Here is a 72,089-nt window from a genome sequence, read left to right as displayed (position 1 = left end):
GCTGCTTCTACCAGGTTCTCCTGATACACTGAGACACCATCAGGCACCTCTGAGGCCATCACCAGCTATCACGACCTCCAGAGTCACCACCAGACCAGCGCCAGCAGACATCTGCACACACTGTGCTCAAAACGCCATGTGTGCTCTGGAGTCCTCAACATGCTATAGCTACTCTTCTTCCCTTTTCTGGTACGTGTTGTCACATAGAACATCAAAGCAACGTTTCCTTGCGTCCTTCCCTGTCTTCTAATGTGAACACAGCTTTCCAACGTTACTGTGAGGAGGCGGTTCTCCATGGGTCTCTTTCATCTCTACACATCCTTAAAGAAGAGACCCTGACTGCCTTTGTTCTGTACTAATTTTTCAGAGGTGCTTGCATAGGGAATAGATTTCTAAAATATAGTTCCTCCTTCCCGAGCAGAGGGCAAGCTTGCCTATAGACTGGGCAGCTAGAGACAGTGCCTCCCTTTAGAGCAAAGGGTAGCAGTGATGACTGACTCTTAGAAATGACTTGAGTTCTCCAAGCTCAGGGTTCCTTTCCTGTGATGGCAGCCACCACTTGTCTGCATGCATCTGGACCTCTTTGCATTGCCTTGTTAGCTTGCAAATAAAGAAATAAAAATCTCAGACTCTTCACAGATCTTAACATTTATATCTAGGGATCTGTTGTCTGGAATTAAGACCTAAATGCAGATTATGGAGTGAAACTAGAAAAAACTCCAAGTGACAGTCATCACTTTTCTCTTAAGTGCCCTCCTCGGGATGACTGAAATGTTGACATTGAGCCAAGTTTGTCCGTAGGATGAGTCTCCCCTAAGTCCCCTGGAAGTCCTAAACTTCCTATGATTTAAAAAACAAACAAAAAAACACAAACAACAAAAAAAACCCCACCACCACTACAATAATAGTAAGTAGCTTAAACCTCTTGAGTCCTTAAGCTCCTGTCCCAGGCACTGAATTTTTCATTTTATGCTCACAACAATGCTACGAGGTAGTTACCATCACTCTGACCCAGGCAGGCTGATGCCATATGCCACGCAGTGGACCCACCACCCACATGGTGTGAACCCCCGCTGCACACAGCTTGGGCTCAAGAATCTTTAATTCTTCATTTGTTATTCCTCCCACTTATTTAATCATACTACCCTTATTGTTAACATCTATAAAAGGGAACATGTTGGTGAACTATAAATTTCTAGAAAACTCATTCCAAAGGAGAGTGAGACTCTTCCTAGGCCAGATATCTTTAGGCCACACTACACCAGAAAATTCTACGCATTGCAATGTTGCTAGCTCTTTATAAAAGAGCGGCAACCATAAAATTCAACCCCTGACTAGCTCCATCTGATGTTTGTATTTTTGATGTCATCATGCAAACCACAGAGGAGGAGACCAGGAAACACTTGTCATTTATGCCTGAATTACACAAGGTTTTTAGAGCACTCAGAACCCTTGGAGACAGTTGCTATCGATTAAGTATTAGCTCTGTTATGTAAAGCATCATCAGGATGGCCATCTATCTTTCTTCAGTTAAATAACTTTGGGCCAATTTATGATAAATGGTGAAACAGTTCTGCCCTCATGTTATTTCCTATAATCTCGCTTTCTATTTCCTCGTCCCTTGGGTACATTAGTGTTTCACTTACATACACAACCTTGCTGTTAATAAAAAAGATTTGTCTGCAAGTAAGATTTTATTCTTTCCATCAAAAGTTTACTTAAGGAGGCTTTATTGCATAAAGTACCATCCTTACTCGGTGCACAAGTCCATTTATCTTTTATATCTCGTTTTCTACTGTTCCGTACTTCAAGTCTTAATCTGTCATGGGGATTTTGTTTTGCAAAGGAATTTTAACTTAGCATATTGTTTGTTTCATATGTGGGATCTTCAAGAAAGGAGAAGTGTTAGACTATTCCTAGTAGAGGCTTAGAAACTGACATAGCGGCTTCTCAAGTTGTAGAGAAAGAATGGTTTATTGAAAGACTATCTTTGGGAAAACAGGGCCTATACAAATCGGAAATGGACATTTCCTAACTTCCATAAATTTGGAAAACAAAGAAGTGACACATATTAAAAATCCAGAGAAAAAGTTAGTCCTTTATCCCAGTAATATTGTTCATGGATATTCATTGTATGAAAATAATTCAAAGTAAAAAAAAAAAAAAAAAAAAACTATATGAACAGAGAAGCACACTAAAAGATTGGATTTAAAAGCACAAAATCAGAGCCAAGCTAAATAGCTCACAAAAGACATGGGCAGTCCCTCTGCTTACCAAGAGAGATGTGTGGACAAAGACCAGAATGATACACAAGAAAGAAAAACAGCTCTGTTAGAATGGTAGGAAAACAAGATATAATTCCCATTTTAAATCTCTAGCATTGAAAAATTGTTTTACCAGCAAAACTAAAGTAAAATAAAAACAAAAATGCTTTACCTAAAATTCCCCCTCTTCTTTCTACTTTTCTAAATTCTATTTATCTAAAATATATACGTTGAATTCCCCTTTTACTACATACCTTTGATTGTAACTTCCTTTGAATCTATATCAATTTGCTAAACCAGTGGTTCTCAGCTAGGGGCAATTTTGTCCCCCAGGAGACACTTGGCAATATCTGGAGATATTTCAGGTTGTCATGACGGGGATGTGGTATTAGCATCTACTAGACAGAGGCCAAGGGTGATGCCAAATATCCTACAATACACAAGACAGCCCCCTCCACAACCAAGAATGATCCAAGACATCAATAGCGCCAAGGTTGATAAACCCTACACTAAACCATACAATTATGTAAGGTTTAAAAATATTTAGCAAAATAAAAAATGGGCACAAGATTTGAAAAGACACTTAGCAAAGAAGATGCATGAATGACAAATAAGCATATGAAAAAATGCTCATCATCATTAGTCATCAGGGAAATGCAAATTAAACTACAATGAAATACTCACTAGAATGGCTACAATCAAAAAGACAAACAATGGGAAGTGTTGTTAAGAATACAGAGAAACCAGGACTCTAAAACGGTACACACAGCCACTGAGCAAAAGAGCTTGTCAGTTTCTTAAAACAGTAAACCATTAAACATAAAATTCCTATATGATCCAGCAATTCCACTCCTAGTAATTTACCTAAGAGACATAAAAATGTATGCCCACACAAAGACTTCTATGCACATGTACATAGCAAATTTATTCATAATAGCTAATCTCTGGAAACGATTCAAATGTCTGATATCTAGTGAATGGATAAACAAAATGTGGTACCTCTCCACCAAAAAAATACCGATCAGCAATAAAAAGGAACAACTACTGAAGGTAAAACAAAATAACTGAACATCAAGAACAATATACTGAGTGAAAGAAACCAAACACAAAAGCCACACATTAGCTTACTCCATTTATAAGAAATTTCTAGACCAAACAAAATTATAGAGACAGAAGGCAAACCTGTGGTTGGTTGGGTCTGGGTGTGGGGTGGTTATTGACTGCAAAAAAGCACACAAGAATTTTGTGACAAGATGGAAGTTATTATAAAAATGGATGCTGGCGATGATTGTACAACCATATAAATTTACTAAAACTCATTCAACTGTACTCTTAAATCGGTGAATTTTATGGCATGCAAAAATATACTTCAATAAATCTGCTATAATATTTTGGAGTGTTACAGTTCAATTACTATATTGTTATTTAACTGTTCATTGGATGCCGGGTTTTCTTCTCTACTAGCACATAAATAATGTGAATAGTGTTTGCTTGTTTTTCAATCCGTGCAGTTCCTTATGCACAATAAATACTTTGAATTATTATTTAATTTTTAATATAAAATGTAATATATGTTCATCACAGAGAACTTGAAAAGTAAAAAAAAAAGTCATCCAGAATTTCTCACCTTAAGAACATCACTTGAAATATTTTAATATGTTTCGTCTGGATCTCTTTTACATTCATAGCATATTTTTTCGTACTCTTGTGGTTATGCTATATAAATAAGTGTACATCTTTATTTTCATTTATCAGTTAAGCTTCACATTATATAAATTCTTCATAAACATCATCTTAAATGACACTTCATAATCTGTCCCATGCTGCAATTCACTTAATCATCTCCTACTATGGCTATTAGATTATTTCTAAATTCTTACAGCATTGAGCACGGGCACCTCCACCCAGAATTCAGGGTCCACCAAATTTAGGCCACATCTAAATTAATCTCCCAATGTGCTAAAAGTTCATATTTCCCTATAGGGAGGCCGGTTCCACTTTTCTCCAAATTGGGTGTGCTCTTTCCTAACAAGAAGCCATCACATGTGTCACCTCCTTACTTGTGCTTGGAATGTCCTTATTCACTAACTCCAATCTGACAAAGTCTACCCATCCTTCAGGATTCCACCAAGTCACACTTCCTCCATGGATCCTTCCTCTGTTTCAGCTCACAGTAATCACCTCTTCTTTTGAATTCCTGTAGCACTGGATGCATATGGATATCTAGTTATGTCTGACAGGGCTCTGTGTATTTTCCTTTGTTTATGCCTTGGGAACAACTAGAGAGTGAGCCTGCAGTAGGCAGGAACCGTATATTTCAGTTCTTTTCTATTTTGTAGCTCCCTCTGCATTTGCTAAGCAGCACTGCATTTGTTAATACTAGAAACCAGGGCTGCTGCTGTTGTTGAATCGCTGAATTGAGTGAAGATAATGGTGGGAAACTTAAAATCAGAAGGATACGTAAATGTATAGTCATGCTTCCAAAAGAATATCAACAGGAAAGTGTTTAATGAGTAAACTTATATGTTTCACGAAAATTAAAAAGACAAGTACCAATCTCAAATGTCGAAAAGCTATGGTTAAGAAAGGAGAAAAAGTGGAGAAATCAGTCTTGTGATCTGAAGAAAGGCATATCTAGGGCATACTTAGACATTCTTCAGTAACCCAGAACCCACAGGCATTAATGCGGATTCCCATAAAATTGATAGAGGATTCAAGGCATGTTTGAAAAATGAATTTCTGGGCTGACCCTGTGGCACACTCGGGAGAGTGCGGTGCTGGGAGCGCAGCAGCGCTCCCGCCGTGGGTTCGGATCCTATATAGGGATGGCCGAGCGCGGTGCGGCCGGTCACAAAAAAGACAAAAAAAAAAGAAAAATGAATTTCTTTCCATCTTGCTCTAAATTACCTGCCATCTACAACTCCATATAATAGTATTCACGTAATCATTAATATAAATATATAGCTCTTTGGGAATGAATTTAATTTCTACAGAAAAATGATAAAGTTAGAAAGTATGCAAATTTTATTTAATCTGCCACATCCATAGAAAAGCATAGAAAATATTATACTATAATCTAGTTACTCTAATAGAGAAAATATTATGCTCGTATGTTAACCACACTGTTTCATTTCCTGGGAACTAAGGAAGACTACATTTCCCAGCACCCCTTGCAGTGAAGCTGGGGTCCATATATCTGTGTTCTGGCCAATGGAATGTGATGGGGCTTGCCTGTTGGTTGTACCTACTGGGGATGTGCAAGTACTGGGAAGGGACGCTATAGGTTTTCTATATGATCTGTTTCTTGATCTGGATGCTGGTTACGAGAGTATGCTCAGTTGTAAAAATTCATTAAGCAGCACACCCATGGTTGTGCATATTTCTGTATGTTTGTTATTTCAATACCGAGTTTATTAAGCATGATTTTATAGCCCTCTTCCCTTTCTATGGCCATTTTGGACAGCACACATTTCTAATGACAGAGGTGTGAGATAGGAGCAGTTCCTGTAGAACACAAAAAATGGGGTTGCTTCGTTACTGTAGCATAGCCTAACCTATCTTGCCTTATATACAAACACCATCTAGTGAAGGAGTTTGCCTCAATAGAGAATATGGTACCAAGAAATAACTAATAATGTCTATACCAGTAGCCTGCAAGATCCAAGTATAAAGTTTAAGACAGTATTTTTCAAAGGATAGTGCATGGACTATTGTATCAGAAGCAGATGGGATGTTCTATTAAAATGTAGATATTCCAAACTAGAATTTCTAGAAAGGATAATTGGGAAGCTGAATTTTTTTAATGAATTCTCCTGGTGATTCTTATGCATACTAAAATTTGAGAACTATTATTAGAACATGATGGCAAAAGTCACAACAGCTGACAAACTCATTCGTATTGCATTGAATTACAAAAGTTTACCCTTTGCCTCCGTAAATTAAGGCACAGAAGTCTGCTCGTCCTTAATATAGAACATTTTTTAAAAAGCTCTTGACTGAAACACAAGAGATCTAGATTCTAGTTCTACAGTAATTCAATGTATGACCCAAGCCAAGTTATCCAAATTATGGTAGTTTCAGTTTCCCCATCTGAAAAATTTAAAGAGCCGGCGTAGAATCTATGATTTCAAACATTTTACTAAAAACCCATCGTAAAGCAAATCTTATGTGTAAGACCGCAAAAGCACAACTGTTATGTCTGGAAGGAGGAAAGGCCAGTACACTGAACAACTTCGGAGGCCTCCAACTGCAATGGCCCTGAGTGTGCCCCACACAACCTGTAGGCCCTGGAGCAGAGTTTAAAACTCTTAGGTTCCTTATACTTTCTTGAAATTTTGACAGTCATTATTATCACTTTTCAAAGTCTTTAATTAAAGTCAACTCTCCTATTTTGCTATTTTTAAAGCTGATCTATTTCCTCTACTCCCATTTGGGAGAGAGGATGGGTTATGGTAGAAGTAGAGAAAAACAAATTCAACAGAGATCTATAAACCCTGATTATGGATGGCACAAACTTCCATAACTAAATTCACAGACAACTTTATATTCTTTGACTAGACACGTTTTCTACTCTTCTCTGAGTATAGTTCACCCATATTTTGCACAGCAGTTCATAAGTGATGGCCACTTATTCCCACCACCCCAGGCCAATGTGAAGACCCCTATCATCACAGCCTGCAGATCTCAACACTACCTAGTATTTTGTTATTATAAGCAAAGAATTTTACTACTGCAACCATTTTTGAAAGTTATGGGAAATCTTTTCACAAATGTCTTTTAAACCAAATACCATTATACATTAATAGCATATAATTAATCTTAATTTCTTCTTCCAAAGAGTTCATCTCATAGATTCATAAGTTCTTGTCTTGACCTCTTACTTTTTCTGATTAATTCTTTTGAGATGGTAAAAAAAATAAGGATGTTAATGAACATTTATGACCAAAATCCTTTTTTAGAAAGTTTATTTCTCAAGTCCAATCATACAAGTACCAAAAATAAGTAGTAGCTTCTCCTGACATCTTTATATTGAGTAAATACATAATTCAGTGTAAAGTTAAATATATCCCTAATAAAATTCACCAGGTGATTCACTGTATTATCTGGCATTTAAATGGAAAAAAAAATCTAAAAATTAGTTTAAATGGCAACATATACTTTGGGTCAGCAAACATTTTCTGTGAAAGTCCAGATAGTAAATATTTTCTCTTTGCAGGCCATGTGATCTCAATCAGGACTACTCAGTCTTGTCCCTGTAGTGCTAAAGCAGTCATAGGCAACATGTAAATAAATAGACATGACTGAATTGCAATAAACCTTTATTTACAAAGACAGGTGGAGGGCTGGATTTAGCCAGCAGGCCATAGTTTGCTGACCTCTGACTTAGGTGGAAAATTTTATGCGGGGTGGAAGGGAAGATATAAGTAAAATATTACTTTCTGAGATAAACTGTAATGAAAATCTAGTTTCCCACTTATGAGTATCAAGCTTATTACCCCAAATACCTACATGGCAGAACATCAAAAAATGTATTTCCTCCTTTCTTACTTTTCTTTAAAGAAATGAAATTCAATTTTTAAGGAAAGCTTCTTTTTCCTTTACCCACTATTATTTTATTTAACAGGCTTGGCTTGAAGACCATCAAATGGTGTTTATGATCTATTTTTTTAAGTTTCTTTTCACCCTTCCCTTTCTCTTTGTATATCTTAAAGCAACCCTGCAGAAGCTTATGATCTTCCTCAAGATCTTTCCCCACCAAAGATCTTGAGGAAGCTTAGTTCCCAATATGCCAGTGTTGAAAGGTGGGGGCCATTAAGAGGTGATTGGATCATGAGGACTATGCTCTCATAAATGGATTAATCCATTCATGGAGTAATGGTTTAATACTTTAATGGGCTATCGTGGGTGTAGATTGATGGCTTTATAAGGAGAGCACATGAAAACTCTCTGCCCATTCTAGCCATGTGATTGCCGGTGCTGCCATGGCACTCTGTAGGGAAGAAAGAAAGAAAAAGGAAGCCCTCACCAGATGTGCCCCCTGGACCTTGGACTTCCAGCCTCCAAAACTGTAAGAAATAAATTTTCTTTTTTTATGAATTTCCCAGTTTCAGGTATTCTGTTATGAGCAACAGAAAATGGACTGACACAACTCACTTTCCCAAGACAACAAAAAATTACAGCTGGCAAAGAGGAGAGTCCAATTATAAGGAAGTCACTGGCAGAACCAAGAGACGACAAAGACATCTACTCCACCCACAATTTTTTAATAATGTCCATTGGTGTTTTTTAGTTGTATGTGAAATACAGTTACAAATTCAGCTTCAAGACAAGTCCCCTGGTCCCCTCCTATCACACACACTTTTCACATCAACCCAGACTTTCACCTGCATCTCTTTTACATAGAATTTCTGAGGACTCCGGAAAGGGGTAATGAAGACTTTTCAACCTAGAGCAGAGCAAAGGCCTTGCTTAGGCATGGGGAAGAAAGGAAGACACTTCCAGATTTTAAGCTTTGACTCTAGCTCGGTAAAACAAGCAAGCAAACAAACACATTTATAATATCATGCATAAAAGGAGCAGTGCTTGAGGCTGGGAGTAATCTTCAGGGCTTAGGTTAAAATTTGATGTTTGCTACTAACAGAGGATGAGGAAACAGTGAGATGAACATGACTTCCAGATGTGAAGATGAGCACAGGTTTCAGAGATGAGGTAGCACATGGCAAAATGCTTTTTAGCCCAGGAAATGGTTAGTACCTGGTTAGGGTCTTGAGAGGTAGTAAAATATCTAGAGTGGGGGTGATAGATTGTACATTCCAAAGACAGTCGTACCAATACACATTCCATCCCACATACTCTTCTTATAATGTAACACTGACACCCTCCCACTGAGAGCTGGGGACTGTGTTCCTTCTGCTTGAACCCAAGAGAATCTTTGTGACTACTTTGATCAGCAGAATACAGAGGAATTAATAGTGTGTGACTTCTGGGGCTAGTCATAAAAGGTGCAACAGCTTCCATCTGGCTTTCTCTCAGAACATGCACATGGGAACCCTGAGCCTACATCACAAATCAGGATGCCTGGAGTTGCCATGCTGAAGAGACTCTGGAGGAGACCACCTAGAGCTAGGGAGTGATGCCTGAGTAGCCCCCAGCTGTTTGAGTCTCCTCAGTCCAGGTAGCAGACATCACGGAGAAGACATGCTATGCCCCATTAGAATTCCTGCACCATGGAATCCACGAGCATGATAAATAGTTGTTTTACACCACTGAGATTTGAGGTAATTGGTTACACAATTGTAGCAACTGGAATGGTTGAATACACAAACTGCATTGCAGGCCAGGTGTAAGCAAACTTTTTATAAAGGGCTATATAGCAAATATTTGAGGCTTTGCAGGCCATATGGTCTTTGTCACTACCCAATTCTGCTGTTGTAATTTGTGTTATAGAGTCCTACTTTTTCCAAAATTACTCTTTGCCCCAAGGTCTCTTCTGACTCCTTACTTGGATTTCTTACAAACAAATTTTATATTGTGTTTTTACCTGTGACTTATTGGTAAGTATTACAGTGATCTACAACAGGATATAAATCATAACATACATAAAATATGTGTAAATGGAGTGCCTATGACAAACTAAGTAGCAATTTTCCCTACTCTGGGAACCTGGTGTCTTGTAAAGCTAAGTGATTATGTTTACTTAATAGCAAGAGAATATCTTGCATTAAGATAATAAGATATTAATATACTGCATTAAGCTTGCACTTTTTAGGGAAGTTTATTTGGCATTTTTAAAGGCCAATAATCAAGAGTGAGCTACTTCAACAATGTCAGTCACCAAGAAAAAATTTACAGAGACAAACTTCAACCATTCATATTGCTAAAGAGTTCTGATTTTTAATTAACTTCCAACTTGATGATAAATTAATAAATTATTAAGTTAATATAATATGACATCATAGAAAAATTAAATGTTATAATATTCCCTTAAATTTCAATATACCTAAATAAAATAGCTACATATTCTCAAGAAATATTCCTAATTCTACTTTCAACTAAATTTAAATGTAAGTTAAATAAATGTACTGAGAAAAATGCACTCTTCAATATATACCTAACAGCAAGACAAAGTTAAGGATAATAGATGAAACAAATAATGGAGAAAAAATACTGAAGACATTTTCAGTTTCATAAATTATGCAAGAAGTCACCTTAGCAGAATTTTTTGAGCCATACATTTTTACCCTTTCTCACTTAACACAGATCAAAGTAAAGCATCCAAAGATTGCACGTAAAAAGCAGCATGTGAAAGCTTCTCTAAATATGTAAAGTCCACACTCTTAACATTGAAATGCAGGATTTTTTAGGTACTCCATAGGTCAACAGTCATCCAACAAGAAACTCAATTGAAAAAACATCCATCAGACAACAATGATTAAATGTCATCAGTCATCAGGGACCTACAACAAAAATTGAGCCACTCAAGTAAAGCACTCTCAGGAGATTGATGCTTCTTTTGGGGAAAATATGTTCCAGCTTCTTCATGACAACATATTTTCCATAAATTTTAGATGTTTTCCATCCATCCTTCAACTTTTATGTGTGAAGAAATCAATTTAATCTGGCAATATACATTTATATTATATAATTTTATTTATAAGGCCAGCAATGAGAAGTGTCACCAAAAGTTATGACTTTATTCTAGTTTTCAAAACCACTAAGGAAAATAGAATCAGCTTTTATTAAATGTCTACTGTGTGCCAAGTACTTGTTCCTTAAGGGGTCCTTATTCTGGAACAGAGACTTGGGGGCAGATTTCATTCTGGAAGACTAGCCAACATATGCCAGAGCTCAAGAATCTGAGAAGTCAGAGCAAGTGATCAAAACTGAGGCTCAGAAACACAGCACTAAGGAAAAAATGCAGCTGTGGCAATGGCCAGACCAGTACCAGTTAGGCACTGGATCCCAGGAAGAAAATGAGGGAGACTTGATGCAGAGGCTTCAGAGTGGAGTCCCAATGTCCTTTATGCCTCAGGTCACAACTTACACAAGGAGAGTCAAGAGTACTTATGTCCTCACACACAACACCGTGCCTTCCTAGGAGAAACCATCTAAACAACCAACACACAAAACAGGGCATCAAAACAATGTCATTGGGCTTTCTAACAGACTATGAAGAGAATTCATCCAATGAAATAGCATCAGAATTTCTTTAGATGTGGATGAAGGGTGCAGGATTTTATCACAAAAATAAGGCAAAGTTGAAAGCAATTACCAAAAAATTGACAACCATATGGTGGTTATGAATGTTTGATTCACTAATCAGAACTCCCCTGAGGTATGAAATCTGTCCCCATAGAAAGTGGATTAGTTAAGAAATAGATGTGGCTGCAGGTTGCAGTGACTTGAGTAAGACAGAAACTTATTCTTCTCTCACATAGGAGCCTAGGCCAGCATGTCAACACTCTCCCATGAAGTTTTGAAAGTAGTATGGAATCCTACAGTGTGTGGAGCCCAGCCTCCTTCCATCTTGTTGCTCTGCCATTCCCCTAGTGCTGTCCCTGCCTCCACTCCAAGATGGTGCCCAACTAGGGCTACATCCCATTCTGAGGGAAAGAGGAGAGAAATCAGTCAGATGGCTGCCTAGCTACAAGGGAGTCTGGGAAATGTGCCCAGCTAAAAAAAATTAAAGGATTTAAAAATTCTATAACAGGGTCAACAAACTACAGCTCACAGGCAAAATTCAGCCCCCTGATTATTTTTGCATGGCTATAGGGTTAAGAATGCTTCTTACATTTTCAAATGGTTGTTTTAAAAAAAAGCAAATATGCAATAGAGACTGTATGTGGCCCACAAAGCCTAAGGTATTTCCTATTTGGCCTTTTACAAAAATGCCAATGCCTATTACAAAGGAAGGAAAGAATGGATATAGGGGATGAACTGGAAGTTTCTTCCATAGTGATAAATACCTTATCAACACTGGGAATTAAGTAAACAATTGAGATAACATAAACTCATAAAATTAGTACTTTTGAGTTAATTTTATGAACAATCTATGCCATATAATTGATTTAAGAAACTCTAATAGATTAGTCTTGTCATTTGCTAAAAGGAATAATAAAATTGATTATATCTTTAAACAAAATTGGAACATTTCACAGAGCTTGTTTGCTTTGTAAGTTTAATTTATTATATTTATAAGAGTACTTTTAAATACTTAGAAACCTTTGATTGTTTGCATATTGAGTTGTCCTATGAGGTCACTGGAAGTACTTCAAAGAAAAATATACTATATTAAATGCATAAAAGCATCGTAAATCATTGAAGAGAATTTATTAGCTACCTTTGAAAATGGGACTGATTATTTAAATAAGTATAATTTGTTTGACTGTAATCAATTAAAGAAAACATGAAGGTGATTGTACTCACTTGACTAGATTCAAAAATAGAATACAATTTATATACTGAACTTCAAAACACAAGAGAAACTAAGGTTTTTGCAAATGTAACTCTAATAATCTAAGTATGAAGTAAAAATCCAAGTTACTGTAAAGAATCCTTTCCACAGGCAGAGGTTTCCCTAGGACATCAGACAGTTTACTAGCTCGTAAACAGATCCATAAACCAAAAGGAGCAAAAGGGAGAGAGGATTTGGCAACTAAAGCAGGGGATGCAGCAGACACATCCAAGTCTGAAGAAGACGTGAGCTGCTCTGCCCAGTCTTAACATACCACCATGTCTTGCCAGAGCTCCTGATGGTATTGCTTATCAAAGAAAACTCAGGTAACCAGAGGCTCCAGCAGCCAGCACTATCCAAGTCTTAGTGGGCTCAATCCTGTTAGTGAGAACTACAAAAATGCCAGTCAGTCCAACTCCATTATGTTACAGGGAGCTGTTCTCTCCCAGGACCTTACTGAGAACGTAGAAGTAATGCCAGAGCAATGAACAATCACCCACTAAATTCAAACACTGTTTCATTTTAACAAAAGTACCTTTCAGAGATATTCTATTTAATTTTGTCACTTTGAAATTATATCAGCAGAGTTTTTTTTCAAAGGTCTAGTGTTGACATTTTAAAACCTTCATATGACTGAAAGTTTAATATTTCAGTATTTGATATTTTTAAATATAACTTACCATTCAATGTCGTCTCTTTAAATTTGGTGAATGTTCAGGCTGTCGCTTCGTCTCATACATCTAAATTCATACTGCAGGTTGTCTGGGTTTATTTTCCTCTTTTTAGATGTGTGTTGGGGTAGGTTGGTGGTTTCCAATATTAACACACAATGATAGCTTGTGGAGTCTCCAGAATATCAGACTGGCTCACTGAGGAGCAACACCAAGCTATTTTCAAGTGTGAAAAAAGGGCTCACATACACAGACAGAGGATGAAATGGTGGTTACCACCAGGTGAGGGGAAATAGGTCAAAGGCCACAAAATAGTGAATATGTAAGATGAACAAGCTTAGAGATCTAATGTACAACATGAGGACTAAAGTAAAAACTGTATCATATCAGGGACTTTTGTTAAAGAAGCAGATTTTAGCTGCTCTTGTCACACACACAGAAATTAACTATATGAGATGACAGATGTGTCTATTTCATTATAGTAACCATTTTACTACCTATATGTATCCCATAACATCATGTTGTAAACCTCAAATATACACAATAAAATTTACTTTTTAAAAATAGAGCTATTTCCCCTTGTCTTTTCCAGAAGCTGAAGACACCCTTGTCCATCCTTTCTGCCTGGTGATCCCCCAAGAAAGCCATCCTCGCAAGTCTACATCTCACAATCCCAGTCAGGTGAGACGCTTCTGAAGGCAGCCTTGCAGGGTCATCACTTCCCAAACTGAAGGTTACTGCTGACCTCTCAAGGAGACTGTCAGCTTCCTCAGGGGCCAACTTTCTCTTTATGCAATATCCCCCTTGCCCAGCAGAGAACCTGGCACATGCAGGACTGTGCTCATTCAAGCTGGCCCCTGCTGGTCCAAGCTAGTCTGGTTGAACCTGTGTTCTTTCCCCCTCTAACCCAACTAATTTTCCCCTTTGTACTGACTGCTAGGAAGATTGGATCCAATTTTGAATTGTTGTTTGAGACACGTTCTAGTGTGTTACATAAGTACTAACGCATGGCTTCATATCACCTTTCCTTTTGTTCTATATTTCTTGTTTACTTGCTTTTATCACTTACTTTACATATTGTCTTATTGTTTTCTGCTTGTATCTGGAAGCAGTTTTAAATATATATCTAAATATTTTTTAATGAAGCAGGGTGTAAACACATTGATGTGCTCAAAGTCACAGGGTAAACAATTATTCACAAAGGAGGTACCACAGAAAGAAAACCAAGCAACTATCATTTTAGTGGAACCTATGAAAACATGGCAGTAGTGGCTTTTATATTTTACAAGAGGAACATCTAATACTGAAAAGACTCACCTCATTTCTTATAAATGAAATGATTCTAAGAAATGACAAATAAATTTCCCTTTAAACTGAGTTCTCTTGCCAATTATTACAAGTTAGGAGCACTGAGGAAAAGGAAGGATTCACCACAGTCAAGTGAAAAAGACCATTAGTAAAGATTCTTATCCTTTTGGGAATAAAGGTCACAATTGATAATCATCTCAAAGTTAGGAACCCTCTTCCCAGAAAAGTACCAAAGTGTACAGATAGATAAATTTTTCGTGAACATTTTAAAGCGATCCACAGACCCACCTACCCCCACCAACCAAGCCCATCCACTAAACAGAAGCCCTTCACATTACAGCAGGGGGTTTCAAATAATAATCAGAAGATTTGGGTTAAGTGAGAAGGTGTCCAACATTTTGTGGCAAAAAGAAAAAAAATAAAGTCTTTGTGATATATATGTAAATAGACGTGGCTATGGCTATAAAATGTCTACAGTCCTTGCTTATAGAGGATTTCAGTTTCTCTTGATATTGTGGTTACTTAAATTACTTTTTAGTTTCATAGAGTCATTTCTTTTATTGAATGAAGATAGTACATGGTACTGGTTTTTGATTTTGCTCTTTCAAATAATCAACATATAATTGGCCAAAAAAAATTAGTGTTGATATCAAAAATACATTTTTTACATTCTTTTTTTTTTTTGGCAGCTGGAAAAAATTACTTTTCAAAACATCACTACTCTATAAAATATAAAAATATGGGGATATCTGCTTTTAGTTTTAAGAACCCTGGATTAAAACCTCCTGTATTATATTGTGGATATTTGAAGAAAATATTTGATGGTTAGAAATACTTTATATTTTGATTCAAGGTAGACTGGACTGATTCATAAGAGGGCTGGAAAAAAATGATAATTTAGCAACTAACTACACAAATTTAAAAACTCAAAAATCCATTAGAGGTTAATCATGTTGAGTAATGCAATCATTAATCTCACAAATAGTTTTGGTATTCAATAATTAAAATCAACAAATTAAACACCTTATTGAAAGCCAGCTTACTTCACTTAGCTGATTCTTTTTTTTTTTTTTTTTCTTTTAAAGATGACTGGTAAAGGGATCTTAACTCTTGGTGTTGCCAGCACCACGCTCTCCCAAGTGAACCGACCGGCCATCCCTATATAGGGATCTGAACCCGTGGCCTCGGTGTTATCAGCACCGCACTCTCCCGAGTGAGCCATGGGCCGGCCCCCTTCACTTAGATGATTCTAAATAAGTAAAATGATCCTACCAGAATAATCCTACCTTTATAATTATTATAGTTTCTTCCACAGGATTCATAATTTTGCCAAAGATTTCCCAAATAGAATTTTTTCATAATTTTACTCTTTACAATGGTACATTTTACAATAGCAGTAAATGCAATGTATGATTGTATTTAATTGGGGGTAAAGTGGCTTAATTAAAATAATTTGTTTAACTGTATTTAAAAATCACTTAGATTCATTATTACTTTAATTTACTGTAAACATCTCATTATAGTATAGTAAAGTATTATCTGCTTATTTTTATATAATTTAAAAGAGAAAATACAAATTTATGGGTTTAAAGAAGTTTATCTTTTAACAATAATTAATAAACAGCTATGCAAAAACAATTCTATTTAGTATAAAGTCATTAGAAAGGACACAAAAGTGAATAGGATACCAAAGATATAATTTTGATTTTTCTGTTGTAGAATTTCTGGGGTTATTATTTTTTTTTAAGACTTTCCTTCTCTTTACTGTTATTCTCTGTCTTTTCACCCATTATATCCATCCTTTCCTACAAATTTTTAAACACATTATAATAGTTATTTTAAAGTCCTTGTCTGTTAATACCAACATCTAGGTGACGTGGTCTTTGGCTATTGACTATTTGTTTTTCTTGATTATGGGTTACATTTTTCTGCCGCTTGCATATCTAGCAATTTGCAGTTATATACTGGACATTATTGATGATATGTCATATAGAATCTGAATTCTGTTAAGTTCCTTTGAAGAGTACTGAGTTTTTTGCCTTCTGTGGAGGCTTTGTTTTTAGGTCTTTGTAGAATGGGTCTATTTCATTTCATCCTTATTTCAAGGGCAGGGTCCTCATTTCTGGGACATGGTCCCTACTCATAACACATGGCTACTCTGGGGCTCTAATGAAAACCCTGAACTGTTTACCAAACACTTATTATTTGGCAGGATTTGAGCTCTCATCTATGTCTTTCTAGCACCAGGCAGCGGTAAAATTTCTGCTCAGGTCTTTAACTTTCCAACTACTGCTTCCTGTCACATGTTCCTTGAAGTCACACCTACACATCCACAGTTTAGGAGTAAACCACGGATTTGTATGTACATTTGGGGGTTTCCATTTCTAAGATTCCCCATTTCAATTTCCAGGTGTTTTGGCAGCCCTGAACTCTAACTTCTGACTCCTTTACTTAATAAGAATGCCACCTTCTGCTTGAGCTCTATCCCTTTGTGCCACATGAACTGGGAAGCACCCTCAGAGGAAAAGCCATTTAAATGTGGATCTTACCTAATGCGCTCCTCTTCGTTCAAGAGTTATATCCCCAGCAGTTTTGGCTTGCTTTTGTTGTTCCCCAAATAGTTTTCAAATAATTGTTTCTACAGTTTGTAATTTTGAGTTTATAAATTATTACCAGCAAGATAGTCCAATGATGGTTAGTACAATATAAGGTACACTGCCAATACTGGAATGAGAACCTCGGGGATCTGTTTTTGATTATTTCTTTTTAAAAAAATATTTTAAAGGGTATCCCCTTTTTCAATTTCACAGCCTTGGTTAAAATATTAAGAAATTTCTATCTAAAGCAAACAGTTATGGCCTTGATTGTCAGGTTTTAAAATAGTATGTTAATGAAGAATGGTGAGGCTTTTTTTTTCCACGCCAAAAATAGAAAGTCTGAATTGTTTCCTCCTTGCATATGGCATTATAGGTTTTGGCAATTCTACAAGGTATATCTATCTCCCTGTCATACAGATCTAGCATCAAGAAAATTGAAACTCTGGTACATGGTTATTTTCCTAACAACAAATGACATATGACAGTAAAGGAAGATGCAGAAAGGTTTAAAAATAAAAAATGCAAACCAACTGAAAAGGGATCATTATAAGGGTCTATTTAATATGGAAGGGAACAGTATAACCAAACAAAATCATTACGATATTTATACCAATATTTTTACCAGTCAGAAGTTCTAGTTGTTAGCAACACAAACACAATGTGGATAATGCAAGCTCAAAATGGATTAATTAAAGGATATTTGGTTTGTGAACACGATAAGAACCTGAGTTGGAGGTAATGCACCCAAAGGTCAACATTTAAAGTCACATCGCAGATGAGGACAGTAAAAGACACTACAGCGGCTGCCACTGAGGACGGACACTGAAATTTCCACTGTGGACACCATCAGTGCTGGACTTGCACTGCCTCAGCTAGAACTGCAGCAACTGAGACCTCTAAGTCTAGATACAGGGGTGCTGCCAACGTGACTGGTCATCAGAATGGATTCTGGTGGCCCCTGCTTCTCCAAACCATGAGCTACTAATTCAAGGACAGGTGTTGGTGTGTCTGACTGGCCATATACCCCACTGCTAGCTGCAAAGAAGGCTGGAAAGATGAGTCTTCAGGCTCTGTAGTGGTGTTGGTTTAGACTCATGACTTGGGAGAGTCCCCAAAGGTAATTTCAAAGCTGGGAAGTCCCTCTTGCAAATAAAAAGAGTAAATAAAAGTCCTTACAATATCCTTGAATCATCAAAGAGAGAAGACAAAAACAATATTTATTACATACCTACCTATACTGGGCCCTTTTCTTAGCACTTTCAAACCACGTTATCTAATTTACCTTAATTTAATTTAGTGCCCACAATAATCTTTAAGGCAGTGATTGGGTAGATTCTGAGGCTCAGAAAGATCATACAGTGATAAAGACCAGATTTGTCACCAGCTTTACCTTGGCTCAAAGTCATGTGTTCTTGAAGAAGACAGAAAAGCATACTTATTAGAAAGTTATGTACCAAATGTTTCCCATTGTATCTTACACAAACTGCCATCACAGAGCCCATAGCCCTTTCCAGAACTTCCTTCTTTACATGCCTAAATTTTCTGCTCAACTCTAAAGACCACTGCAGGTCAAGACAGTGTCTTCTCTGAATCTATAATTAGTCCACATGGTGTCAGAGCACAGAGAGAGGTTCAATTTTTGTTTGCTGAATAAATTGCACAAATCTTGAAAATTCATTTCTGCAATGGAAGGAGTAGTGCTGAGGTAGCCAGAACTGCCCTGGGAAGCTGCATAATTTAACAGCAGCCCTGTAGGAAGTTATGCAGGAAACAATAAAATGAACCATTTTAATGCAGAAGGAGAGATGATTCCTTTAAAGAAATAAACACTCCAATGTGTGTCATCTTAAAAGAGCTTTCAGCAATCTAAGTCAGAATCTAAGTGCAGTAACACCCTGAGAGTATATAGAAAGAATTAAACTATTTTTCTTACCTCATACAATCTATCATTTTCTCAAGCTACTCATTTATCCTGAATTCCAATCCCCTTGCCAAAAGCTCTGGCTTAGCAATTTCTTCAGATAAAAATAAGAATCCTCTTAACTGGAAGGGAAATTGTACTATATAAATTTCTTATATATAAAGAAAATCTTAACTCATACAGTATTTCAAAATTTATTACTACATATTTTTACACAATGTTGATTCCTTAAGATGCAGCAGATTTAGTTTAGATAGAGGAAAGCCTTTCCTAATGGTGGTTAATAGCTGGAACATGTTGGGAAATCTTCCTCTCTGGAAATCTTTGAAAATTGGAGAGATCCTCATATATCTTGGATGATTTAGTCCACCTAAGTGCACTGGGAACCAGCTTTGTGGGTTTCCAAAGTCCCTTCAGGCCTGGGTTATCATCACCTTCATCACTGAAAAGCCTTTCTTTAGTATCTAATTAGCTTTGGTTTTGTGTCCAGGTTGATGGAAGAGCACTATGGGGACCTTCTTTTTGCCCTCTGAGAATTTACAGTCTTTGTTGTAACCCAGAGATGTGACTCCTCCTGCATTAAGCAACCGAACAAAGAGATACAATCATTAACCCAATTCATGAATGGGGCAATTTACAACATGTGCAAATTCAGGGTAAATACTTTGGGCATGGGGGGCAATGTTATGTAAATGATCGGGGTGGGATTTGGGGAGAAGAGCAAATTTCTATGCCATTGCTTTTCTCAGTGAATCTAAAGCTACAGAACATTCGGCACCAACCTAAATGTCCATCTATGGATGATTGGATAAGGAAACTGTGGTATATATACACCATGGAATACTACTCTGCCATAAAAAAGAATGAAATACTCCCATTTGCAACAACATGGATGAATCTGGAGAAACATGCTGAGTGAAACAAGCAAAGCACAGAGGGATAAATACCGCATGTGCTCACTCATATGTGGGAGCTAAGAGAGAAAGGAAGGAAGGAAAGAAAGACCATGGTAGTCCCACGATCCAACAGAGGGAGGGAACATTCCTAGGGCTACAAATTGGAGTGGAGGGGACTGGTGGAGGGGGAGGGAGGTTGGGGACATGGGGTACAAGAGTAATTTGTGGTAATGGATATGCCCCAAGTATGAATCTGGCCCCCATATCATGGGCAGGAGGGGAACAATCAGCTTTGTATCTCATGAATATTTGACATAAATTAAAAAAAAGAAAAGAAGAATGTTCCCTACAAAAAAAAAAGAATATTTGGCAAAGGGCAGAGGTGAAGGGGAGTATGCTAATGGGAAGAGAAGAGAACAGGCCTATGTGGGGACACTCCACTCTGGAGAAGGAAGCTCAGAGCAGCTGACAGGAGGAGGCCGACAGATGGGCTGTGCTCAGATTGTGGGGACCACAGAATGGAACAAAAGCCAAAAGTGACTAAGAGGGAGGGTACACAATGCCAGCACCTTGGTTCTGAACTGGGAAACTGGCCTCGCATTTTGGCAGGGTACCTCAGAGGACAGTGACGCAGTGAAGGTGGCAACAGTGCTGGCGACAGCTTCAAAGAGTACCTGAGGGCGGGGAGCCCCACCACAGCCCAGGGTTGAGACAGAGAGGCCCGGGTTGGAAGAGGGCCACAGCAGTAAAAATCCACCCCACCTTTTGGCTCCAACCACATAGAGTAAAAAAGCAGGATCTCTCAAGGGTGGCATTCTGACATTGTGGGCTTTGTTGTGGGGCTGCCCTGTGCACTGTAGAAGGTTTAGCAGCATCCCTGGCCTCAACCACTCTATGCCAGTAGCACTGCCCCCCACCCCGCCTCAGTTTTGACACCAAAAATGTCTGCAGACATCACAAAGGGTCTCCCAAGGGCATGAGAGGGGGAATCAGAATCGCCCTGTTGAAAACCACTGGTGAGAGAATTGAGGAGAATATGTCTCATTTAACCAGAATGAAGCTCTCATTTATATATCTGTGTAAAAAACAAAAGAAGATCAACAAAACCAAATATCTTTGCATGCACAGAGAGATGGCCAAACTAGTCTAAAACCCCCAAGAGCAAAAATTTCTATCTAAAATTTCCTTGTATCTCTGAGGACCCCTCGGTGAACATTTGTTAGTGAGTTCCTGTTCCAACCAAGCTTCAATTGGATGGATTCACTTCTTTTAATTAAACCTTTGATCTTTTGAAAGTGCGAACAGTCCTGGGAGAGAAAAAACAAACAAAACATTTCAAGGTATTACTGGTCTGTAATACCTCGGTGTAAATGAATAGATTAACAGGTCTTTCTGAGAAGCAAGTACTTTTGTTTTTGTTTTGGGAAAAAGGAACTAAGTTGAGCAAGCAGGATATGGTCTCGTATTATTTCTGTCCCTGCCCCAATAGTACTCTCCCTACTCTCACTGGGGCTGGCAGCTCTGAGCTGGAAACATTTCCCAGCTCCCCTTAGCAGCAGAGTTTCCATTTATATTTCTGCCAGTGACAGTCACTGACGGAGACCTGACAGGGTATGAGAAAAAGAGGAGATTATTTCCTGGCAGCAGTTGGAGTCAGATGTGTGGCCATCAACAGATGACATGGGCAAGGTTTTGTTGGTGTCTTCCAAGCACCTTCTTGAGAATGACCCCATTAAGTGATGCAGTCTGCTAAGATACTGGATGGTGTTTCTTGCCTTCCCTGCACTTCTGAGTTCCTGATACTGGCAAGAGTTTCCCCGACCTTTGCTACCTAATTCCTCCAGCAGTGTGTAAGCAGATAATTCTCCATATTCAATACCTTCTTGCTCAGTATACCTAGAGTGGTTCCTGCTTACCTTATTCAACCTTGACTAATACATGAGCAAAGCTGTGAGATAAGCATACAGGATACCTCAGGAGTGAGACACTAAGTAAGAAAGGGAACACCACCATGAAAGGGGAGACATTGTATTCATTTCCTAGGGTTGCCATAAAAATTTACCACAAACTGGATGGCTTAAAACCACAGAAGTTTATTCTCTCAAAATCTGGAAGTTAAAAATCTGAAGTGGAAGTGTCAGCAGGGCCATGCTCCCTCTGAAAATGCAAGGGAAGATCCTAGATCAATAATCCTTCCTTGCCTCTGCCTACTTCCAGTATGTGCTGGCTATCGTTGGCATTCCTTGGCTTGCCATTGCATTACTTCGATTTCTGTCTCCATTGTTACATGCTGTCCTTCCCTCTATGTCTCTGTGCCTGTGTCTTCACATTTCCTTCTTTTAAGGCCACCGGTCTTTGGATTAGGGTCCATCCAATATGACCTAATCTTAACTTGATTATAGCTGCAAAGACTCTATTTCCAAATAGGGGCACATTCACAGGTACCGGGTGGACATGCAGTTGTGGGTGACACTATTTAACCTAGTATAGGCATCAAAGACAAACTCTGCCTGCTGCTTCCTTTCTCCCAAGGCCAGCCTGCCCTAAGGGCTGGTGCCTTGAGCATGATGGGAAGGATGCCCAGCATTGTAGGAGATGAGTGTTCTTAGAACCAAACCTCCAAATCGCATGTGGGTACTGGTCCTCCCAATGCTTCTCACAGGTGAAGTCATTCCTCCTGAGGGCAGAAGGCTTACATAACCACTCACACCAATACTCCAGAAAGGCGATGCTTAGTCTGATAGGAATAATCATTGTTCAGATCACTCACTCAACAAAACCATTTTGGCATCAACATGCACAACAGCTCTGAGCTAAACTAAAGAAGAGTGAGAGACTGCCATTTAATTATTGATGCTATCTTAATCATTTTGATACAACAGGCTATAAATATAATCTTCTAGGATTACCCAAAAGATTTGACGTGCATTAAGATTCATAACTGTATTGTATGTCTGGGCCGTCTCTGCAAATCTCTCATCAGTCAGGATGAAGATTGTAAGAAAAACCAGGCACCCAAAAAGAGCTGCAGTTGGGCAGAATGTAAGGAAATGAGAATTATACCAGAAGTTCAATGGCATGAGAAGGAAAAAAAAGAAGAAGAAACAAACAAACAAACAAACAAAAAACCCAGAGCAGAGAAAGACAACAAATCCCTGCGCAGTAAGTGATACCTAGACAAATACCTTTGGAATAATATAAGCCATCAGCATGTTTATTATCGCTTTAACAACTGTAAAATTGGGGAAACGGCTCTGTTTAATTTTCAAATCAGTTCTATAAATAAGCACATTAACCAGAGGGGGGTTGCATGAACTCTGAAACACCAAGTCATTAATAACTGTCATCACACAGTTATAGGAAGCATCTTCCCTTCTGACACACCACGCGCAGCCACTGTCCTGCTCCCCCCTCCCATCCAGAGTGGCTTATTAGTAAACAGGATTTTTCCTGATTCAACTTTGAAAGGCACAGAAAACATTAGCAATTTCTTGGCACTTTATTTATTGAGTGTTAAAGCTAAAAGCACCTCTGACCTGCTAATGAACCTTGGTTTCAACGCCATCTCTAATAAGTAGGAATATTTTAGGTCTGAACACAAAGTAATAAATTGGAGGACCTACCAGAAATAGCAGGTTAGCATGGGGAATGCAGACCACCCCACACTCTCAGGGCCTCAACTCTCATCCCATTAATCACAGTACCTCACAGGCAGCAGATACACAGCACAGCCTTTGTGTTTTTATTGTTATCATTGAAAGGTTTACTAAAAACAGGAGAAGGTGATTTGTAATTGTTTTGCAATACAGAGAAGGGTTTTTCCCCCTGATTATAAAACATATTACATGCTTTTTAAAAAATACTGTGAAAATACAGAAAAATAGACAAAAATAATCACACAAAATCTTACCATCCATAGATAACAACTTATTTTTCTGTTCTCATTTCAGGCCTTAATATATACACACATGTAGGGTAAAAAACGTGCTTTAAGGGAAAACTATGCATGGCTCTGAACTTGCAAACACCTTTCCCAGTTACCTGATTCTTCTGACTGTATAGGGGCTCTGTGACTTTCACTGCCTGCAGAACTATTTCACAACTCTGTAAGTTGTAGACAGCCGATAGCATTGACAAATAATACTTGTCTATAGACAAGGGAATATATTCTATAAGGTGGAGGAAAAATGACTCCCTTATCCACTGTGCAAGAAGCCACTTTTGCAAACATCTGCAAATTCATTTCAATATTTCTGATCCATAAATGTGTCTGTTCTTTGGATCCTCCTTTGAACTGTTGTAACACCTCTTACCAGTTCCTTCACTAGTAATAAGTTAAATAACAGTCTTTAGCATGTGTTCATTTTATATCTGTATGAGTTATTTTACCTTGTTTTGAAAATTACAGTTTAACACACACATTATTTCTTTTTTTGCAATAACAGGATTCCACTATAACAACTTCTTTGTAGTCTGCTTTATTCTTTCGACAATACACCATGTAGCTTTTTTCCATGATGATAATATAGATTTGTAATGACTGGGTAGTATTCCAACTGCATGAATGATCTATACTAATGAAGATTTAGGTGGTTTCTAGTATCTTGCTATTGTGAATGACGCCACAAAGAACATCCTTGAACAAAACTGTACACCTGACAGATTTTTAGAAGTGGAATTGCTTGGTCAGAATACCTGCAAATTCAAATGCAGAAACCTATTACTGGCAGGTTGTACACAGGTACACTCCTATGAACACTGTCTGAGCAGACCCATTGCTAGTGAGGTAGCAAACTTAGCCTACAGGGCCAGGCAGGTAACAGAGATGTACTACTCAGTCCTTTTGTTGAAGGGCCTCAGAACTGAAGAAAGCAGAGGCTCACTGCCTGCCTGCTCAGACTCTCCACACCAAAGGCATTTAAAGAAGAAAAAATGCACACACACACGTACACACACACGTACCCATGCATACACATACACACTTTTCCCTAAAATTTAAATTGTCTACTTTATTGAATGGAGGAATGTTAGTGAGAATTTGGGCCTGGCATTAGCTAGTTTAACTAAAAAGCTCACATGCTCTACGAGGTCCCTTGCTTCTCAGATATTTGACAGGAAAAGTCATTCAGCAAGCTGTATCTCCTGCCAATATGGACTGGTGGGGAAAGGAGAGGAGGCACAGCAATTATGTTTTAAAAAACAAGAACAAAATACCCTGCTCCTGTATAATATCTTCAATCAATACAAAGTATCTAGAAACAATATAAAAATCATTTAGATACAAGAACCGACTTTTTAAAATGCTGTACCTTACATTTATAAAACCTTGCGTTCATTCAACAGAGTTCAAATTGAAACTTATCCCCCATACTGTCAAACATTTTTTTTTTAAATAAGTTCAAACTTATCTCCCATCCTATCTAATTTTTTTTTTCTGGAGATATATTTCTATGCATTTATTTCAAAACAATCATTTTCTTCCCTTTAAATATGTCAGAATAATTTTATTCTTCAAGGGTTCTTTTAATTGTGTGACCACAGTGACATAAAGCCTGGAGAAGTATGCAGAGTCTAATGGAAATGAATTTGAATGTCTTAAAAGAGTCAAAGAAATGCAAAACTAATCAAACCGTGAAGGAAGTTAAATATCTCAGTGGAGGAGGAGTAGATCGAAGAACTATGTAAAATGCCACCGGAACCTGAGGCTTCACTACTCAAATGTGGTCACCGCACCAGCAGCACAGGCACCACCCGGGAGCTTATGAGAAATACAGAATCACAGTCCCACCCTGACGTACTGAATCAAAACCTTCATTTTAGCGAGGCCCCCAGGTGACTCGTGTGCATATTAAAGATTGAGAAGCACTAGTCAAGAAATGATTGGGATATTAACAGCAACTGCTATGTCTCATCAGTGTCATAAGCAGGAATAAAGACCAGACCTGTGTCCCTCTGCCTGAATTGAAAACTGAGTGAATCAGTATGGGAATCCCAATCTGACTGTATGAGAATGATATTTTTTTTCCTTACTGGATGTCCTTCAATTCCAGAAAAGTTTAGAATTAAGTATAGAAATGATGGTATTAGTAATATATTTGTTTTATGTTATTATGTTTAGAATTAATCTGCGTATATTTGTTATTATAAGTGCTTTATAATCTTTAAGAGAATTTGGCATAGACAATATCTAATAGGTTAGCCTTGGAATTCTAATTCAAAATGTGTACTTGAGTAACCGGTTTAGATTTGGGTTTATACGTTAAAAGACAGTTTGTGAATGGGACAGAAACATTTAAGAGGACAAAACACATCTATAAGTTTAAAACATTAGCTCTACATAAACTATTTAAATACTTGAAAGGATTTGTCAGACAACTGAAGGATTTCAAAAGAAATATGGAAATGCCATTTAAATGTTTTTTTTTTCCATTTAAATGTTTAAGATCACTTAATTATGTTGTAATAAGTCATCATACAAGTGAACATTTTTGCTAGATTTAGAAATTTTTTAAAAATAAGGAAAAACTAGGGTTTTGAATGTGTAACTTGAATACATTTCATATCAAGTTTGTCCACAAAATTTCCCTTAAATAATCTTTTTAACGTGCAAAAATCACCCTCAACACACACACAGGAAAAATCATCTTTATAGCCAGATATTACAGCAAGGTCTTTGAGAGAACTTAGAACTTGCACCAGCATCCAAGTTCACACTTGTTGGCTCCTTATTTCAGCTTCCAGTCACGCTATATGCCCACTTCTCTTTCCTGCCTTCACCCAAATTTCCTGTTTCTTTTCAGAAAGCAATCAGTGGAAACCGAGCAAAAGACCAGGAGCAGGCATATTTCTGGGGGCTTCCAAATATCTAAGTGCTAGTGCTATAACAACCACAGTAATCTCTTACATTGTTTTAATAGTTTACAGTTGGCAAACGAGTCACTGTCTCACTGGGTCTGTATACCAATATCATGGTTGAGGACATGAAGTTTTCAGCATCATGACCTGGCTCATGCTAGGTTCACCTCTGGACGTCCAGAGTCCATGTACGATCATTTTGCTGCTTCCCAAGGCTCATCGGGGTAAAGCAGTACAGATATGTTCCCCATATTCAGAAAAAAACTCAATGGTAATTTTAATTTTAAAAAATACATAATTAGATATATGCATTTGAAAAGGGATAATATATATAAGACAAACATGCTAACTTTCATTAAACTATAATATATGATAAAACTAGAATATTCCATTTTCTGATGTGGCTCGATAATAGCATTTCCTACACATCTGTGAAGACAGTTCATAGAGGGTTAAAGAGGCTCCTAACGTTCATAATGATTCAATTCAGTTCAATGGTAAGAGTGTTTCTTACATATTCTTATTGTAGGTAATTAAATTTAAAATCTGAAAGAAACACACACATTTAAATGTCTGCTGATTTTCTGTTTAGAGGCTCTGTTTCATAAACAATTTGCCCTCCATCCTGACCTGGTCACATGCACCTCCATGCTCCTATATAGATATCTATATAGATATGTGCATATCTTAAACTTCTCTATATATCTCTAGATATATAGATAGATAGATAGATATCTATACATAGATATAAGTAAAAAGCTTATTTTTGCAAAAACAAATGTTCTCTGTTTCAGGTGTACTCAACAGGATCAATCACCTCTTAATTGGTTATTATGATTTGAATGTTTGTCCTCTCCAAAGCTCATGTTGGAACTTAATCACCAATATGGTATGTGAAAGGTGGGGCCTTTAAAGGGTGATTGAATCATGAGGACTCTGGCCTATTGAATGGATTAATCCATTCATGGAATAATGAGTTAATGGTTTAATGGATTATCAGGGAGTAGACTGGGGCTTTATAAAGAGAGGAAGAAAGCATGTGGAAATGTTCTTGCTCAGCCTCTTGCCACGTGATACCCTGTCCATAGAAATTTCCCACCAGGAAGGAGGCCCTCAGCAGATGCACCCCCTCGGCTTTGGATTTCCCAGCCTCCAAACCTGTAAGTAATAAATTTCATTTCTTTATAAATTATCCAGTTTCAGGTATGCTGTTATAAGCAACAGAAAACTAACTAATACAATTGCTTCTAAGATGGATGCTGAGGTTAACTAGATGGTTAGACTCTACTAAGCCTGATTCAGGCTCTTGCACTTTGACTGGCCCAGACAGGGTGGTAAACAGCCAAATTCTCTTCTCTTATTTCCTTTTTCATCTCTGATGTGATTACTGTAATATTCTGCTCTAAATATAAGCTTTTCCTCATGATACTCATTCGCTCCATCCTAAACCCAAAGGAGAATGCAATGGCGGTAATAACAGTAGGGACTGGGGCAAGTTGGGCTCTGCCAATGAGCAATGAGATACGAGGTGGCTCCATTAGCATTGCCTAACCACCCTGGCCATTGTTATCCTTGGAGGCTCACTGGTATGCAACTGACTCGGAAGTTGGAAATTATGCAGTACAGTAAGTCCTTAGTAGTTAGCTGGAGAGTCTAGAGCTGGGTCAGAAAATGAGAATTTTATCATCTATAAATTATATCCACAGTTAAATTATAGTCTAATATCCAACTTTTAATTTACACACAGGGCTAAAATCCACTTCCCACTGATCCATTCATTCAGACATTCCACAAACATTCATTGGGTTTCCCTTTAGGTTTACCTGTCATTCTGGGTGCCAGAGAAACAAGCAACAGCCTATGACTTCTGGCCTCAAGTTACCAAGGGTCTAATATAATTATTCAAACATACACTTACAGGTTATTATATGAAAGATAGGACAATAGCACTAAAAAAGTATACATCTCCGCAGGAAAGTGTTAATCTAGCAGAAGTGAACTGTTACCTTCACAAAGGTCAGCTGGCACAGTTGGCCCTTGGCTGGCTTCTGGGGACTCAGCTTCTGAAAAGTTCCCTACACTATAAGATTGTTTTGCTCAACTGTGGCACTTAATCCCTGCTTTCCTTCTGGGAGTGTGGAATTTCAGTAATTGTGGCTGGTCATTGTGACTATGTGACTAGACACCAATAACAGCTCTGGGCTCTGAATCTCAGATGGGCTTCTCTAGGCAGAAAAACTGAACACGTGTTGCATGGTCTTGCCTGCTGGGGGAGAGAGCTCTCTGGGTGGCCTCACTCAGGGACAAAGCACCAAGCCTGCACATGGATTCCTCCAGACTCGACCTGTGCCTTTTTCCCCTACTGATCCAACTGTGTATTCCTGCTGTGTAGATATAATAAAAAAAGCCACAAGTACCACTATATATGCTGAATCCTGTGGGTCCTTCTAGAAAATCACCAAACATGTAGGTGGTCTTTGGGACCTCAAAACAGTCCCATTGTCCCAATAGTCTGTTGTTTGGATTGGTATTTACACATTAGTGCCCATCCAGACAGTCAGTAAATTTGAGATGTTGGGGTGGTAGGGGATGCAAAACAAATTTCAAACTCAGTGAAATAAGTTGCCAAATTTATTTCAATTTTGACTCATCTGCTTGTTACTTAAAACCCAGAAAATTTATACGATGTATTTAAGGTGTAAGACTGACAGACACACAAATATATGTGCCATGTCTTTGAATTTAAAAGTTTGAGCTGAACATCAAATTACATAGACAGGACAGAATTAAGCCAAGGGCAACATGGCTTCTATTAACCTTTCAGCTTCAATCCTTCACTCAAGTTATTTGGCAAATTAAATGATCTTGGAGAAAAAGGGAAAGCTGGCACTAAGAACTTCATGTTAGCATTGTTTTCCATAATTAAATGCAGGGCTTGCTACCAGCATTACCCAAGTGTCATGCTAGGAATAGAGAGGTGTGAAAAGAAACAGTATTCCCTCTGAAAAAGATCCACCCAGCTTTTTCAGCCTTTGCTCTTGTTAGCTTTTCTCTGTAGAGATTCTAAGTGCTATAATCATTTTTCTAACATTTTCTTAAATACTAACTAACATAAATCATATATAAAGCATCCAAACTTTCTCTAACACTTCTTCAGTAGACAGTAATAGCCCTCAAACCTCCTCCTTTACCCCAACATGTGTAACACATTCCCTTGATGATGGGGAAGCACCCCAAATTGTTTAAGTCCCACTGTGGTTAAAATGAAGAACTTCACACTTCACCTGTGCTAGCTTCTTTTATAACTGGAACAAAACAGTGATATGTGTATGGGCACAAAAGTTCATTTTCACTCATATCCTAAAGATAATGAGATCATACTTAAAGCCCCCTAATCAGGAATCCACACTTCAGAGGCAACCAAGGCAAGCACTTCAAATGTGTTATCTAAATCTGCACCAGAGGGCTTGCAAATTAGCATAAGGAGTGTCAGAAATCATGTTTCATTGAGGAAATGAGTGGTGTTCCAGAAATATAGTAGCTAGAAAGATGGTACAGACCTACTGCCCTTGCATGAGAAAAGAGTAAGAATTGGGCAAAACCAACAGCCAAACACTCAAGAGTAATTCTAGCATTCTGTTTGGTCTTGTGCACAATCCCTCACCCCCACCCAGCACTTGGTGCCTGGTCCAGCTAGACGCCTGAGACCGTGTCTGTCTCAAAGAGAACTCTTCAGGCAGGTACTGCACAGGTAATTCACTGACCTCACAAGCATAGGTAGTAGGTCTGTTCTTTTTTATCTTTTCTTTTTTTTTTTTTTTTTTGCCAGCTCACTAATTATTTACGCAAACTTTGATCTGATACTTGATTTCATTGTAACACTGGAAAATCACCCACTAGCCAGGTTATGGAGAAGAAGATATGGATCTCACCTATCTTTACTTGTCAGATTTTTACCAAAGAAACAGCCAATTTTGAAATTATCCAATTAGCATAAGTCCTTTGGTGACTGCTCTTTCACTTGCCACTTCACGCTAGCCTGGGGCCCTATGTTCTCTGAAAGGCATATATTTCTGTTTAAATAACTGAATATTTAGCAGCTAAATGTCTTTGTAATTAAATGAATATTTTATAATATTTTGGAGGAAGAATAAGAGTTAATTACCAACAATTCAAGAGAGCCATCAAACTTTTTACACAAATGACAGTTTTCAAGGTCAACAGATCTACTTTAGCAGTTTATGATGTATATAAAACTGGCAGATAGCACAATTTAGAAAACCATCTAACAATTCCTGAGATGAACAAATAGGTGTAAAAATATAAGAACTGACTTGTAACCAGGCAGCAAAAGTTTCCATTTTTCTTGTTTGACAATACTTTCCACCTCCTGCTGCTCTTTACTGTCATTTCATACCGTTTTTCCCAATGCTTTAAAAGGAAGTGGCACACTCTAAGTTTTTTATTTGGAACACTCAATATGTATTTTTTTCACGACAAAACTTTTTTTTAGCAATCTATCTATTGATAAAACAACAACAAAAACAGTTGGATAAGCACATGATACTTCCTGGGCACATTCCTCAAACTGAGACTCAGAGCCCTGTGGTGGTAAAACACCTTCCACTAAGTTCTTCCTCTGTTGCACGTGGACCTTCTAGAGCAGCGGTTCTGAAAGTGCAGTTCCTGGAACAGCAGCAGCAGCACCACGTACAAACTTCTCAAAAATACAAATTCTCAGGCCGCACTGCAGACCTAATGAATCAGAGGCTCTGGGGGGTGGGGCCCAGCAGTCTGATGATAACAAGCCCTCCAGGTGATCCTGATGGACACTGTCATTCGGAAATCAGTGTTCTTCAACATTTGGTACACACTTAGTTAAACTTGGAAATACTGACTACAGATGTACCCAAGCTGTCATCTTTAGAGTTAGGGAAGCAGATGGCGAGGAGGCTAATCCTTCTGTCTTGCTTGACTAGCAAGGTAAAGGAGAAGTGATCACACAAAGCACACAAAACCTCTCCTACCACCGTGCATCAGACCTCACTCCAATGCCACGTGGCTGCCATCTTCACACGTGCCATGGAGTTATCAGCTGCCGTTCTACAGCTTGCTCCGGGCAAAGTTGCAAAACACCTATTGGTAACTAAAGAACACCACATCTCATAATACCACTACGGTAATAACAAAAATGAGTTCATTAAATCATCAGGAACGGCCATGTCACATGGTATCCAGTGGCATGAAGGCCAGTCATAGCAGTGCCACCACAGGGCTCTGAGTCTCAGTTGGAGGAATGTAGCCAGAAATCTTAGTTATGTTTCAAAATGTGATACAGTTGCTTCAATTGGCAGAGAAAAGGCGCAGCAAATTCAAACCAAAACCAACCCCCAAACAAGCTAATGCTTGAGGGGAAAACTCTCTAGAAAACAGTTCATCTGGTTTAGTTTAATTAATTTTAGTGGACTTTTTTTTTTTAAGGGAGGTTTTAGGTTCACAGCAAAATCGAGCAGAAGGTACAGAGATTTCCCATATAGGAGGATACTTCAAAAAGTTCATGTGTGGTGTTGTAACACCAAGATCAAGTGTTCAGATCCCCTTACCTGCCAGCCACCAAAAAAAAAAAAAAAAAGTTCATGGAAACATTCATATTATCTTTTAATTATATTCTTCCACAAACTTTTTGAAGTACTCTCGTATTTCCTGCCCTACCCCCCATACACACAACCTCCCCATATCAAAATCCCATAACAGAGTGATTTGTTACAATTGATGAACCTACATTGACACGTCATTATCACCCAAACTCCATAGTTTACATTAGGATTCACTCTTGGTGGTGTACTTCCTATAGGTTTGGACAAATGTATAACATGTATTCACCATTGCAGTATCACACAGAGTAGTTTCACTGCCCTAAAAATCCTCTGCCCTAAAATCCATCTATTCATCCCTGTCTCCTTCCCTCACCACAACCCCTGGCTGCAACCACTGATCCTTTTACTGTCCCAATAGTTTTTTTTTTTTTTGATGGCTGGCCAGTATAGGGATTGAACCATGGACCTTGGTCTTATCAGCACAACACTCTTAACAAACTGAGCTAACCAGCCACCTCTGTCCCAATAGCTTTGCCTTTTCCAGAATGTCATGTAGTTGGGATCATAAAGTATGAAAACCTTTTCAGATTAGCTTCTTACATTTACTAATATGTAGCTAAGATTCCTCCATGTCGATTCATGGCTTCATAGCTTATTTCTTTTTAGTTCTGAATAATATTACATTGTGTAGATGTAATGCATTCACCTACTGAAGGACAGTTTGATTGCTTCCAAGTTTTGTCAATTATAAACAAAATTGCTATAAACATTTGTTGTGCAGGTTTTTGTGTGGACATATTTTTTCAGTTCCTTTGGGTAAATACCAAGGTGTGCAACTGGTAAATCATGTGGTAAGAGTATGTTTAGTTTTGTAAGACATTGCCAAAGTAGCTGTACCATCCTGCATTCCCATCAGCAATGAATGAGAGTTCCTGTTGTTCCACATCCTTATCAACACTTGGTGGTGTCAGTGTTCTGGATTTTGGCCATTCTAATAAATGTGTAGAGGAATCTCTTTGTTGTTTTAATTTGCATTTCCCTGATGGCACATGACTCAAAGCATCTTTTCATATGCCTATTTACCATCTGTCTTCTTTGGTGAGGTGCCTGTTAAGGTCTTTGGCTCATTTTTTAATTGGGTTGTTTTCTTCCTGTTGAATTCTAAGAGTTCTTTGTATATTTTGGACAACAGTCCCTGATACATCTTTTGCAAATATGTTCTCAGTCTGTGGCTTGTCCTCTCATCCTTCTGATGGTGTTTTTGCAGAAGAAAAGTTTTTAATTTTAATAAAGTCCAGCTTATCATAGTTTTCTTTCATAGATTGTGCCTTTGGTGTTGTATCTAAAAAGTTTTTACCACACCCAAGGCCATCTAGGTTTTCTCTATTATTATCTTTTAGGAGTTTTATAGTTTTTCATTTACATTTCAGTATATATTCCATTTTGAGTTATTTCTTATGAAGGGTGTAAAGTCTGTGTCTAAATTCTTTTTTTGTTTGTTTGTTTTTTGCATGTGCATATCCAGTTGTTCAAGCACCATTTGTTGAAAAGACTATCTTTGCTCCATAGTATTGCCTTTGCTCCTTTGTCAAAGATTAGTTGACTATATTTACATGTGTCTATCTCTGGGCTCTCTATTTTGTTGTTCCATTGATCTCTTATTTGTCTATTTTTTGGCCAATACCACAGTGTCTTGATTACTTTAGCTTTATAGTAAGTCTAGAGGTTGGGTAGTGTCAGTCCTCCAGCTTTGTTCTTGTGTTGGCCATTCTGGGTCTTTTGCCTCTCCATAAAAACTTTAGACGCAGAATGTTGATATCCACAAAATAATTTACTGGGATTTTGATCGGGATTGCACTGAATCTATAGATCAGATTGGGAAGAACTGGCATCTTGACAGTATTGAATCTTCCTATCCATGAACACAGACTACCTCTCCATTTATTTAGTTGTTTTCTCTCATCAGAGTTTTGTTGTTTTTCCCATATAGATCTTGTACATATTTTGTTAGATTTATATCTAAGTATTTCTTCTTTCCTTCAGTGCTAATGTAGACGGCATTGTGTTTTTAATTTTAAACTTCACTTATTCATTGCTGGCGTATAGGAAAGCTTGACTTTTCTATATTAATCTAGTATCCTGCAACATTGCTATAATCACTTATTAGTTCCTGGAATATTTTTGTCAGTTCTTTTGGATATTCCACATAGATTATCATGTCATCTGTGAACTAAGACAGTTTTATTTCTTCCTTCTGAATCTGTATACCTTTTATTTCCTTCTTTTGTCTTATTGACTTATGTAGGACTTTCTAGTACAATATTGAAAAGCAGTGGTGAGGGGACATCCTTGCATTGGACCTGATCTTAGCAGGAAAGCTTTGAGTTTCTCACCATTAGGTATAATGTTAGCTGTAGGTTTTCTATAGATATTCTTTACTGAGTTGAGAAAGTTCCTTTCTGTTCCTCGTTTACTGAGAACTTTTATCATCAATGGGTTTAGATTTTGCAAATGACCATGTGATTTTTCTGCTCTGTTATGATATGACAGGTTATATTAACTTATTTTCAAAAGTTGAACCAGTCCTGCATACCTGGAGTAAATCCCACTTGGTCATGGTGTATAATTCTTTTTATACATCATTGAACTTGATCTGCTAATATTTTGTTGAGGATTTTTGCATCTATGTTCATGAGAGATGTTGGTATGTAGTTTTCTTTTCTAGAATGAGTTAAGAAGTATTCCCTCTGCTTCTGTATTCTGGAAGAGATTGTAGAAAATTGGTATAATTTCTTCCTTAAATATTTGGTAGAATTCACCAGTGCACTCATCTGGGCATGGTGCTTTCTGTTTTGGCAGGTTATTAATTATTGATTCAATGCTTTTAATAGAGGTAAACCTATTCAGATTATCTACTTCTTCTTGTGTGAGTTTTGGCAGATTGTGTCTTTGAAGGAATTGGTCCATTTCATCTAGGTTATCAAATTTATGAGCATAGAGTTTGTTTATAATGTTCCTTTATTATCTTCTTAATATCCATGGGATCACCTCTTTCATTTCTATTAGTAATTTCTGTCTTCTTTTTTTTCTTAGCATGGCTATAGGCTAATCAATTTTATTGATCTTTTCAAAGAACCAGCTTTTGGGTTATTTTAAACTTTCTTTATTGATTTCCTGTTTTCAATTTCACAGGTATCTGCTCTAATTTTTATTATTTCTTATCTTCTGCTTAATCATTTCATTTTAACTAAAGAAGAACAAAGGTCAAAATGCTAGATTCTATATAAAATCGTGTGTAAGAAAACTACTTTTTGGAATGCTAGACTTTGAGGTACCACCCCCCAGTGTTAATTGTTCATCATGCTTTTACTGTTGCTAGTTAAGATACATCTACACACCAGCAAAGACACATCTAGCAAAACATAAGCTGGACAAAAAGAAATGGCAGTGTTTTTATTTGGTGAGTGTCCAGCAAAGATTTCATTGAAATAAATTGTGTTTTATGTACTCAGTTATATTTTGAAGCTAGGTATTAAATCAAAATGCTTGCCATCCTGTGCTCAGTTAAAGTGTTCGATGCCATATTCCTTGTAAAGGTCTTTGAAAATAGACCATAATCCCTGAAATTCTTACAAGATAATGACAAAATGTTCTTTAGAGCCAAACGTATACAATAACAACAACAGCTATGACTTATATAGTGCTGACTGTGTGCCAGGTACAACCTTAAACACTTCTGCTAATTCTTTTAATCGTCTTTAAACAGTGCTATGAGGTAGGTGCTATTACTCTCTCCATTTTATGGATGAAGAAGCTGCAGTGCAGAGATGGAAAATATGAGGGGTCTTCCAGAAGTTCATGGAAAGATGTGTCTTATCTTTCAATTCCATTTTTCCACAAACTTTTTGAAGTACCCTCATATGCCATCCAAGGAGACCCAGCTAGTAAGTGGATAGAGATGAATAATAACAACTGACACGTACTGCGTGATAATGCTAGGTGCCACACTATTCACTGATCCAGATCATCTCATTTAACCCTTATAGAGAACTGGTAGATATGTGCCACTTTTAGAAACAAGGAAACGAGACTCAGATTTATTAACTTGCCAAAACCCATGGTGCTGGTAGGTTGTGAGGCTGGGATTCCAGTCTAGGTCAGCTGACTCTAGATCCATGCTCCTAAGTGCTATGCCACACTGCTAAGTGATACTGTGGCTTGAATGATACAGACTCAGTACATGAACATAACTCTAGCCTTTTCTCACAACTGATTGGCACTCCTCAATATGCCAGAATGCTGGTTTTGAGTGTCTGCAATATGGGATACCAATAACCATTGTATGTTTGAGGGCATTTTCCCATCTGCACTCTCAATGTGCTTCGGTCCCTGTAATCTAGAACATCATCATTCTTCGACTGTGACCCACAAAAAATAAATAAATTTTAAATTTCAACCCAGTACATACACACACATATGCACAAACACAGAAACATCTCAATATATTTGTGTAGGTACATATAAAGGGTCTTCAAAAAGTTCATGGAAGGATTCATACTATCTTTTTTTTATTTTTTAAAGATGACCGGTAAGGGGATCTTAACACTTGGCTTGGTGTTGTCAGCACCACGCTCAGCCAGGGAGAGAACCAGCCATCCCTATACAGGATTCGAACCCATCGCCTTGGTGTTATCAGCACTGCACTCTCCCAAGTGAGCCACAGGTCTGCCCCATACTATCTTTTAATTCAATTTTTCCATGAACTTTTTGAATTGTTCTCAGATACATATATAAATAGAAATAAGAGTTTCAACAAACAACACTTTCTTTCACAAAGCAATACTTAGACAATATCTTTATTATGAGTGATAGATTCTGATATTTTCTATTTTTTTTTCTATTCTATTTCACTATAAAATGCTGGTTTCAACTCACTCAAATTGACTTCATAAGTCACTAGCAAACCAGGACCTGCATTTTAAAAAATACTGTCCAAGTATTTTGTCAGGTGAATATTTTCAAGGATTTTTGTAGTTCTAAAACCCAATTTTTATTCTTAAATTTGGGCAGCCATTCAACAAACACTGCTGACCACTGCCTCTTCTCCAGGCAGTCTGTTGTAAAGTCACTGTAAGTACAAAAATAAATTTAATTTAGTTCTGCTGGAAAGACATTCATACTCATGTAGTAAACACAGTTTTGGAAACAGCTTATATAGAATGCAGTATGGCTGATAATGTAAAACATTTGTGAAGGTCTATTGGAATACACATGAAAGTAGGGAAGATTTGGGGAAGACATCATCAAAAACAAGGTGACACTGGAATCCTGCTGAGAAGTACCCATAGGAATGGGGGCAGATGAGCTAGAACATTCAAGGCATAAGGACCTGGGTATACTCTTGTTTATCATCAGGTGGTCAGTATCTTCTAAAACAGTCTCTCCAAAAATCACATTGACTTACTTAATTGCCATCTTTTCCACTATATTTTCTTTCAACAATAGGAAGAGAGAAATTTATGCCAAATTTCACATACAGTTAAGATAAATTCAGGTTTTCCAGATGCCCCCCCAATACTCCTCAGTTTAGCTCTCTATAACCCCCAAAGTTCATGGTCTTCACTGGGAAATAAAATGTTATAGAGAAAATATGAAGATATGACACATTTGTGGATATACTCTTCTTTGAAAAGTTAGAGAAAAAAGATACTGTGCTTTTAATTATTTTCTAGTTTTCCAAAATCTTTAAATAAGCAGGAGTTTATTCCTAAGTTGGGAGATGGTTTCATGAGGTTTTGGTAACAGAAAATATCTACATTTTCCAATTAAAGAATTGCAAGTTCATCAAAAAAAAAAAAAAAAAAAAAAAGATACTGTGCAATGGTGCAAGTGGAGAGGGGACAGCCACACAAAAAGACAATCATAACATAGTCTTATTTCCTTTCAGAATTCACAACCCAATTCTCACTGTATGAATGGAAGAATTATCATTTATTTTCTTTTAATGAAATTCTCTTTTTATCACCATGCCACATGCCAAAGATGTATTTGAGCTTCAGCTTTAGTTAATATTTCGTTGGTAGGAAGTCACTGTTGCCAATCTTGAATAGGCAAGGCATCCAAATATATTGATGTTGTCATCATAAAAAATTATTTAAGTCCTCTCTTTGGGATACTATTGCATTATTACATGACATATAATAAGTACAATAGAAATAGCACCAACAAGCATTATGGGAGATTTCATTTAAAAAACCAATTAAGTAATTATATGGAGCCATTTCCAAAATAAAGATCCCAGCCACTCTCATGTACTATGTATATGAAAGGAAGGAAGGAAGAATTAGTTATCACTGCTTCTTTGATAAGTGTGCTATACTCTCCACGACAGGGAGGCATTCTAGCTTATTAGCAGGGAAGGATGTGACTCATGAATTTTATGGTCATGGTGTTGCATATGGCAGGTGAAATTTTTTAAAGGCATTTTACCTGAAGTAGAGTTGAAATGTCTTGAGGTGGGGACAATTCAAGGAACTGCATGCAAACAATAAAAGACATGAAAAACGCAGACTACCCACCTTCAAAATTATTTATGATGTGGGGTCCTGTAACTGCACCTATGGATTTCCTTTTATAATCACTTAAGCATCTTTCATAGGTGAAATAATGAGCAGCCAAAAACATCATCTCCACGACTGCAGATCATCTGTCATTCTCTTTAATCTGACTGGACTTGACAGCTGTGATTTCTTATTAGAGAAAATTGTATGACCTCGGGTAATGGAATTCAAAAACTACCAAAATGTAATGATTTCTAGTGAATATGCAATAAAGGTATAGTGATATTTGATGAATGGGACCTCTGGGAATAAACTGAGTTCTTTAAACTATCACCACTATTAGCATTCCATTTTTTCCTTTGATAACTTACATGATGCCAAAACGGCTTACATTTGTGATGACGTTTTTAAAATGACTCAGTGAACAGTTTGTCCCTTTGAGGTGTTTTCTATTCCAGGAATTTTTGGAGTGAGTAAGCCAATAGGAAAAGAAAGATAGGAGTGGGGAGGATGGGTGATTACGGGTTTGGAGAGACCTTTGGAAGAGTCAGCCCCGGCATTAGGTCTAATGGTGGAAGGGAAGGTTCTAGGTTTCATCTTGCTCCAGTAAGTCTTAATGATATTCATTTGTGGGGTGTTATCTTTGTACCCATGCTAGAACACCATCCCCAGAATTCTGATTCAGTGGGTGTGGGGTGGGGCCTATAAAATCTTTGCAGGTGAGGCATTAAATTTGCTCACCTGTGCTCAATAATGACTTCCATGGTGAACATGCACACCATTCATCTTTAGACTTGAATGAATTCTTTTAAATAGGAGCTGAGGAATTTAGCTGCCTCACCTATGTCTGACCATGAAATATTCCTATATAAAGGGGACCTTAGTTTGTACATGAGCACTTACTGGAAGAAATGTACGATCCTTGTGCACTTTGGCTCATGGAGAATAATGCAGTGGAAGAACTCATTGTAATTTTTAACAGCTCTGGGTGACAGCTTCTATTGCAGTTTGTTTCAAGGCTGAGCATGCAATGGGGGCATTTATTCCTCTCAGCATGTGTATGAGTGAATGGCCACCAGAGACAATGACTTGAACTTGGAAATCAAACTCAATGGCTGTCTACCATGCAATGCCGTATGTCTGGGGATTCACAGGCAGCTGAGTGCAATCTCTGACTACCTAGGTAGGCAGATATTTCTAAAGGCTTCCTCCAAACATGCACTTGTTTGGTGTTCAGGATTTTTATTTCTATTCTCTAAATCTGTGGTATATTTTAAATCAGTGTATTTCCATTAGCAAAGATGGAAAAGTAGCTTAGGACTTTTAAAAAATCCAACTGTGTTGCAGACTACTCTGCTAGTCAATACAATCATAAATATATATATATATTTTCTTTCATTTATTTCTTTACCTACTCAAGTAATATGTTCCATTTTTAATGTGCAGTCCTAGTAGAGAATAATTAAAAATTATCAGAAAATTGTGCCCTTCTGATTTTCAGGGAACTTAAAGAAAACATTTCTTTGATTTATCCCAGGAGACCTGCCATTTCAGAGAAAACACTGCGAGACTTAAAGAGCCAAAGACAGGCACCTCAGCCCAACCTTAATTTCTAACTTGGTTCAAGGAAGTCAATTTAGAAAGTTTTAAGAGTATTTTCAATACTTCTATTTATATTCAGAAGAACACTACACTGGTGGGTATGTCTTAAAAAGCCATGGACGGGCCGAGCCCGTGGCGCACTTGGTAGAGTGCTGCGCTGACAGCGCGGTGACGCTCCCGCCGCGGGTTCGGATCCTATATAGGACTGACCGGTGGACTCACTGGCTGAGTGCCGGTCACGGAAAAACGACAAAAAAAAAAAAAAAAAAAGCCATGGACTATGAGTGCCTACCAGTGAAAAGAAATGTTAAAGCTGTGTCCTTGGAAGACATGGGGGGTTGCGAGGAGAGGGTCAGGGATTCAAGCCCTTAGGCTCTACAATTTATACTTAAAATCTTCAATACCAACCAAAGCTAAGCATAAACCTATAAACTGACAAAATTCAGATATAAAATTCTTTGGTATAATTATTAGACCATATTTCAATCTTCGGGTGAAAGATCAGAAAATAAAGATTCTTCCTTGAAATAGCTCTTTTCCAAAAACTTCTGGATTTCTTTATTCTCGAGAGGATCTTTGTTTGAGATGGGAAAAAGGAGGTGCGAAGACTATCATCTTGGACTTTCAATGAGTGTAAATGTGTGCTTTGTGGATTTGTGGAGGATGAGCCATGCTGACTAAGGGCAGATTTGGGGTGAAGTCAACCAGTAAATATGGACGCCAATGTATGCTTAGCCAAGCATATTACTAATGGATAACTTGTTTATGTGAAGAGCAAGTCAAGGCATCCTCATCTCATTTTCTAATCTCCATCTCATTTTTTATTTTATTATAGTGTCCTGGCTGAATGGCCCAGAAAAATGTACCCTGTGACTCCTGGCAGGTGTGGTGGACCTAGGGAGGCAAACACTTTCTTCTATTGCTTTCATGGTGCTAACTTATGCATAGATAGCAGCAGTGACATTTTACAGAGGAGAAGAACGAAGGCTCAGAGAGGTAAACTAGCCCAAGGAAACACAGCTCGTGAGTGGCAGGACCAGACTTGAAATCCCAGAAGTCTGGCTCCAGAGACCTTGTGTTTAACTTGCCTCAGTACAACAGACTTTAGGACAGCGATCTCCATGAGCAGCGTGGAACCATGGCAAGTGTTGATGGTAATCAGTTGTCCTCTCCCTTCCCTGACAAATTGGCTGAAATAAAATTTTTAGTTTATTCAGTTTCCCAAAAGTGTCGAATTTGACAGGAAAAACAAGGTCAGATCTCACTGGATTCAAATGAAAATCTTGGCTGAACTGATTTGCGTAGGTGATGAATCCATTACAAATTTTTTATGGTCCTAGTGCTAACTGGTTCTCTTTGCCTTTCCAGGCATTTGTCTCATGATTTCACCAAAAAAACGTCAACTTTTGGGCAGAGCTTATTAAACAACATGCTGGTTTAGGAGCAGAACTGATCAAAACAAAAAGTGATGAGTAACAATTACATATATATTGTATTTTTCCCGTATGAAACTGAACAAAGTTTTGGATACAAGGTGGGCCTAAGAAATATATCTAGGTTTCAGGCAACATTTCTAATTGCATTAAAATAATTTCCAGGCAGGCCAATACGTGTTGGATCTCAGAATTTTAACAGTTTTTAAGCAGCTCATGCTAAGAATACAAATGTTATACTGAATATACATGACGCAGGAAAAAGCTTGATTTTACTCCTTAAAAAACAGAATTAAATTTATAGACCCTTTAGGGTAAAAATAATCTGTATATTGATTGACAAGGTCTCTGGATTAAGACTTTCTCTTACTTTGAGTCACTTCTTCCATATCGCTCATAATTGGTGATTACCAAACAGCGTAGACATTTATTATTGAAATCATCTGCATCCATTCTTCAAGTAACTCCACCCTATTTTTTATTTTGGAACTACCCACTCCTTGCTTGGTCTTTGTGGTTTGAGGAGAGCTGACTCTATTCTCAGCTCTAGGGGTAGACAATTCACCCTGACCCGGCCAAAGGGAGTGCCACCATGTGTTTGGGTACAGAGATGAGAAAAGTCTACCAGAAATGATCTGGTATCATTTGCTGGTGTCACCAGGGGAGAGAAACACTCTTTAACAGCTATAAAAATATAAGCCTTAGGCTTCCAGTGAAGAAAAGGCTGCCTGAAAATGAAATCAACTTAGAGAAAAATAGAGCTGAGAGGCAGAGATAGAGATTGGAACCTGAAGACAGGGCTGCTTTATGAGCATGCAACCTGTGTAGTTTCACACGGCCCTGCACCTTGGAGGACCCACACTTGGTTTAATACTACGCTGTCATCATCTGAAAATTCTTAATAATTTTTGAACAAGAGACCCCACATTTTCATTTTGCACCAGGGCCCACTAATTATAATCCATCCTGCTGAAAGGCTTTGGTAAGACCTCTGGATCCAGCCATATGTCAAATTAGACCTATCCTGAGACCTTTCAGTTGTGTAAGCCAAAAGATTCTCTTTCTTTAAGCTACTTTGGGTTGAGATTACTCTGCATGAAAACTAATTCTAATCTCATAGTGTAACAACTTAGATGGTTATCTTTCCAACCTCTCACCCAATTCTGGAACAAATTCTTCAACCAGCTCATAGATGATTATCCATCCTTTTTCTAAAAACCTTCCATTGTGGAAAACTCACTACTTTATATGGTAGACCATTTTGAAACAACTATATTGTTTTTTAAATTACTTCTTCTATAAATTTTTACCTATAAGTTCTATCTCTAATCTTTAGAACTATTCAGATAAATCACATCACTTGCCACATGACAGACCTTCAAATACTTGAAGACAGCTATATTCACATCCCGCAACAATTCTTTATTATTGAGTTAGATCCCAGTTCCTTCCATTCCCCTTTTATTCAGTTTCCAGTTTATGAACATCCCATGCAGTATCTAGTTCATTAATATCCAGATTGAATGCAAACCCCCAATGTGAACTACAATTAAATTCTTCCTTCCTTGACTTTGGATGGAACATGTCTATTAAAACAGACTAAAATGGCATTAACTTAAGCAACTAACTCAAGCCAAGCTACTAGCCAACTAAAGACTTAGAGGACATTGTCAGGTGAATAGTCATTAGGCCAAGCCACCTCATTTTTGAACTTGAATAACTGACCATTTTAGGAGATTGGCAGACTACAGCCAGTGAACAAAATCGAGCCCACCACCTTTTTCTTTTTTTGTAAATAAAGTTTTATTGGAATGCAGTCACATCCATTTTTTTACATAGTCTATGGCTGTTTTCACACTACAGTGAAAGAGTTGAGTAGTTACAACAGAAACTGTACGGCCTGCAAAGCCAAAAATATTTACTATCTGGATCTTAACAGAAAAAGTTTATCAACCCCTGGTTTAAGCCAACCATATAAACATTTACATTTTTCTTTGTTAGATTTTATTTTGTTAGTTGGGTCCTTCATTCCAGCTTGGTGCTATCTCCTTTAATTCTATCAATATGTTAAGTACATCTAACTTACAGACAAATGGTCTCTCAAACATAATCGTATTCCCTATCCCCAGTCTCCTTCTAAAATTTGTTTTAATTGATCTGTGATGCATTGTGATGAGTATTTTAGATCACAGAGGAAATTACCCTTTACTATTAATTCACTCCTCAACATGAGGATCTAAAACTGGCATTACCAGTTTTATTCTTAATTGAACAGGAAAAGTGAAAGCAGTGTTATCTGATAGAACTTTCCACATTTATTGAAATGTTTGACATTTGCACTGTCCACGATGGCAGCCACTGGTCATGAGTAGCTATTAAACACTTGAAATATGACTAGTTCAGTTGAGGAACTGCATTTTTAATTTTATGTACGTCAATACATTTTAAATTAAACATAAATATGTACACATGGCTAGTGGCTACTGTATTGGTCGGTACAGCATTATAGGGTTAAGAACACTAAGAAACAGTAAACTCTTCATGCTCTGTAAGCAATATTATCTTGTTCAAGGCTCTGCTACAATTGCCTCAAGAGAATTCCCTCATTTCTCTCATATCCAATACCAACAGATTACTGGCAGGCTGAAGTCCATCTTGTCCATGACAGTTCATGGCAAATGCGGGCTTTGAACCCAGTTCATGTCTAAAAGAATTCTGGGAAAGAAACAAACATATCACTTTTGAAAAAGGCTAGGTAAGCAAGACAGCATACAAACTAGAACACAACAGAGGCTATTTGGAAATTCATTAAGTTTTAATTTTACTACAAATTTCTATATTGAACATCATAAATCCCTGTGTGGGGCACTGAAATTTGTGGTTAGAACCAGGGATGAAAGCTGACTTGTTGACCTAGTTTCTATGGAATCATTTTTAGGAAGTAAGGTTGGATTCTTCACTCCTTAGTGTTGTCAGTCTTATTTGTCCATGAAGCTGAGTGCCCAACATTTGGGGGGCATCTCTTTCTTGCATGATTAATTGCCATTCTTCCATGTAGATCATACGGAAAATATCCCTTATTTACCATATACTGATGTGCAGCCTGGATTTTCAGGCCACTCTAATCTATGCATTGATAACTTCCAAATCTCCATCATCCAAATTGCTCTCTAGAGATTCAGATGTATCTATGCAACTGTGGTAGATAACAAAATATGGCCATGAATTCTTCCCATTTTGTGTGCAAAGACACTTTCCAAGGTGCTTTTGTTGCTCCTTGCATTAAGAGGGTGAGTCTATTTCCACATCCCTCAGACTTGGGCTGATCACATGAATTCTTTGGTCAAAAGAACGTGGCTGAAATGACACTATATATCTTCCAAAGTTGGGCATTAAGCTCCACCACCTCAGCATGCTGCCCAGAGGACCCATGTAAGGAAGGAAGTGAATCTATAGTCCTGGAGGATCAAAGACCGTGTGGAGAAGAACCAGCAGCTGGGAGCCACTGCCATATAAGCTTGTAAACTTCTCTTGGACCTAACAGCCTAGCCGCATCCTGAATGAATGCAGTCAGATGAGTGAACTCAAGCAAAACCAAACCTAGAACTGTCCGGAGAACCCACTGCATTGTGAGACATAATGAATTGTTGGTATTCTAAGCCATTAAGTTTTAGGGTGGTTTGTTATGCAACAACAGATAATGGAAATGCCAACTATCTTCAAGATATATCCACTTGCACGTCTCAGAGGCATGTCAAATTTTATTCCACAATTAAAATGCATCTCCATCCCCTTCAGGATTCCACAAGCTGTCCTTGAGCTCCACCCCCAATCCCCAGCCTGCATGAGGTGCCCTTGCAAATGCTTCTCCGCCTAGCACACAGTATTACAAACTCCTACACCTTTTCCCAGCTCTCAGAGCATACACCATACTTATACCCTGTATCCACAACTCCTAGAATACTAGTTGGCACAGAGTAGGTGATTAATAACTATTTGTTAAATACCAAATGAATGAACCATGCATCTAGAGACCTCAGCTATCTAGAACCACAGAAACACAAAAGTAATGGGGGCGAGGGATAACAAAGCAAGAGCCACCCAACCAGCAACTCAAGACTTCATGCAAAACCTACTGTGTCTTATTTTATATATGAAGGTACTTCAAAAAGTTCACGGAAAGATTCATATTATCTTTCAATTCTATTTTTCCACATATTTTTTGAAGTACCCCCGTACACTTATAACTAACTTAGTGATCCTATCATGCAGACTAGAATAGAAATGACCTCAATGCTGGAGAAGAACACCTAAATTAATTTTTTTTTAAAAAATCACTCACAGTAGGCATCTTAATCCATTCAGGCTGCTATAACAAAATACCTTATACTGGTTAATTTATAAACAACAGAAATTTCTCACAATACTGGAGGATGGGAAGTCCAAGATCAAGGCACCAGCAGATTTGGTGTCTGGTGAGGGCTTGCTCTCTGCTTTAAAGATGACATCTTGCTGCATTCTCACATGGTGAAAGGGCACACAAGTTCTCACAGGCTCTGCCATCATGACCTCATCACTTCCCAAAGGCCCCAGCTCACAACAGACTCACACCATCACACTGGGCGTTTAAGTTTTGACATACAAATTTTGAGAGGACACAAACATCCAGACTGTAGCAGTAGGCAAACCAAGAGGTAACAGAAGTGACAACACAGAAACAGAAAGCAGATAAATGAAATGAACTTCAAAAAAAAGACAGGAGAGCCAAAAAATAAAAATTTTCGGTGTCTCTTCTTGCCTAAGCCACCCTAAACTTCTCAAGAGCCAGTAGAACATAAGTAGTATGAGGGTCAGGATTTTCTCCTTTGTTCACTGGTATACCTGGCCCATTGTCAGCACTCAGTAAGCTCAGTAAATGTTGTTCGAATGAACAACCTTTAAGGCAATCACCACAGATAGCACTGATCAGATTTATGTCTAAATTGAAAATGAACCTGAGTTATCAGAAAAAGTTTAAAATAGGTTCATTACACCAAATTTTAAAACATGGAGCAGGGGTAACACCTTGGAAAAAATTCTACTAAAATTACTTTTCAAAGTTTGGACACATATAAGCAGCAAACTTTATTCATCTGAAAAATTTATGAATATAACTGCCAGATAAGTGAGTTAGAACATGTCTATTTTTTTCCTTGAATGCTGAGAGCTAGAACTGTCTCTTGCATTTTTCTATATTTTCACTCTGCCTAGCACACCAGGTATAAACAATAAAACTATAATAATTTTTTTAAAAAAATTATGGAAAATTTCAAACATACCTAAAGGTAGAGAGAATAATTTAATAAATCTCCAATGTGACCACTGCCCTGATTCAGTGATCATCCACTCTTGGTCAACCTTGTTTCATAAAAACCACATCAACTTTCCCTTGCCCATATTTTAGAATGAGTAATTGGTTTAAAATCTATCTAATCACTAACACCTATAATCCAGCAGGTAAAGTTTTCCGATTTATTTCTATTTAATGGACACTAATTAATAGCATCTTTTCATGAAGTGATGATCTCATCTAAGTATATGAAAAATAACCCACTCATAATGGCTTTTTATTTTTATTCATCAGATAACCAAATGTCACACTAGAATAAACGATTCATTTTTATTTTAATTAATTTTATATTTGTCGCTCTTATTAAGCCATTTTTCTTCCCAAGGATCTGAGAAAGTGCATTTACCAGACATGACTATGCAAACCACGTAAGAGAAAAATCACCTAATAGTTAACCTTTTTCATTAATACTAGATTTTTTTTCAAAATGCCACATTTCTTTATATTTTCTTTGCCTTTTAGCTAAACTATATATTCCAATCGTAGTTTATTCTAATGTTCAGAATACAAAACACTGCTATTTTGCTTAAAGTTTAAACAACACATTAATCAAATGTCTAGAATATTTGAAATCAATTTTAAAACATACATAACATTAACCACTGTCTTGAAATAAACTTGTAACGAAGAGAAAAATTATCTCAAACATATTTTATTATCTAAACAGTTGATTGAGGCCCACGCTTCTGCACATGCGCAGACCTCTGACTTCTGGTCCTTTCCGTGCTTCAACGGAAGTGCGGCTCAGTTGCCAGTGCGACAGCGGAAGCGGGGCTTGTGAGCTTCCTGTTTGAGAGCGAGTAAGTGTGGCTCGCGCCTCTTTGTCTTCAGCTTTTCGAGGAAGCCTTCTGTTGGACTTTCTCTCCGTTCTGAGGGAGGCATTGGTGGCAAAGCGTCCTTTTTCAAGAAAAGCTAGTTGAGATGTCCAACTACGTGAAGGATAAGTGTCCAAGCTCTTCGCAGAGCAATCCTCTTTCGATGTCGCGGTCAGGCCAGCCTTCGTTGCAGTTCGGGAGCAGCTCCAATTCCAGAAGCTCCCGGTCCAATCCCCGCCTCTGGAGGCGGTCATGGTCCAGCAGTCGGAACCGGCCCCAGAGAAGGAGCAGATCAAGGTCTCGTTCCAGAAGGCACCATGAGCGGAAGTACAGGGGCTTCTTGCCATCTAACCGGTCGCGATCTCACAGCCGCCGGCACCGAGAGTGGCGCTGTGAGCTGTCCAGGCGGTATTACCGGTCTCCGCCCTACAGAGCCCGATCGCGACCCCGATCCCGTACCAGGTTGCACTCTCCGGGAGGGTCGTATCACAGAAGGGCCTCCGCGATCACACGGGAGCGACGCCACTACTGCTTTGGTCGCAAGGTGTACCCGGAGGAACACCGCAGGCGGAGGAAGAGATCCAGGACCAGGTCTCGGAGCAGAACCCCTTTTCGCTTAAGTGAAAAAGATCGAAAGGAGCTGTTAGAAATAGCAAAAGCCAATGCAGCGAAAGCTTTAGGAACAACCGATATTGACTTGCCAGCTGGTCTCGGTGATGTTCCTGCAGCCAAAGAAACAAGCCGTAGAACAGCTGTACCAAATAATGTTGCAAAGGTCAAGCTGTGGGAAAAGCTAACAGAAGATGGGACTAAAACTTGCAGTGAGAAATCTTCCCCGAAAAGAAGCATAGCTTTTAGCTCTAAAGATTCTGTAGCAACGCCAATACAGAAATCAGCTAAAGCTGTTGCGGAAGAGACATCTTCAGGATCTCCAAAAACAGATCAGGAAAAGCGTCCACGTGGACTGTGGATACCTGTCTAAAAGAAGAAAACTAATAGCTAAGGTTGTCTGAAACTGCACTGTATTGCAAGTTTGTGTTTCTAGCATTATTCTCATTCCTTTTAGCCATTTAGTGATAATTGTTCCAGTTAAAAAAATGAACAGAAAAAGATCTAAATACTTAATATTCAGATATTAACATTTTGGATTTTGCTTGCAGATGACATAGCACAAATGGACCAAAGATAACGTACAGGTGGGAGTCTTGTCTATATATTCATAAATGTTGTATAGTGTTAGTTGATTATATAGAAGTGAAATTTCTAAGACAAACTCAGTAGTCGAACTGTTTGTGTTTTCTATATTTTCTTGTTTATTAAAAATAAAAATTTGTTATTGAACATATACTAGATTTGATTTTAATTATATAGATTTTTAACATCACATTTAGTCTTACATTTACATTAATATTTTTTGAAAATAAAGTTTGGTGAAATACAGCCCCCATAAAATTGTTTTTTTGGTGGCTGGACTGTACAGTGATCTGGACCCTTGACCTTTGTTTTATAACACCACCCATAAAATTCTTGCATGATTTTTTTTTTTTTAAAATCAGTGACTTCCCTACATAACATACTTTGTCATTGCCAAAGTAGAGAGGGGATTAAATCAAGAGTAGGAAGTATTTTGTCCATGGCTGGGTGAGAGGAATTATATTTACTACCACATTTATTTCACCTTTATTCCACATTGGAATCACCTGGGGCGTTTCTAAAGCATCCCAATGTCCAAGTCACAACATGGACCAATTAATATGGATCTCTGAGGCTGGAACCAATATGAGCTGAAGCTGGCTTGGCTCCTACCAGCTTACAAGAGTTGACAGTCCATGTGTCTTCCCAGCTCTGCATTCAGGGACATCAATATTAGTGGTTTAAAATTGGCAATGGCAGAGTATTTGCACCACAGAAATGGGTAAATACTCTAAGTCTGGGCTCTTTATTTTCCAGGGAGTCGGTAAATATTGCCAGCACAACACCAGGTGAGATATAGGCATCTGTGTTTCTTAAAACTCCCCAGATAGTTTCAATGTGAAGCTAAGTTTAAGAACCCCTGGTGAAGCACAGTGGTTTCTAAACTTGAGGACTCATCAGAATCATGTGGAAAACTTCTGAAAACACTGACTGAGTTTCTGATTTAGTGAGTCTGGGGTGGAGCTTGGGAAGGTGCGTCTATGTTAGAAATAAAGATGAAAGGAGACAAAGTCTGGTCTGGAAGCTTCCATACTGGTTCGGAAGACACACAACTAGCAAAGTAAGGTCTTAAATTGCACCATTATTAAGATATGAGGGTATTTCAAAAGGTTCGTGAAATAATAGAATTAAAAGATAATATGAATCTTTCCATGAACCTTTGAAGTACCTTTGTATAAACGGTTTGCTTTAAGAACACCAAATAAGACAGGGATCAGTGAGTCTGCCCAGAAGCACTAGCAGTTGACTTGCATTTTTAAAAGACAGGTTAAGTGGACCAGAGGAAGGAAGGAGATCAACCATTCCAGGCAAAAAGAATACCTTGTTTCATAGCAGGAAGGCATGAAACAACATATTGCTACCAGTGGGTCTCAAATTCTGAGGGGCATTAGAATCGTTTGAACATGGTGAAAAATATAAAGGCTCAGGCCTTCTCTGGGGGCCTCTGGGGGCTTTATTGGCTCTCCAAGTAATTCTAGGATACACCAGAGTTTGAGATCCACCGAGTTGCAGATGCATGACCAGATGTGATTTGCTAGAGTAGCACAAAGGGTCCCAGGAGAAGGAGGAGTTGGAGCAGGGGGTGGCTAGGGCTAGACTGAAAGGAGTGACTTGAAATATGTTTGAAAACAAACAAACCCCCAAATTGAGGAACTGTTTATATCTTCTATTGGCCATCTAGGCATCCATTGCCCCTGAGGAGAGTTCAGAATAAGGAGCTTTGGTTTCCTAAAGCAAGGGAGGGTCAGCAAACTACATTCTACAGGCCACGAGCTAAGAATGGTTTTTACGTTTTTAATTGGTTGAAAAAAAATAATAATATATCATGACACATGAAAGTTACATAAAATTCAAATTTCAGTGTCCATAAAAAAATTTGTATTGGAACACAGTCCCCCATTCATTCATTACCAATTATGGCTGCTTTCACACACACACTACATTGGCAGAGTTGAAGAGCTGTGAAAGAGGCCTGTGAAGTCGAAACTATGTACTATCTGGCCCTTTACAGAAAGGGGTTGCTGACCCCCATCTGAAAGCCTACGCCTGCAAAGGTCTAGAGCTGGAGAAGTTCTAAAGATTGAGGGAGAAGAGAGGAGTCCAGCCCCAGAAAGAGTAAAAGTCCCCAGTGTGGGACAGTGGACAGGTGGACATCAGGGTCAGTGGGGCCCTGGAGGCCTTCTCTCAGCTCCAGAGGTAGCAGGTGTCCTCTGGGACCATCCAGGTGGTAGCTTAGAGAAGGGCCACCAAGATCTGTGGCCTTGTGCACTGCAGGGAAGGTTGAGAGGCCAAGCTCATCAGGAGGGACAGCAGGCAAAGACATCCTGGGCCATAAGCATCTCAGCCGCAGTCATGAGGAAACAAAGACCAGAGGCCCCACTGAATGTTCCTGGCCTACTTAACCCCTGGAACTCTTAAATGATCCTAAGGGTAAAAGCAGGGACCCTCTTCCCTGCACACACCACCTGTCAGGCAGGTGCTGGCTAAGCCAGGTTGAATTCGATGTAGTAAAAGAGAGAAATGACATTTCCCAATATACTTCATTTCCCAACACTCTGTTCATACTTCAGATGACCTTCTCTTGGGTTGCCCGTCCTTGACTTTGAATATGAAAACCATTTTTCTCTCTGGCCCTGTTGAGATACAGCTACAGGGAAAAGCTGGTGATCCTTGAAGATGGATGAGCTCACCTGTGGACTCTACCACAGCACCGCACCCCACTGTGGCTGGTTGCAAGGAGGCAACCATGCCATGCCCCCAAAATATCTGCTGGAGAACAGCCTGGATTTAATTTACTACTACGCTCTTGGTGCAGGATCTGTTAATATCTTCCAATTACCTGCCTCATACAACCCTAGCTGTTTTAAGCAGAAGTTTGCTCACCACAAAAAGGCTTCCCACTTCCAGAGACTTCTGGTCAGAGAAAAAGGCATAGAGACCTTGAGCCTGGGCTCGGCCCAAAGTTTGGTTCTTATATCTTTGGAACCAAGAGCTGCAGCAGTTTTGGGGCTCTTCTGGGTAGAAAGTGAATACACATTTTGGACAGAGGATTACGTTATCTGGCACAAGCTGCTTGAATGGACCGTTTAGTCATGCAAATGTGAAGTGGAAACTATAATTAGCAAAGGGAATGTTTGAAATGCTAAAACTGCTATAGTGGCGAAAGAGAAAGTGGGTGTACACAGAGTCACATCTCTGCAGATAACGTTTCCCTTAAAGAAAGGTTTCTTTTTCTCTGATGGATCTGGCTGCCCTTTGTCCACAGTTTCTAGATTCAGCTTTAGAAGCTGTCTGTATTCCCCAGCTCGTGGCCCTTGGAGGTCTCTCTCACCTTCCAGTGTCTAATTCTCCTCCTTCCTACTCCTTGTTCTGTTCTTGCTCTTTTCTCCTCTTGTTCTTAGTTCTCAAAGTGAGGTCTTTGGAACAGCAGCATCGACATTTCCTGGGATGTTTTTAAAGATGCAAATTCCCATGCCTCACACCAGACCTGCTGATTAAGAAACCCTGGGAGTGGGCCCAGCAGTCTGTGCTTTACAAGCCCTCCAAGGTGATTCTGGTGCACACATACAAGAAGGTCTTGTTTAAGCAGCTCCAAGGAGAGAGCGAGGGAGACGGTAATTAGGTGTCTGGCTAGGGCTATTGTCAGAATCCTGCTGACATAGTCAATCGTATAGCTAGGGCTAGGGCCCACACCCTTCAAACCCATTGTACGGACTGGGTCACAGGCCCCTTACATGCAGGTCCATGAGCTAGGTAATTGGGAAAGATCCTGGGAGCCATTAGCAGACGACATGAGCTCAGTCCTCAGCTCCCTCAGTTTCCACAACAGCAGCTTATAGCAGCCTCCAGCAGTAGTGGCAGTGGCCTCCCGGAGGATCTCAGGGGCCCTGGCAGCAACAGCAGCAGCCTCCCCATGGCTAACCACCCCCCGGGGGGGCATTGAGGGCTATGGATCAGAGCCATTCGTCCTATATATTCAAGTCCGATAACCCAGGACACCTGGGTGTGAGTCAGACAACCAAAACACACCTAGGCACACATGTGCAATTACATTAGACAAGGAACACACATGCACAGTTACATATTTACATCAAATGTTCAGCAAGATTCTGAACATCTGAGGGAGCCCTGACCATTTTCCTATATTTTCCCTGTATTAGGGAAGGCCTGAGATCTGCACTTCACCCCGGAGAAAAGGCCTTAACAAAGGAACTGGAGCCTGCTGGTTCATCACTCACCCAGACTCTTCTACAGACACCCTATGCATTGGTGAAGACATGGCAAATGCCAAGCATTAGCCATGTACCAACTATCAGGCCATGATGAATTGATATGGCAGCTCTCTGTGCCCACGGAAATTCAAGGGAAGAGAGTTGCACTGAGCACAACCATGTTATGTCTGTGTTTGGGGCTGATGGAAAGTATGACAATGGCAGTTGGGACTTGTGCTATGACTAGGAACCAAGCAGGGAGGGGCCAGCCTCTTGAGCTCTGAAAATGGCCCTAGTTGATAACCAGATTGTGTTTCACTATTGATAGTCTTTTCTTTCATCTCCAAGTCTCCAGTAACTGTTGATATGACCTTCCTTGTTTCCACAAGTTAGTGAACCCAAGATACCTGCGTGTGACCCTTAAGTTGTGGTGACTGGATGGTATAAAGTGCATCGGCTTGCATGGAGAACAGTTCAACCAGGTTTTGGCTTCTAGTCTACAATGGCTTTGGCTTTGTTTGGTTTTGACTCTGAAAAACTGAATCTGCAACCACTGCAACCGTGCAACCGTCGCTCTTCAACTTGAACAGGTTAAAAGCACACACACCAAGCTCTACTCTAAAGAGTAACCGATTTCTCTGTTGTTTTTTTGCTGTGAAATAGCCTCGGCTCTTTAAAAAGCCTCCAGGATGTCAGAAAAGCAAAGGAAGGGAAAATCAAAAGCTTTATGTCTCATTTTGAAAGCTGCTTGTATAACCATATCTGTCATAAAGAAAAAAATAAATAGAGCGTGCACCCCCAACTCGGATACACAATCAGTAGAAAGGCCCTACCATTGAACCCTGATCCTTACTTGATACGTTTCAAAGCTGGATGTTCTTCCCAGGCCCCCTACTTGCTTGAATCCTTCACCTTTTCATTTATGGGGTCCCATCCATGAGGGGAGTACTGGAAATTAGCAGCCCCTCCTCTGCTGTACTTGGGGTTACAGAGTCTTTTGACCCCAACTGCAAGGGAAACAAAAAGACCCCAAAAGTTGGGATGCCCTGAGACAAGGAAAAACAGCTTTCCTTAACGGAACTTCAGATGCTTTCTAACAACCACTCACCGCGGGAAACTTCTCTAAGTGCAGCACTATCAGGTAGAAATCTGAGAACAAGTGGAAACACCTGCTCATTAGGCACAGCTCTGTCAAACCACACCAGTGAATGGAAAGCCACTCAAAGAATGATCTCATCGTATTAAACCAACAAGGCGTTTCTAGATTTTTCACAGGACATTTATGTTACATACAGGAAAGAGGAAAGAGATTAAATTCCAGAGTTCATTTTGGATCCTGCGGCTGCTGAAGCAGGAGGCTGACTTGGGCTCCGAGGCTCCGAGGCCAAGCTGCCAGAGCCATGGGAGTCCAGCTCCTCTGTCACCCCCAAGCATCGCTGCAATCAATCTGAATTATTGGGGCCCCTAGAAGAGTGGAGCAGCTAAAAATGTAGAGATTTATGAAGAACATTTCCATGAGGTTTTATTTTGAGCCTTGGTAGGAAGTCTATTCAGCTTGATAAAGTAAAGGAAAGAGAAAACGGAAAAATTCAAGTATACAGGTACTGCTTGGCTTACAAAGACCTTCAGGAACATGTGACCGAGTTCTTTCTTTCTTCTCTCCCCTCAGTTAACCAACCAGAAACCAAACCATTCCCTATCTGCTGGGAAACGACCAACCAACCAATCGTATTTCATGGATTCTAAGAGGCACATGCCTTTTGCATTGTAAAGTCTCCAGACTCATTTTACAATGAATGGCATTTTCAAATCTTTGCCTACCTGGAGCAAGCACAATTGGTTGGTTATTTCTGGGGTCATGATTGACAACCACAACTCCTCTGCATTACAGGCAACAAACTATTTGAAGGCCATTCGAAAAAAGAATAGGAGACCTAGTTGTTGCTGAAAAAAAAAAAATTCTGTGGAAAACTTCTGGGAAGGTCAAGAATGTAGCTGCATCAAAGCATGCAGAATGGGCTTCAGAAACTTGGAAGAAAATCTTGGAAGCAATCATGAAGTACTCACTCAAGAAATGCTGCATCATTGAGACTTTTCATGGCACCAAGGAAAATATTTTATGGAAAATCATGATTTTAATTTCAGATTTGAATCTGCATTGAACAGTGATTCACATAGGTCAAATTGTATATATTATATATAGAGAAGCTTGAGGAATACTGTAAGTTGTTTGCTTATATTTCACTTTTTTTGTATTGTCACCTAAGCAAGAAACCAAGGCAAAAATATATAAAACAATGAGTTTATTTGTGCTAAAGATTGAGGTCTGCCCATGGAACACAAACCCAAGTTACCTTGTATATGTGCTCCAGAGGACAAAGAGAAATCAGTTGTATTTAAAGGAAAAGGGAGAATCTTAAAGGGGCAGTTACAAAGTTGTTTGCCAAGAATTTACATTGGTTCGCTAAAATAACATGAGCTATTGATTGGCTATATGCTGCTCTTTGTAAATTCCAGGAACCTTGCAACAAAGAAAGGGTGAGGTTCACGTTGTACAACTTGTGATAACATTTGGGTAGTTTATATGTGTTGGGGTGGCAACTAGTCTGGAAACAGGTGCCAAAATGTGCAGTTTAGCAATTACCCCAAACATGGGTGAGGGAGACATGACTGAAGCTCCATCCCCCTGGGCCTGATAAGTTTAGCAGACCTCACATGGCTCAGATTGTTCTGGGCCACTTCGCTTTCTCAGTATACACAAAAATATTATGATTAAAATATATGCCTGCGTCTAAAAGTTAGCTAGAAAAGTATAAAAGTCTAAAGATTTGGCAAACTTTTCCTGTAAAGGGCCATACGGTAATAAGCTTTAGGCTTTACAGACCATATAATCTCCTGCCATTGTAGCAGGAAAGCAGCCACAGAAATATGTAAATGGATGAGTGTGGCTTTGTTCCAATAAAACTTTATTTATAAAAATAGACAGTGAGCCAGATTTAGCCTACAGGCCAATTTGCCAACCTATAATCTAAGGTAGTAAAACATACATCTAATTTATTAATGGTACACACAAAAAGATGTCTAGCAAATTGATGGCCTCTTCGATTCCATGAAACTTGGTATATGTGCCAATGATACCGATTGTTGGTCAGTCCAAGAAAATAAACTACCATCTATTCTTCTTCTCACATATACATATTACTAGCCTATTTATTATTCTCTCTTGTCTACTGGCATTAGAAATCTCCATTCACACATGAGTCAAAATATGAGCCTCATCATGAATAATAAGTTTAATAGTTGTATGCTATGTCAAAGAAGATTAAAGACACTTTGAAGGGAAATAGGACCTAATAAAGTAATCAGCGTCTTTACACTCTAAGAATTTCAAAAGGGTGCAAAATAACTTTCAGAAACTTACACTTAATCTCTAATAAAATCTGTTTCCTCTGCTTCAAAAAGAGCATTTTAAAAGCTTCCTAAGTTATATTCCTTTACTGTTTTGTGTTTGATGGCATCACAACAAGGTGGTGTTCATTCATTTAAGTTGCATGCATATGGCGTTCTGATCACAAAGCAGGTTAGAGAGATTTTTTAAAAAATCTGGCTTTAAATCTCTATTTCACATAACAAATCAACTCCGAAGTAGCAGTTGCTTAACTCAGTCCAAGTTTACTTTTCACTATTCCAGTCCAGTGAAATTATGGGAGGTAGGGGGGTTGCTCCACACAGTTGCTTAGGATCCCAGACACCTTCCATCTGTGGGTTCTGCCTCATCTAAACCCTTAAACCATCTTTCTCAATACTGGCAGTGCTGACTTTTTGGGTCAGATCATTCTTTAGGGGGGCTGCCCTGTGCATTATAGGGTGTATAGCAGCACATAATGGTCACATTATCCTCTAGGCGCCAGTAGCATCCCCTTCCCCCAATGACAACCAAAAATGATGTCTCCAGACACTGTCAAATGTCCCTTGGGGGCACAGTCATCCACTCCACCCCACATTGAGAACCACTGACATATTCAAAAACAGTAGCACCCATCAGAGATGATGTGTTCTATTTATCCCCAGAAAACTCATTTGTTTACTTAAAACTTTTTTCAAATATATATTAAATCAAGTTATCTTTGTTCATGTAGTACACATGGCACATAATCCCAATCGCTGTTGGACATAAGGCGCTTCCAATAATCCCAGTAGCTGTTGGACATAAGGCGCTTCCACTGGAAAGTCCAACATATCATCTTCCCCTAAAATCAAGTGCCTTATCCCCCTGACTTGAATTATTTCACAAGCATTTCAGTACCATCCATCGGCCACAGAAACAACTTCCGTGCTTGAATCTCATAAGAAGTCTTTAAAAGCCTGAATACGATGGGTTCCCTTGGGAGTTTTTCCAGCCCTCAGGAGCTACCACTTGATTCATTCCCCCCTCTTAAAATTCCCCCATCCTACCAGCTTCTCTCAAACAGAAGGCAATAGCATATATACAAACTACTTTTGCAAGTGGGACCAAATCCCATGAGACTGTAAAAATGGCTCTTATAAGCCAAATGCTGGGACCCCTGATAATTACTTATATTATCCTAATTCCCTTAAAACATTACTCTCTCTCATTCTTGCTGATGTGAAGCTGCTACAAAGTCATCAAAGACAGGCCTGTGTCTTTTGTGTTTCTGTCAACGTTTAGTGGTTCCTTAGGAAAGAGTAGTATAATTAATCCTGATGGTGTTTTTCCTACAATCAACACATGCTGGAGCCCACAAAGGCATTCTTTGGATAGTGCTATCTTTGGAGGCAAAAGGAACAGCAGGTCAGCAGGTGTAAACAGTCTCTGGCACTCAACTGAAGCCCTGCTGGCTACAATTCACCTAGGTGAGGAGACTCAGAACGAAGGCTGCTATCAAAACCAAACTTTTAAACCAAAAGTCTCAAGCACCACTTTTTTTTTCCCTAAAAGGGTCACTGGCACCAAGAAATTTAATTTTGAAAAAACATGACTATCAAGAATGATAAAATAATAATGAGCTTAGAAGCAATAATAATAATAATGTTAGGCCCAAAGAGTGGGAAAGACGGGGAGACCCAACTCCAGAGAAAGAAAAGGAATAATTAGAATAGTTTATCTTGCTCAAAGTACTGGGAAAATCTCACCAACAAATGTCATTAGATCCTGGATATCTCTGTTGCAGGATACCAACACACTGGGGAGGTTCGAGTCCCTAATTGGAACCTAATGGCTTCATTCATCATTTGGAAACCAATACCTGACAACCAACTATTGGATTTTTACCTGTACACAGAAACAGTTTCCTCTCTTCCCTCCGTCCTCTTTTTCTTCATGATGTGTCATAAGGAGGAGCTATCAAAAGACGATGCCAGCGAGATGGTCACAATATGATGAAGGAAAATTCCTACTTAATACAGTCAATCTAGATATCTTAGTAGTGGAAAATTCACAAAGGTGAAGGCTGTAGCTGGATAAGCTCTACAACCTATCATATTTGGAATTAGAGGGCAAAGAAATACATCAAATGTCACCATTTTGCAACATGAGCAGATCATGTATTGGGGTCAAGAAGAAATCTTCCTGAATGGAAAAGTGCCACATTCACCACAGAAAAGGGGACATCCCACCTGCTAGGAGTGGAAGCAGAGGAGTCTTCCCAGATTTGCCCGGGACTAAACTCCAGATGCTGCTATCAGTGTGTCTATGGTGGGCAGTGAATCTGAAAGCATATGTTATCACTGGTGTGACTCACTGCTGCACAGATTAACTCTCCCTGGCACTTGTAGTCCTTAGTTTCAAGGGCACTAATTTTAAATGTCATTGGAAACGATAAACAGGAAGCAAGTCACACACACACACACGTGCATCTACTTATAGAACAGTCTAGATCCAATTTATTATCGCGTTCTGAGTGAGGAATCTGGTCTTCCGACTAACACACCTCATGTAACCACATCTGTTCCAAGGAGAAGTTGCTGCAGTAATTTCAAAGCCTCTGTTCCTACAAAGCTCTTTATCTTGTTCTTAGAAACCACCAGCAACTTTCTTGGGCTAGATATTGTGTGGTCCAAAATGGACCAAAATGGACCACACAACCCCACTTCAATTAACTCTTAGGAGTACCTTCTTACCAACTGGATAAACATTGTTGAATATGAGAAACCAATTCCCATCCTGGAGTTAATTATACATGCTACTGAAAATTGTTAATCAGACCCTCCTCCAACAATTATTCCAGGAGGAAAATAACTAGTTTTACCTGAATTTCAGAGGAACCTCTACAATGCAGCAGACTTTTTTATATTCTCTGACATCTCATGAGAGCCACTATTTGTTTTTATTATTTGTTTGTTTTTGTTTATTATGAGTAGATTATATTCATTCAATTCAAAAACAAAATGTACAAAGGCAGTATGGGTCCCAAAGAAAGGAAGGAATATGTAATGGGGTGGTTATCAAGAAAGAGGGCTACCTGGGATGTTTGGAATGCCTAATTTCTCTATTTCCTTTAGTAGCGGTAATAAAAAACTCATTCTGTTTTGAAAGAGAGGGAAGAAACTATTTTCATTAATACCCACTTTGTTAGAAATGAGACTATTAGTGTTTTATTCTCCAGCTCTGGAAATATATGAAATACAACAAAGAATATAAATATTCTCTGTCATAGAGAGAAAGCAAAATTATTGTAAAAGGAAGCTCCATGTGATCATAGAAGGTATTCACTTCTGCAGCACACACGGTGGCTCCAAGTGGGGCTCTGGAGCAATGGTCAGGTCTTGCCTCTCCTTCTACCTTGGATAAGTTAGCCATTTACCTTCTCTGACCCTCAGTGTCTTCTTCCTCTGTAATATAGGAATCACAATAGAACCTATCTCACTGGGTTGTTCTCAAGATTTAATACTCAAGCTACACTATAAAATGCCTGTGAAAGTGCCTGGGATACAGTAAGCCTTCAATGCCTTTCAGATACTTATGTAGTAGAAATAGCAGCAGCAGCAGCAGTAGTACTGGTAATAGTAGTAGTGGTAGTAGTAGTAGTTAGTAGTTAGGAGTAATAACACCATAGGTTCTAGAATTGGTAAAGTTATTCACTACTAATATAAATATTAGGAAGTAGTAATAGTAAAAGTGCAGAATTAAGTAACAATATTAATACTAATACTAATATTAGTAACAATATTAGTAATACTCTTATTAATACTAGTATTAACCTTTCTAATATCACAGTGATTAGCAATACAAAGAGCATAATAATACTAATATTCTAAGCCCTGAACATCATTGCAGAGTCAATAAATATAATGCAATATAAAACTGATCCATTTTGTACCAGAAATTATCACTTATGTTGCACACAGGGGTATTCTAAAGAGAGTGATACAGCGATACCGTTCTGCCTTCCTCTCAAAAAAGATAATTGTATCTTCAAACAGTATTAGGAAAAAAGAGAGCGATCTCCATGTAGATAAAAGGGAATGAGGAACCACTGAAAGAAGGGTGGTTCATGAGTTGTGTTGATTACCAATGAGAAGAAAATGTTACACTGAAAAGAATACAGAGGAACTCCCCCAAAACAGAAAGAAATCAGCATATTACTTTATCACCAGCAGCTTCCAAACTACACCCAATTCTTAATTGCCTAGAAGCAGATTACTTGGTTTGAGAATAATGGTGATAAAAAAACATGGTATAAAAATAGCCACATATAAGAAGGTACGTGCTATCGGAACTTTATTGGAACTAATACATGCTACCCTGTGCCTACTTGTGTAACCACCTGCACTCTCCTGCTACAGTCAGTTTTGCTATAGCACTTGTTTTGTGAATGTAAATGTGTTTCAATGGGATTAATACATTAGGGAATAATTGGGGTACAGTGCGAATTTCATGCTTGCTTATGCAAAATTGCATCTGGGAGAAGCACTTTGAACTCAGAAAACTGCATCCAGCTGAACAAAGCTGCATAAGAATACACAAAATACACACATGCATGTATGCGCACGCACACACACACACACACACACACACACACACACACACACACACACACACACACACACACAGACGTACACGCAGTCCCCTCAACATCTACAGCTACCTCAATTCACAGCATGTGTTAGGAGTCACGCCCATTCCCATCTGGTGTTACAACTTCTCCTCCCATTTCAGATACCCTCCTTCCACCTCTTCACAATAACTCACAAGCTGCAATTCTTCCGACACCCACTTCGGCAAGCAAACTTCATGTATTTTCACATGAAAGTGATATATGTATTGTAGTATTTACATATTTCTTAACCATCCAATTTGTGTAAAACTGTGCTATCATTTTTATTACCTTATCTTTTTTTTAAATGTATCACTGACAAAGTTTTTGAGTATTTTAAATGTGCCCCTCACTCATTGTCCCTATAAGCCTGGTGTTTTTTTATCACACGATTTTCATAGTGCCGTAATTTTAAGAACACATATGTCACATTATAGCAGAACCGACTGTATTTATCTTCCAAATCTTTCCCAGCAGAAAAGAGAAATGTTTTACTGCCAAAGTTCCATATATAAAAAAATAAAGAACATGGAGATGATTGTGGTGGCCTAGAGTAATGTCAGATGGAAACGGTACAGTCCTTAAGGCCAAGACTTTGCCCACCCCTCAGAGGAGGACCCAGCACGGAGGAGGTGGCGAGCTCTCAGATAAGCATGAAGAGAAAGCTCTTGGAACGTCACAGGTCTCGGTGGTGGAGACTAGTCAGCTGGTCACCAGACCAGTTTCTCCTTCTCATGAGCCCATGAGATGCCAATTCCCAGCCTCCTGTTGTGGTTGGATCTGGCCTTGGAACTAGTTCTCCCTGATGGATGTGAGCAGAGGTGATACGTGTGCTCCATGCTCCCTTTCCAAATTGGCCTGCTTCATGGGGACCTTCATACAATGGAATACCGTACAGTGATGGAATGAATGAACTACAACTGCACACAACACAGATGTCTCTCCTAAACCTTCCTTGAGTGAGGGAAGGCAGACACATCATACAATTCCATTTATATCAAGTTCAAAGACAGGTACTAGAAGTCAGGATAAGTAGTTGACTTCAGGAAGGGCTCTAATAAGGGCTAATGGAGTTCAAGTTGTGTTCTAGTTCTCCAACTGGGTTGTTGTTACGTGGATATATTCAGACTGAAAATCCGCTGAGTCTACACTCCTGATTTAATTGTGCATGAATATTATGTGTCACTAAACAGACTTACAAAATTACAAGTGTTACAGATGTTAGGACAGAAATTTGGACAAGATACATTAGAGAATCAAAGATTCAGTGTGTCTACAGTGTCAACTGCACTCACTTAGGCAAGTGAGAGACAGAGATTTTTTTTCTGATGAGTTGTTTACAACTACTAGGAAGCTTTACCTACTTCCTTGCCTTGTAGCCCAGTCTGATAACCTCCAATTCAACAATAAATTGTTTATTTACTACCAATGCACACCTTCAAGTCTTAGGAAGTACTGCAGGTACCAAAAAGAGTACAAGCAGAATTATGGAGAAAATAGATGTCTCTGTTAATGATAAGATCAATTTGTTTTTAATAAATCTCTCCCTGCCTATCCTTTTTCCTCCATTCCCTCCTCCCTCTTCATTTTGCCCTCTCCCTCTCTGTCTATACACATAAGCATATGCACACACACACCACACATGTATATAGCTAGTTCATCTTCGATGAGCATCTAATGCATCCACACCTCTTGCCTCACTGAGGTGAGCAAGGCTGTATGCTGCAGAAAGCTCAGGCCACTCCAGATGCCTGAGAAGGTCCTCTGCCAACCATATCCTCTCAGGAGACCAGTACTAGGCCATCTCCAGGACTCACCATTTCTGTTCTGGTTAAAGTATATTACTTAGAGCCCTTTCAGGGAAGAACCCATCCTAGACTAGATGAAGAAAAAAACAAAATTTATCAGCTTGTATAAGTAAAGGCACCAAGATATACTGGCCTCTGGCATGGCTGGATCCAGGCTCCAATCCTAACAGAGTCCTTCCACCTAACCTCCCTAGATGCTGGCTCAGGCTGTCAGGCAGAAATACCCTGGAACTGGCACCTATGGCTACAGGGATCCCTGAACTTACATTCCTAAAGGCTTGCCACCATAGAGGTACAAAGTCCTTCTTTGTCAGCTCAAGTTCAAAAAACTCTGGGCAAGAGCCCTCATTGACTCAGTCTGGATCCCAATGTCTGTGGATCAGCAGCCACTTTGTTTTATGACAATTAATGTGGGGGGGGGGAGTTCCATAGGAAGAGCAGTCATGCCCCAAGAGGAAGAAGAAAGAGTTCCCAGAAGGGGAAAAATCACACATTCACAATCCCAGTGTTTATCAAACAGGGGCTGCAAGTTAATGAAGGACGGGGTCATGAAACTACTTCAGTTGCCTCAATCAGCAGAATTAAAAATACGAAAAAAAAAAATCAGAATCAGACTGTATCAGACTCAACACTATTTTGTGAAACTTCTGTTTTAATTGTGTGTTTCTGTGTGCACACACACACACGGTGTACATCTGTACTGGGTAACAATGGAAAACAAACGGTTTACTATGGGTTTTAGGAAAGAAGAATCAGTGTACTACAATCATCAAACATTAGATTTGTTTAACACGTGAGCATCTACACCAACCCACTCGTAGGAATACTCAGTCTATATTTCACACCCATCCCCATCCCTTCATTTAATGTGGTTATGGCTGAAGATATGGACAAAGTGTAGCTGAGACATTTTTATTAGAAAATGTTGCACCTTACTCAGTCAATGAGAAAATACTCAGGAATGAGAAATTTATGATTGTAAATTTCTTTTCAATATGATACCCAAACAACAAAGTTTTTGAATTGATTGGTTTTTATCATAAACACCAAGAAAATTATTTTTAATTTCCTAATTATTTATGATTTTCTTTAAAAACTTACTTTCAATCACAGAATTAATACATCCTTATTGGAGATAGTGCATTACAGAAGAGCATGAAAGAACTTTTCAGTTCTGGTCAACTCAGATTCTGCAGCATATGTAATGCAGGGAAGAGCAGTTCCCCCTCATGTACAACTCCAGCATATGAGCTGTCCCCCATCAGGGCAACCGCTGTCATCAGCTGATGAGTCAGTCGTAATTACCAGGTAACCATGTGACCATCCCTTTCTGGACATCAATTTAGCAAATCCTCTCTGTTCTCCAGAGCCAGTGCTTTTAGTTGCCTAACCAACAGTCATCTCCTCTCCTTTCCTCCCAGAGTCTCAATTTTGCAGAGGAATCAGATGGCCACGTGCTAGGCTGGCACTGGAATGGGGATGGGGGAGCTGGAGCCCTCTCCCACCCTAGACATTGACTCTTAATTAACACAAGCCAGTGTTTATCAATGTGGGGTACCGTTGCTATGTTGAGTGGGACAAATCTTCATTATTCAGGACTGTTTTGCTCATATTAGGATGCTTGGCATCCCTGGTCCCTTCCCACCATATGACATAGGACCCCTGCCCCATCATTATAAACAACTAAAGCACCTGATATGCATTTCTCAACATCTGCCCCCCCAGGTGAAAATCTGGGGGCTCTAAAACATGGGTTGGCAAACTTTTCCTGTAAACGGCCAGTTAGTAAGTAATTTAAGCTTTGTGGACCATATAGTCTGTGTTGCAACTACTCAACACAAATATTTTAGTGCAAAAGCAGCCATAAATTATATGTAAATGAACGGACATGGCTGTGTTCTAATAAAACTTTCTTTACAAAAATAGGTGGTGAGGTGGATTTGCTCCACAGATCACAGTTTGCTGATGTCTGAAAGTCTAAACCAGCCATGGCAATTCATCTCACCAGGTAGATTTAGGAAAGACATGGGACATGGTGATAATTCTTGTCAATGCAAGATTGGAGGACTCTGTCATGAGGCTTTTGGGAAAAGTCTCCACACTCTCAAAAAAGGGAGGCATGGAAGGAACATGCTCTGCTCCCCGCTCCTCACCTTTGGTGTTTTTTTGTGTGAAGACGTGATAACTGGAATTACTGCAGCCACTCTGAGACCACAAGCGGTGGTCCTCAGCTTCTGGAAAATAATATTGAGTCTGACACGATCTGACTCCATTCTATTTTCATATTTTTAATTCTGCTGATTGCAGCCCCCTGAAACAGTTTCATGACCCATCCCCCACTAAGTTGCAGCCCATGTTTGAAAAACACTGAGATTGTGAATGTGTGATTTTTCCCCTTCCGGGAACTCTTTCCTCTTCCTCTTGGAACATGGCTGCTCTTCCTTTGGGAACTGCACAAGAGGTGCTGTCAGCATGCTGAGATGGCACATCAAAAAGATGTCAAAAACCAGAGAACTTGAATCCAGTTAACCAACCCTAAAATGGCCCTACCTCTGCATTTCTTGTATAAAATAATAAATTGTCTTCCTCTTTAAGCTATTTTTTGTCGTGTTTTCTATTACTCAGTGCTGACAACATCCTAATGAATACACATTCAATTTGGCCATAAAGCAGTAAGGATAATATATTTCTACAGGAATAGGATCATGGTGTTCACGTGGGTGCTTCTGAGCTACCTCCCAAATTCAAGTGTTTCTTCTGCAAATAGTAGCCTTGTTGTTCTCCAAATGCATGTCTGAATAAAACAGAAATAATAGGAGAAAAACAGCATGTTGGTTGCTTTCCCAACTGCTCTTCCCTTCTTCCTCCATACTACCAGAACCCTGATTCTGAATGTTTGGATCTCTGAGAAGGTGAGCCAGAAATGATGATATTGTTGCCTTTTGCTAGGTGTGGCCACGTGACCCATTTGGTCAATGAGACTCTGAGAGAAAAGCCTCGGCTTCTGGAAAAGATGTTTCTCCATGATAAAAAGAAAGAGCCACAGAGGAGAATGCCCACAATGCTCAGCCACCCCCTGCTCCCTGCCTCTGCACCCAGTCATGTGATAGCGTGATGACTGGAGGTGAGGCAACCACTTTACACCCATGAGGTGACAAAGCCTAAGACTGATGGAGCAGAAAGAGGGAAACAGCCTGGATCCCTGTTGACCTCACTGAGTCAATGAACCCCAATCCAAGAAACCCCTACCTCTAGGAATATATTGTTTAAGCCACTGTTAGTCAAGCACCCCTTTACTTGCAGCCAAAATATCTTAACTAATAAACTCAAATTAAGAAAACCTACTAAGGATGACATGTTTCACTTTAAGACATGGTATCTACTTAAGTCATACATGTGTATGTGTCTCTAAATAAACTAGGCACATTGTAGTGGAGTTTGACGTCCACTCCCGTGGAAGTAGATAGCAGCTGGCTCATCTAGGAGTGCAGGGCTGGGGGTCCACATCCGCTGCTGTTTCATCTATCCTTTTAAGCAAGCCCACTTTTCCAGTGTGGCTTCTACACTTCCTTTCACAGCATCCGCCAGCCTCAGCAAGGCAAGCAATGGATTAAGGGGAATTTGCTTTTAATCCTTTACCGCGTAGCATGTGTGGTTTATTACATTTTGTGTGTGTGGGTGGGAAAGAAAGAAAACATGGCAGGAGAATATAAACAGTTAAAACATAATTCCCATGTGGTATATATTACACAAAGGAATACTATTCAGACATTAAAAAAGAACGAAATCCTGTCATTTGTGGCGACATGGACGGACCTGGAGGACACCATGTTAAGTGAAATAAGCCAGGCACAGAAAGACAAATACCACATGATCTCACTCATATGTAGAATCTAGAAGTAAAAAAAAAGTTGATACTATAGAATCAGAAAGTAGAACAGTAGTTACCAGAAACAGGGGAGGGGAGAGGGAAGAGAGGATGGGGAGAGGTTGGCCAAATGGCACAAAATCGCAATCAGATAGGAGGAATCAGTTCTGGTGTTCTATGGCACAGTGAGGTGACTATGGTTAACAGTTAAGTTTTGTATATTACATAACAGTTAGAGGAGAGGCTTTTGAATGTTCCCACCACAAAGAAATGATAAATGCACGAGATGAAGGATACACTAACTAACTACTGTATCAAAACACCAGATTGTACCGCATAAGTACGTACAATTGCAATGTGTCAATTAAAATATATTAATTAATTTTAAAAAACACAATTCCTATTTAAGTTGTTTAAAATCTATTTGATAAGGGAATAAACTCTTTGCAGTAGGAACATTTATACAGAAAAACATCTGTAAGTGCCAAATGATATTGTCTAAAGTCCCATTTAGGCAGAATTTTTTAAAAACCCAGAAAGGTAAAAATATTTGTATATCTAAATCTGTATTAATATATTCATTTGTAATTCCCTTCCCAACAAGGACCACTTGATGATATATAATGACATAGGACAGGGACCAGCAAACTTTCTTTAAAGAGGCAGATATTTTAGGCTTTGTGGACCACTTGGTCTCTATAGCAACTACTCAATTCTGCTGTTTTAGCCACAGACAATACATAAATGAATGAGCATGGATATGCCCCACAATAACTTTATTTATGGACACTAAAATTTGAATTTCATATAATTTTTATGTGTCATGAAATATTATTCCTCTTTTGATTTTTTTGGAACCATGCGAAAATGTAAAAACCATTCTTAGCTTAATACAAACACAGGCAAGAGGTTATACTGGGCCCACAGATTATAATCTTCCAACCCCTGACCCCTGCCCTAGGACACACAGTAATAATTCTGAAATGGCTTCTAGGTTAGCAATAAAACTATAAATTATGTCCAGTATAGCATCATGCATGTACCTTATTGTGCTCAGATGATCTTTAAAAAATGTTAACACATATACCTATAATAGCTAGCCTATTTAACATATCACTGTATTCTAGATCAATGGAAGTTTATGGAGTTTACATGACCACATCGACACCAAAGGATTGGACACTTTATTGCCTCCTATGTATGTTTCATCAACTTAGTTAAATAGCACTCTATTCTTCAGCCTGTCTACGTGATCTCAACCGGAAAGCCAAATTATGAACTAATGACATCATAATCCAATTACAGTTCTAAAGGAAACATCTATCAATACATCCCCAGATGTGGTTCACTAAAAAATGCCAAGTTGTTGCCTTTGGTGAACAGAAGATCATCAGATGATAACACTTTTAAGATTGCTCTTAAAAATTAATAAAATTTAAGTTTAAAAAACTTATAAACTTTCCCTGTTGGGGGGTGGGGAACAAAAAAATACTTTTCTATGTTCCTATCAGAGAAAACCTTACCTAGATAGTAAAAATGAAGGGATTTTGTTTCAGAGTGTTGAATTCTATACAGAAGGTAAGAGATCATTTTTATGATGATATAATCTTCCAGCTTTATCTTAATTTGCTAATAAAAAGTATCATTAAAATTTTATAGATCTAAAATTCCTATTATACCTTTTTATATATATCCTTAATATATTAAACTATCTCATGTTTTATTTATTTGAAATAGAGAAAACTAAGAAATTACAGGTTAGAACTGTCTGAGTTTGCAACTTATAGTTTCATCCAAGATGGATATTTCAATATTTTACCACATTTTGAGAGATCATATTTACCCAATTTTCTTTTTGTCCAAGTAGATTTCCTTTTCACCTTACCCCCACATGCTAGCAACACTTTTATTAGTTTCTTATGTATCCTCTCAGTGTTTTTATGTCAGTACAAGTACAGTGCATGCCTTACTATTTTCACTTAATAAATACATCCTGGAGATTGTTGTATATCACTACATAGAGTGTTCCTTTGTTCTTTATTTATACAGTAGCATAGTGTTTCATGGAAGTTTAATCTAAGTTCTCATAGATGAGCTTCTCTGAATTTGCTCATGTTATAGTAAAATAGAATTTTTGAAACAGAATTCAATTTAAAGGGAATATCATGTAATTTTCCCATTTTACAAATAAGAAAGAAAACAAAGGCCTGACTTGTTCAAAATCTACCTGAAGTTGCAGCTACCGATACTCAAGCTTTCCCCATCAACGACTGCTTGCAACTCCTATGACAATGCTGCTTGTCAACTTTAACTCCTTTGAGGAACTAGAATGTCCACAATTTTAGCATAAAATTTGGATATCATTTTAATGGCATCTCAAGCTACCCTCTGACCTTTATGGGTTTTGAAATACTCAGTATACTATTACCAATATCATAAAAAAATCTGCCCATAAAATCCAAAGACTCAGCTGTAAAGATATTTATTACTTTGTTATCCAAAGCAAAACACTGGGAACAAGTGCTAATTAAACAGAGAATTACTAAGGAAACTGTGGTACATACAGCTGTTAATTTTATATTTATAAAGAATGTTTATTTATATAGGAACATAATACTGTGTAAAAACTTAAGTATAGAATTGTGTATTTACATTAACTAGGTAAAATAGACATAAACTTTAAAGAAAATAGAAGGCTAAACCCTTCCTATCAAGCTGGTGGAGTTTCAACTTTGATATTTCTTTTGCTTTATATATTCTATATTTTCAAAACTTTTTACAATAAAGGTATGACTTTTACAATCAGAAAAACATGTTAAGAACCTGTTGATGTTGTTTGGACCCTTGGATTTATATGGGTATCCTATGAGCATTTTTAAAATTCAAGTTTATTTGTTAATAGGTAATATATTCCTAGGGTTCAAAGTAAAAATAAAATTAAGATGTAAAGTGTGGATGAGGGCATGGGGCCTACCACCGACCCCATGTACTCCATCCTTCTCACACATAACCCCCTGCACCACCACTTGAGAGTTAAATACTGCTATTAGTTTTTTGTGTATCCTTACAGTCATTTAAATGCAAACACAAGAAAAAATATACGTTCAATTTCCCCCATCTTTACATTTTTGTACATCACTCTTTTCACTTAGCAATAAATGTATCCGGAGATCTTCCTATATCACTGCATAGAGCATTTCTTTCTTCCTTTGTTTTCCCTCCACTTTAATTCTTGTTAATTTTTAAGGAAAGTTCACGTAGATCCATTTCTTAAAATTTGCTCATTCAGTGTGATATTTTAAAAGAGCAATATAAAAACTAACTCTAGGTCAAATATGTGAACTTTAGCAAGACAGTGCTTTTCATTTAGTATAATGAGTATTCTACTTTCCAGTTCTCTATTTCATTTTCCCAATACTCTATATGCAAAATGCCCTGATACAAGTTCTTCCATATCACATTTAAGTACACAAAACTCTCATTATCAAATCTTTAAATATTTTACAAACATTATCCACAATTCTCTCCTGGCAGGAGAGACACAATGTGTGTAACTGGAGAACACTAAGATTTTCAGGACTAGGAGGAAGGGAAAGAAAACAAATGTGAGAATGAGAGGATATGGGCCTGGATGCAGGGCTGGGTCCCAAGCTGTAGGAGTAGATAGCAGTTCACAGCCAAGTGCACAATTGCTACAATGAACAAGCAATGACAGTAGATCCTAAAACTCAGGAGGAGCAGTCCAATCTGTTGAATAAAGTACAGAAACAGGCATATCGGTGATAGTATTTCATATCACGTGGAATGCAGTATAGTTTCACTCTGATTCATTCATAATCCACCAAATACTTACTCAGTATCTACTATGAACCTAGGAGATTTAATACAAAGAGCTCTCAAAGAGCTCATAAGTGAGACACAATCCAAAACTGGACTCAATTATGATACAATCTATACCAGTCAACCATTGCCACAATAATGCAGCATAACACAGTGTCATACAACAATAAGCATCTGTTTTCATGCTCGTGGGTTTGCAGGATGGTGTTACTCCATGTGAATCTGGCTTCTGGAACCAAAACACTCAACCAGGCAGTTCTTCACATAGTAAAGTTAGAAGCAAAAAAGAAATGCACCATGCCTTTAAAGGCATTCTTCTAACAAAACTGATCATCTCTGACACCTGTCCCTGTTCCCTGGCCAAAGCAAGTCACTCGGCCAAGCCCAACAGCAATGGGCAGGGAAGTACATGCCACCTCTAGCAGGAGGAACTATAATGTCACATAGAAAAGGCTTGGACTCAGGAGAAGTGTAGAATTGGGAAGAAAAGAGCAATCTACCACATAGTGAGTAAATGTTATGAAAAGGGTAGGGCACAAGATGTCCAGCAGAGACAGGGTAGACAGCTAGACTAAATTTCCCAGCCTCCCTCACAGTTAGGTGCAGCCAGAGTTCTGATTAATGAAATATGGGTGGAATGAGGTACTTCAATTCCAGGCATGGCCCTTAAAAACCTCCTACCTAATCTTCCACCGTTTTTTTCCCTTCATCTGTCAGTTGAACACCGATGTGCAGACAACCTTGATCTCA

General features: G+C 38.6%; 1 protein-coding gene across 1 annotated transcript; it reads left to right on the top strand.

Moving 5' to 3' along the window:
* Positions 1 to 48,467: 48,467 nt before the first annotated feature.
* LOC134367782 (arginine/serine-rich protein 1-like) lies at positions 48,468 to 49,343 on the top strand. The gene has a single exon (XM_063084486.1). It carries the CDS (start codon positions 48,468 to 48,470, stop codon positions 49,341 to 49,343), a length of 876 nt encoding a protein of 291 aa, XP_062940556.1.
* Positions 49,344 to 72,089: the final 22,746 nt, after the last annotated feature.

The sequence above is a fragment of the Cynocephalus volans genome, chromosome X (genome assembly GCF_027409185.1).
Source record: "Cynocephalus volans isolate mCynVol1 chromosome X, mCynVol1.pri, whole genome shotgun sequence".
Taxonomy (NCBI): Eukaryota; Metazoa; Chordata; class Mammalia; order Dermoptera; family Cynocephalidae; genus Cynocephalus; species Cynocephalus volans.
The sequence above is the reverse complement of the archived record's forward strand: the minus strand, read 5'-3'. Positions and strand labels throughout refer to the sequence as shown.

Excerpts from the sequence above, each read along its gene's own strand:
- LOC134367782 (XM_063084486.1), top strand. The coding sequence starts at position 48,468 with ATGTCCAACTACGTGAAGGATAAGTGTCCAAGCTCTTCGCAGAGCAAT.